Source organism: Rattus rattus, chromosome 1, assembly GCF_011064425.1.
Source record: "Rattus rattus isolate New Zealand chromosome 1, Rrattus_CSIRO_v1, whole genome shotgun sequence".
In the NCBI taxonomy this organism is placed as follows: domain Eukaryota; kingdom Metazoa; phylum Chordata; class Mammalia; order Rodentia; family Muridae; genus Rattus; species Rattus rattus.
In genome coordinates this window covers 231,695,602-231,767,690 of record NC_046154.1, presented here as the reverse complement: position 1 = coordinate 231,767,690, position 72,089 = coordinate 231,695,602, and the positions used below count along the sequence as shown (strand labels likewise).

Here is a 72,089-nt window from a genome sequence, read left to right as displayed (position 1 = left end):
TTATTTACATTTCAAATGTTATCCTCTTTCCTGGTTTCCCCTCACAAACCCTCTATCCAATCCCTCCTGCCTCTGCTTCTATGAGGGTGTTCCTCCACCCACCCACTCCCACCACGTCACCATGGCATTCCCCTGCACTGGGTCATTGAGATTTTATAAGACCAAGGGCCTCTTCTTCCATTGATGCCAGGTAAGGTCACCCTCTGCTTCATACGCTGCTGGAGCCATGGGTCCTTCCATGTGTACTCTATGATTGGTGGTTTAGTACCTGGACGCTCTGGAGGGTCTGGTTGGTTGATATTGTTCTTCTTCTTATGGGGTTGCAAACCCCGTCAACTCCTCCACTGGAGTCTCCATGCTCATTCCAATGGTTAGCTGCGAGCATCCCCAACTGTATTTGTCAGGCTCTAGCAGAGCTATATTAGGTTCCTGTCAGCAAGCACTGGCATCCCCAACAGTGACTGGGTTTGGTGGCTGCATATGGGATGGATCCCTAGGTGGGGCAATCTCTGGATAGCCTTTTCTTCAGTCTCTGCTCCACACTTTGCACCTGTATTTCCTCTCAACCAGGGGCCTTGCCTAACCTCTGGATATGATCTCTACAAGTTCTCCCTCCCCTTTGTTGGGCATTTCAGCTAATCTCATTATCCCCTATGGGTCCTGGGAGCCTCTGGCTTTTCTGGTATATGGGACTTTCTCATGGCTACCCACAGTTCCCCATCCCCACTGCTACACACCTCTGTTCATTTTCCTGACTCTTTGTCTGTCATGCCTGTCTCCTCCCATACCTGGTCCTTCCCCTATTTTCCCCTCCCCATCCTGTTTCCCTCCCAAGTCTCTCCCACTCTCTAACTCCTGTGAATATTTTCTTTCTCCTTCAAAGAAGGACTGAAGTATCCACACTTTGGTGTTCCGTCTTTTTGAATTTCACATGGACTGTGAGTTACATCATGGGTATTCCAAATTTTTTACCTAATATCCACTTATCAGTGAGTACATACCATGTGTGTTCTTTTATGACTGTATTACCTCACTCAGGATGATATTTTCTAGTTCCATCCAGTTGCCTAAGAATTTCATGAAGTCATTGTTTTGACACCTAAGTAGTAGTCTATTGTGCAAATACCACGTTTTCTGTATCCATTCCTCTGTTGAGGGACATCTGAGTTGTTTCCATATTCTGGCTATTACAAATAAGGCTGCAATGAACATAGTGGACCATGTGACATTGATATATGTTGGAGCATCTTTTGGCTGTAGGCCCAGGAGTGATATAGCTGGGTTCTCAGATAGTACTGTATCCAATTTTCTGAAGAAACTCCAGACTGATTTTCAGAGTGCTTTTACCAGTTTGCAATCTCACCAACAATGGAGGAATATTACTCTTTCTCCACATCTTCGCCAACATCTATTGTTCCTTGAGATTTTGATCTTAGCCATTCTGACTGATGTGAGATGGAATTTCATGGTCATTTGATTTGCATTTCCCTGATGATTAAGGATGTTGAACATGTCTTTAGGTGCTTCTTGGCCATTCGATATTCTTCAGTTGAGAATTCTTTAGCTCTGTACCCAATATTCAATAGTGTTATTGGTTTTCTGGAGTCTAACTTCTTGTGTTCTTTGTATATATTGGATGTTAGCCCTCTTGGATGTAGGATTGGTAAAAATCTTTTCCCAGTCTGTTGGTTGCCATTTTGTCCTATTGACAGTGCTCCTACACCTGATAAGTAACGTCAACAAAGTAGTTAGATATAAAATTTATTCAAACAAATCAGTAGCCTTCCTCTACTCAAAGGATAAAAAGGCTGAGAAGGGAATTAGGGAAACAACACCCTTCGCAAAAGTAAAAAATAATATAAAATATCTTGTTGTGACTCTAACCAAACAAGTGAAAGATCTGTATAATGAGAATTTCAAGTCTCTAAAGAAAAAATTGAAGATCTCAGATGCGAAGACCTTCCATGTTCATGGGTTGGCAGGATTAATAAAGTAAAAATGGCCATCTTACCAAAAACACCTACAGATTCAATGCAATCCTCATCAAAATTCCAACTCAATTCTTCACAGAGGCAGAAAGAGTAATTTGCAAGTTCATTTGGAACAACAAAAACTATTCTCAACAATAAAAGAATTTCTGGGGGAATCAGCATTCCTGACCTCAAGCAGTATTACAGAGCAATAGTGATTAAAACTGTATGGTATTGGTACAGAGACAGGCAGGTAGATCAATGGAATATAATTAAAGACCCAGAAATGAACCCACACACCTATGAACACTTGATCTTTGACAAAGGAACTAATACCATCCAGTAGAAAAAAGACAGCATTTTCAACAAATGGTGCTGGTTCTACTGGTGGTCAGCTTGTAGAAGAATGCATATTAATCCATTCTTATCTCTTTGCACAAAGCTCAAGTCCAGGTGGATTAAGAACCTCTACATAAAACTAGATACAGTGAATCTAATAGAAGAGAAAGTGGGGAAGAGCCTCAAACACATAGGCACAAGGGAAATTTTCCTGAACAGAACACCAGTGACTTATGCTCTAAGATCAACAATCAACAAATGGGACCTCATAAAATTGCAAAGCTTCTGTAAGGCAAAGGCCACTGTCTGTTGCCAAATTCTTGCTGACATATCCTCCTGTCTTAACTTTTGTGCTTTCTAAAAGTCATCTAAAAATAGAGGTTTCCCAACTTTAGACAGGAACCAAGAAAAGGATTACAAGGGTAAGTCAGAGTAGGAACTATGGAAATAAGAGATGCAGCTAGAACTCCAAAGTAGACTCTCCTGGTGAGTATGTGATCTCTACTCAGAGTAGAATAACCATAATGCCACTGTATAAAAAGGTGCAAGAGGAACGACAGGATTCACTCAAAAGGGAAAGGTTACTGCAGGTTCCGGTTATGATTCCAATCACACAGAATCATGGGAGAATGGAATACTCTAGGACAGCACAAGCTCCAAGTAGAATTCACAAGCCAGACACTTACAAATACTCAAGAGCATTGGGGTAATACCTGATGCAGAAACACAGTTGTGTGAATCCGTGTAGAAAATTCCTAGATGAACTCAGAATCAGGGAATAAAAATACTACATAATCACACTTTTGTAGGTTAAACTTTTAATGTCATTTTTGTTCAACAAGACTAAATTGTAAGTAAGTATAGTTGGAAAGAGTGTTTAACAGAGTTGAGGAAGGCAGTAGCTGATACCTGATTTCAATTACTTTATTTCTGATTCTTCTGTGTTTGCTTATCTAGAACATAGTAAAATAACAGCATATGTAATATGGAATACATAATTAGATGTGTTGTATAATAACACCACAGCATATGAAAGCATAAATATAATACATGTTAATTATGCATATTTAATGGCACTTTATATTTAATATGTGCTTAAAATTAGTGTTGAAGATAGGCCTACTATGGTATACATATCAATTATTTCTATTTTCCAGCTTCACCTAGGAATGGAAATGGTCACAGAGATCTCTATTTTTGTGATGCCTTAGTAACACATGACAGCCATTTACTAGAATGCTGTCACATAGAGTAGAGAAGTATACACACCAGAGGTGGTACCCAGGGTTAGAGCCACTGGTGAGTCCTGATGTTGGAGAAACCCATTAAACTGACTGTCAAGAGCTAAGGCCATAGCTTAGATGCTTGACTGCTTGCCTTGCATGCTTAAAGCCCTGGATTCAGATCCCCAGAACCATACAAAGGTGGAGCAGGAGAGTGAGAAATAAAAGTTACCGTCTTGCTACACAGGGAGTTTGAAGTCAGTATGGGTTATATAAAGCACAGTCTTGAAAGAAAACAACAAAAACAACTCAGATATGAAAGAGAAAGCTTTTATCCTGAATAACAGGATGACATAAAATAATTTTTTAACATTTCATGTCAAGTCATTAAATTTTTAACATTTCATGTCACAGAAAGTTCAAAGCTCTGACATGTCAACAAGGTCCTTAAAATTCTATTCTAAAAATCTTAAAAACTATCCAAGTTCTTCTTCAGAGACCTTCATATTGTTCCCAAACCCATCACTGATCACACACACACACACACACACACACACACACACACACACGAGATACACATATGCATGATAGTGCTTATACATGTACACATAAACACACATTCACACACACACAACTCCCACACAGATGCACATTTAAGCATGTGTACACAGAAGTTTATGAGCATATGCACATGCATATAAGCATATATGAAAGGCCACACACATAATGTGGAACTTATAGCCTTTCTATTATTCATAGTCTAGAGTTTAGAGGAAATTAGGTATCATTTTATTTCTTAACTTGAAAGCTATTTCAGGGTCAGAGAGATGGCTCCATGTTAAAATCACTGTTGTTCTTCTAGAAAACGCAACTTGAGTTTCCAGAACCATGTTGGGTGATATACAACCATGGGTAACTCCAGGCTCAAGAGGTCTGATACCCTGTTGGCTTCTGCAGACTTCTAGGTAGTCAGGGCATTCACATTGACACACACACATGCATATGCACATAAATAAAAAGAATAAAAGTAAATCTATAAAGTATTTTTAAAATAAAACGGTGTGTCCAATTTTCTTATCATTTTTCATGGTTAAAATTTATGAGATTTAATGGATCCCTAGAGTTTATCTCTGAGAGTAAAACTCCAAACAAGCAAGCAAAAATCCCACTTCAAATAGATCCAAAACCCTATATAATTACTACGGCCTTAGTAACAAAGGACTGTGCCCTGTGCTTACACTATTTGGGGCAGACCACCAAGAAAGGTTGAAAAAAAAAAGCAAAAGAGAGCTTGCTTTACTTTAATTATTTGTTTTAGAGGAAAGAATCAATTCACATGACAGACTCTCCGCCAAACAGAGCAGCCGGCACGAAGAGTCCTTTGTGCAGACCCACTTTAGTCTCCCCTTAGATAAAGAAAGGAAGGAAACCAGAGAGTTTATTTTAAGGACCCTATCCTGTCTTCCATCACAATGTAAACAAGCATCCCCTCTTCTGGCCAGACTGGGGCATTTTCCCTGGCCTCTCACAGACTAGAAAGCAAGCCACACTGAATAACGGCTGCTGGCAGAAGATAAGGAGGAAAATGAGTGCCCACATAAGTTTATTTATTTTATCTGTGACTGCAACTGTTGGGGGGATGGAGGAGACTGTAAATGCCATATACTTTATTCTAGACAGGCTTTCAGCTTCAAAGAGAGGTGTGTGAAGTCCCCGGGACCCTCTCTCTTCCATCATGACAAGCCTGACCAAGTTAAGCAGAAGTTCTCTGGTGTCTGTGAAATAAAACACACTCATAGGTTGCAATTTTGCTGGCAAGGCAGGTGTTGCTGGGAAGGCCATTGCTTTTTAAGAGGGTCAAGAAAAAGCAAGGGTCAAGAAGTGCCAAAGAAGGAACTAAGAGAACAGTAGACAAGAACTGGAGTTTGTGTTAACCCCTGGCCCATGGTAATCCTGGCCCTGAGCATTACTCACTGGGAGGTATTTTAAGAAACAGGACTATGTTTTCCAACTGTAAATATGAGTGCAGCAGGTTGAACAGGGATACACCAAATATTTTTCTAACTGAGGGAGAGAGCAGTGTAGAATTTAGATGCCAACAGGATGACTAAACAGCCATTTGTCTCATATTTACTCATTTAGGAATGAAGGCAGTGGAAAGAAACAGCTGGTCGGGGCTATTTGTATTGGGAGGCAACAAGATATATCATGCCATAGGAGAGTATTTTAAACCTAACTAAGATTACAACCATGGATCATATATAGATCCTACAATGTCTCCATCTCAAGCTTTTTGTCAGTCTATGAGCACGTACAGAAAAGAATTTTAACTAGATCTCATTGGTGAGGTTTTTTATCATTGACTTGTCCAGAGCATTCAATTTTTGAATGGTACTGTGTATTGTATGTGAGGTCAGAAGAGAAAAATCTTATCACAGATTAGAATTTCAGTTACATGAAAGAAGAGTAATGAAAAAGAATACACGTTATGGCATACTCTCCCCTTATGCTGAAGAATGCTTATTCTATCAGTAATAGAACACTGTGTCTTTATTTTCTCTTGGGACACAGAACCACTGGGCATCCCTGATATTTTCCCTAAGGTGGTGGTAACCAACTCACAAAAGCCTCCCAAGGACTAAGTTCTTGGAAGCATTCATTTTTTCCATTACTAATACTTCCAAGACATCCTCCAAAGCCAACTGTCCAGTGTCCATCCTCCAGGAAAATAACCCAACACAGAGTAGTTTGAAGAGCAGGGTTTGGAAGTCTGGAGTGACATTTAAATGGCCTTTAATGTTTTAGGGAGCTCCATTCAGAAGTGCCATTCTGAGGAAAGTTCTGTGATACCACAAAATCTTAGAGCTGAAGACAGCTCTGTAGTTCTCTAAGATGGGTGTCCCTTATGAAAGGTTCTTCGTCAAATAATGAGTGCTGAGCACTAGATAGGTGTACGGTTATTGATTTGTTCCCCTCTTGGCTCTCCCCACCTTTATTCCAATATTGGTTCTCATTTTTCTCACTGATGAGAGGTAAGGGCTTTGGGGAGTCTACCGAGAAGAGTAGAGAGTAAGTGAACAAGAGGATATGGTTTTGCTGCTGTTGTCTGACTGTTTCTCTCAAAATCCCTATTAGTTGTCACTGTTACAGATGATATCATGGCCATCCTATTCTGTTGGTTTCACTCCATTTCATTCCAGCTTGTATTCTCTGTTTTTGTTTTTGTTTGTTTGGTATTGCTTCATTATTATGGACCAAAGCTTGCTAGATAGCTGTTGTTTCATTGAGTAATGAATAATGGGGTAAGAATTGGGGTGTGGGAGCTCCTTGTGTAGCCCAAGCTGGCCTCAATATCAGGATCCTCCTAACCCAATCTCCTTGCCTTTTTATCACTTTGAAGCTAGTCTCCCCCCTAAACCAAACATGTACATATACACACGCGAACACACTCAGGCACACATCTATGCAGGCTTCAATATTCATCAGCAATTAACTCATTTTATCTTTCACTAAATATTTGTGTCTTAAAGCAATTATAAAAAGCTGATGATGCTTAGAGTGCCTCCTACTCCACTCTACCCCGCCATCACTCCTAGCATTTCTTTAATGATGACACTTGAGCTCTGGGTTGAAAACGCTGTTTTTTGTTTTTTGTTTTTTGTTTTGTTTTGTTTTGTTTTGTTTTTTGTGGTTGTTGTTGTTTTTTGTTTTTTGTTTTTTTGCAGATGTGCCTTCTAACACACTTTCACCTTAACACCTCACAGAGAATGTAGGAAGATTAGCTAATGGCTCCTCTGAGCTCCTTTGAGGATACAACTTCACATCTGCAAGGTTGGCACATGTTTACTAAACTCAGCCAGGACTTTTATCCAGAAGAACTAATATCCTTAGATATAAATGAATAAATAAATAAATAAATAAATAAATAATGCATTATGTATCACCAAAAATACTCACCATGCTTCTCAATGAAGTTAAGTTCGATTTGTGCCAAATCAAACAGTATAATCAGTACCAGAGGGGACCAAGGAGCAATGGTATAAATGGAGCAACTTACATCAACCATGAAACAAAAGATTAAGAAGAGGGCCAAGGAAATACTAGAGTGTTGAAGAAGTTGGAATTTTGCTTGGTAAGACCTTACTAAAAAACTTGTACATTTATGATTTCTAAAAACCATGTACTCCAGCATCAGATGACTTTCTGATTGCTTCTAGCATGGCTGTGCTCAAGATTATACCTTGAGTGTGGTATTTATAACACTAGAGGAGACTATGAATGATGTGCCTCTTTCTCGTTCTTTCCTATTCCAATATTAAGATTTCTCAATAAATGCCACTGGCTGGGCTCAGTGAAAAGTACCAAACCCAAGCCTGGAAGGTGTGTGACTTTCATGGCTCTGCATGTAGTCTCTCTACATCTTGTCAAAGGAGAAAACAAGAAAGTGGTTAGAAGGAGCCTCCTTAAGGAGCTTTCAGCCCAGGGTTAAAGGTCATCCTTGAAGAGGAATCAGAGTGGTTGTGAGGAACTCTAAACTTTGTCTGCTTTTTAGAATAATTTGAAAGTGGCAAAGTTTGTAGTGACCAGTGAAAGCAGATGACTGCATTTCAGAAGACGGTTAGGCATTGTGTTTCCCATGTGTTGCCAATTGGAAAGCCAAACAAAGATATTATAAGGAAAACACGCAACACAGGTTTAACTAGAAAAAAAGTTAAAATTTAAAATTCTTATGTCCAAGGTTCCATAAATATAGCCTAAAATGATTCTCAACCTGTGGGTCATAACCTCCTCCACAAACCTCTATTGTGAAAACATTTACATTTGGTTGGGGCTCACCACAGCATGAGGAACTGTGTGAAGGGTACCAGCATTAGGAAGGTTGAGAACTTCTAGGCTAACCTGTGAAGATTGACTGAGGTGAAGATTTCTACAAAGGACTGATCCTCATGTCCCCAACCCTAGATGAAACACACTTTCTAACTTTTACTGGGGCAGTTTCAGCTCAGACAAAACATAACTTCCCTATGAAAGACAGGCTTAAAGTTGAATTGAGGTTTCCACGATGTCACTGATCGCCTGGGCTCTCCTCACATCCCTGGGCAACCAAGGCCTTCATATTTAAAATCTGAGAAATTTGGAGAAATTCCATAGTAGCAGTACACATAAAGAATTAGGGCAAAGACTATATGAATCAGTGCTTGCAGGGCCGCTCGGTGTGCTGCTTTGCTTAAAACTCAGCCTGCAAAACATTAGAACCCTAGGGATTAGCCTAATTTTCCTGTTCTTAAGCCATTTTCTCAGTATTTTCTTGCTACTGTTCAGTTAGTGTAAACTGAGCTACTTAGATAGCTTTGTGAGCTCCAAGGCCTTGGTCTTAGTATTATCTCCAGACTTCTGTAGAATCAGTAAAAATTCCTCGCCACAGAAGTCCATACACAGCTGGAGCCTGCTTTATCCTGCTCACCTTATCTCTCCATTCCTACAGGCCCAGGAGAATCTACAAGCACACCCCGACACCCCTGCCTCTTCAGAGGCTTATCCTCTCCAGAGAAGCAAATGTTATCCAAATCCCAAACCCTTAACTATAGTGATCCCTAATCCCTCCAAGCCCTCTTTGGCTGCATCATAGATGTCTGGATGCTATTTTTCATTGTATGCAGTTGTATTTTTCTCTTTTCCTCTACTGGACTGTAAGAGATCTAAGGAAAATACCCAGTTCTTCTGAAGCACCTAATAATGCACGTCTGATTTAGGCACACATTTTGGTTGTATTTTTTAATGCCAAGTTAATTATCAATAGATGAGAATGTATACTCGAGGAAGATTGATTTATGATGAAGATATATAGAGCAAAATATATAGAGCAAATATATAAAAAGGAAACAAAATACATACAACCTAAGTAACAAATGGTCTAAATTGGGGAGTGAAGGAATCATCAATTTTACCCCTGAACGACCTACTATGATAAATCTACTTAAAGCAGCTGCTGAGCTCTTTCAGGCTCAAAGGTCACTGTATTCATATTTTGCTCTAAAGACCAGCCCCTTAGGAACAGGATGATTGTAGGAGGTGGAGGGAAAGGGGAACAGACCAGGGAGGGAGAAAGAAGGGGAAGGAAATAAGGGTGGCAGAATCAGGATCTGGAGGAGATGTGAAAGAGGTATATGGAAGGTCAGGAAATCAAAAAATACTTAGCATGGAGAATGAGGTACTGGGGATAGCCCCTGGAGGAAACATGAGGCTCCCAGGACCCAATGGGGATGCCTTTAGCCGAAATGTGCAGAGAATGGGGAGGTAGATCCTGTAGAGACCTTCTCTAGCATATAGGCACTGTACCCCACCTCCGGGGGGGAAGGGGCAAGGGATAGGGACACCCACCCACCTCAAAGTGATCACCTGGTGATCCATCATGTCTGCAGACACCAAACCCAACACTGTTGCCATGACCAAGAGGTGCTTGCTCTCAGGAACCTAATGTGGCAGGTCCTGAGGAAGTCCGGCCAGCAACTGACCAAGGCAGATGTGGAACCTTGGAGCCAACCATCAGATGGAGCTGGGAACCTAGCTAGGGAGCTCATGGAAGGTCCGGAGTAGCAAAGGGGGACTGCAACCCCATTGGAAGAACAACATAGGCTGGCCTGACTACCCAGTTCTCCCAGAGTCTAGACCACCAACCACAGAGTGTACCTGGAGGTATCCATGTCTCCAGACACATATGTAGCAGAAGTTGGGCTTGCCTGACATCATCAGGAGAGGAGGCCTTTGGTCCTGTGGAGGTTTGATGTCTCAGCGTAGGAGGATCCTGGAGCGGTGGGGTGGGAGAGTGTGGGAGCACTCTCAGACAGGCAAAGGGGAGGCCGGAGAACAGATGTGGGATGGGGGGCTGGTGAAGGGGTAATCGGGAAGTAAGATATCATTTGAGATGCAAACAAATGGAATGATTAATAAAATTTAAAAAAATGTGACAATGGCATAAAAATAAAACGACCAGCCCATTCACTGAAATAGCCTTCAAAATATCTACTCTGTCTAATGAGCAAACTTTAATTAAACTTGGACTCTAGGCTCTTCAAAACTATTTATAAAACTACATAAAAAGTAGATTTCTACCACATTTGTCTTTATTCTCTGAATTGGTGTTTCTGATGCTCACTATAGGTTTAGATCTTCATAAATGTTGTGCTTTGATTAGTTACAACATATATTGCATCCATATCAACTGTCATTACTGCCCCAGATCTCTGTCAATGAATATTTAAGTTATTTCTGTCTTTCCTATTGCAAAGAATCCTATGAAAAATGAGACTTTCCATGAGCGTGTTTATTAACATTCTTAACATTTCCTTGGCACGGGTTCCAATCTTAAACTTCCTGAGCTCAGGATATGATTACTTGTGTCAGAATTCTCAGTCAGCTCTCTTTCTTCTTTTGTAGAAGTCTGTGGGGTCTCTGAGCACCCACTTTTAGATAGACTTTTAATCTTTTCAAAATAAGTGGTGGAAAAAGAGATTGTTGTTATTTTAGTCATTTCATCAATGAAGTAATGAGTAACTTCAAAAGTATAGTTGTGCACATTTTCTCTGTAGAATATTTATTCCATATTTCACTCATATTTGATGATAATCAAAATATTTTGAATATCACAGAACTACTCACTTTTTGACATATTATTTTGCATACATATTTTCTTACTATGACTGCTGTCTTTTAATTGTATTCAGCATACAACAGAAATTTGGTTACTGTAGAAATGATAAAAATGTAAATACTTGTGAAAATGTGCATATGTATTACACACACACACACACACACACACACACACACACACACTGAAGAGCCAATGTAGCAATAGTGATCTTTAAAAAAGGGACTATGAATATTAGTGGGGTAACATGAGACATTGTGTAGGGTCAGGACATGGGGAATGGAGGGATAAAAGGAAGGAGGAACATTGTAATTATATGTGGATTAAAATAAAAAACTATTATTGAAATGTCATGTCTGTCCTCTGATTTGGAAAATGAAAACTTTTAAAACAGAAAAAGTTTTAAAGGTAGATATTATTTCTTTCTCAAAGATATGTAAGCATTTTGTGCAAAAATACCTTGAAAATTTAATTTATAAAGAGGAAATTTTATTTTCACTAATGACTCCAAAGGTTTCAATCCATATACTGTCTGGGGGCCTGCAAGAGGGAGACCATTGTAACACACACACACACACACACACACACACACACACACACACACACACACACACACACACACACACACACACACACACACACACACACACGAGATAAAGATTTTTAGAATCCCAGTGTCTCCTTCCAGGGAGCTCTTCCAGTGATGTAACCTCCTTCTCCTTGACTCTGCTGTCTAGAGGTTCTATTATCTTCTAATAGTTTCACAATCCAGGGACCACACTTTTAGCATGTGGGTATTTTAATACATTCATAGTTTCAGTTGTAGTAAGAAGACTGATCAGATCCACCCAACATCATAGGCCTGGATTTTCTTGATAGAAAATTTTCATCTTTGTCCTCAATTTAAATGTAAATATGTATCCAATGTCTAAACACAGCTATGGCAGAAAAAGTGGTGTGTGTGTGTGTGTGTGTGTGTGTGTGAGAGAGAGAGAGAGAGAGAGAGAGACAGAGACAGAGACAGAGACAGAGAAAGAGAGACAGAGACAGAGACAGACAGAGACAGAGAAAGAGACAAAGAGAGACAGAGAGAGGGAGGGAGGGAGGGAGGGAGGGAGGGAGACGGAAGAAAGAGAATTTAACTGTCTTGTTTCTCATCTGTCATATATCACAACTCTTAGCAGTCTATAATCCAATATCTATAATTATTTTAGGCATTTTGTTCAGTTTTAGTTTCTTACCTGATTGGCTTAGGAAGCCAGTTAATCCATCATAATCAGGAAAGGAATTCAAATGTTTTGAATCTTTGAATGTGAGGTGTGCTTTTGGGTTTCAGACTCTCTGGTAATTATTTAATCAGTCCTGTATTTTTGGTTCTATACCTGTAGTGAGATTTTGCCTGCCTGCACACACTATATTTGATATGAGGTGAAGTGAGAGGCAAAGAAATACATAACTATATAAATACTTATAAAAAGGATATATGGAAATATTTCAGAATATTTTAGATAAGCATGTGGTTATATAGAACCCAGAAGTAGACTTCACTTATAACAACCCTTAGGAAGATTCCAGTAAACTTTATACATGTTCTGCCAAGCCTCTTCTATACCTCAAAATAAGAATTTCACTTTTAGTCTTTGTTCTCTGAAGAATTCATCCTAAATTCCAACCCCCTCATTTTTGGTAGACTTTCTCTAAAAGCATATTATTTTCTGTCAGCCTCTTGAATATGTATCATCAATGCACAGGGCATGAACCATTTTCTCTTTGGGTGTTTTTTCTAATTAGTGCTTACTTGAGCGACTCCACTGCACAGATAAGCAAACTTACATCATTAAGTTAGAGGCACATCTCCCCGCCTGCAATTTTTATTCACAAGAGTCCATATGCAGGCATGCAACATGAGTCAGAATTCTGGCCAAATTGTACTTAAAGCACAGACTCCAAAACTGTTTCTTGGAAATATGAAAAGATAGAATTTATATTAATTCCTGAAACACTTAATAATTTTTTGAAAAGATGATCCCCATAAAAACAAGTACTGCTTATACCCAGAGATGTGTGACGGACTCAGCATTGCTACAATATAATGACCATTTGTTTTTCTGAGACATTTTTCTTCAGCCTAATGTTCCATATATAGAGATTTCATCTTAAAATAAGTTTTATTATAGAAACTTGCAAATAAAAAAATACACCATGCACTAAAACTAACCAGACATGAAGTCTACCTCTTAATGACCTTCTATAGTTAGAATAGCCATTCTAGAGCCATGAAGCCTCACAATATTTTTTCTAGTAGGAAAACAAATACCTAGTTCTAAATATATTTAGAAAGATGGTATTTTCCCAAATAGTGGGAAAGAAGGTTGAAACAGAGAAACAGGGGATGAATATCATCAAAGAACATTGTGTACATATAAGTATCTTAAGGAAAGTGAGTGTTTGGGGGTTAATATATATTATATAAATAAAAATGAAATAAAAGTTAATGAGTGTTATCATTTTATTGCACTGCCTAAAATAATACATTTTTAAAATACATTCTGAAAACCATGATTTTCCTCACAACCTGAGTTCAAGCCTGGAACACACATGGTAGAAGAGAATCCCCTCCAACAAGTTGTCTCTGACCTCCACAGACTCATTCTGTCTCCCTCTCCCTCTCCCTCTCTCTCTCCCACTCCCTCTTCCTTTCCCTCTCCCTACCCCTCCCCACCCACACACAGGAAAGGATAGATAGATAGATAGATAGATAGATAGATAGATAGATAGATAGATAGATAGACAGACAGACAGACAGACAGATAGATAGATGTCAAGTCTACTTTTTTTACATGTTCTTCCTATGCATCTTCACATATCTTTTTCCTTTCTACATATTTGTGGGTTCCATGCTCTCTGCCTTTTGAGCAATTGTTCTACTTTACTTTGTTTTTGCTAATTTTGAGAGAAAGTAAGATCTAGCCAAACACGCTATTTGCCAACAAATCTTTGAACATTGCCCTTGGCTTCTCTTGCTGCCCATTTGGCTGATGTCTCAGTCCTTTGTTCAGATTAATGGCTGTGACTAGAAGGGGAAGAAGGAAGATAATTTCTTATGTTGTATAGCCACCTCTTTATCCAGGCCAGCATTCATGCGCTTCTGCTGATACAAAATGAGATTTTCTTTAATCCCCAAGGCTGATCCCGTATCAATGTACAAATTCCGCTGTTTTTTTTTTTTCCTAGCAGAGTTGGGGCCCATCCTCTCCATGCAATATTCTGTACTCTGATGACTTCGCTTCAGAAAACATAGCCCATAGGATGTTGTGCTCACTGTGCTGTTAGGAGAATGTGAGAGGGTGATGGTCTGCATCTATATGTTTGTGGGCTTATATTTGGTACGTTAAAGTTGTACAGAGGCAAGAAGGGAACATTCTGACCCCCCAAATATAGGTCTAGGCATCAAGTTGTGATAATCTAATTATCCTGTACATAAGAATTTAAGCAGGACTGGACTTTAGGTCCATTGACTGAGATTTCCACAATTTAGATAACAGACCTGGCTTTAGACTCTAATCTATTGGCTTGAAAATCTAGAACCAGAAAACGTCTGTTTATATCACTAGATACACAAAAGATCTATTTAGTCTTTTCAAAGATGTCAATACCCACATCTTCAGCAGCTAAAATTATAGATTCTATGATAGAAGTACTATGAAGAGCACAGTTTCTAACTCACAATTGAATCCTATGGCTGAATCTACTTCAATATGTATACAGCATCGTAATAAGATGGAAGGTTGGGGAAATAAACGAAACAGAAGATGTGGTCCAGCTCACATGCAGACAGGGGAGTATCCCTCACTTTAGTCTGGACACTGCAGTCCTGTTCATTCAGCCCCAGATCAAATTATCCCCTTGGCAGCCTCACACTGGTGAGTCATGCTGGGCTGGCTGTCAACTTCAATTGGTAATCCCACTCACATGAGCAGCTGTTTAGCTCCATCTCCCCCATTCTGGCTAGGTGTAGTGCAGCTCACAGACTGAACTGAGTTTACAGAGCCCTAAAATTGTTTCATTTGCCAGCATGGAAACAACACACAGCATAATGACCATGGCACAGAGCTGAAGCCATCTTAAACTGCTATTAATTTGTCCTTTAAAGCTGAAAGTCTGTATAAATCAGACAGGAATTAGACACATTGCCCATTTCCTCAACCTGTCATGTCCAGAATCAACAGTTTTCTTCTGTCTTCCTGAAGGGGAGAGAGAGAGAGAGAGAGAGAGAGAGAGAGAGAGAGAGAGAGAGAGAGAGAGAGAGAGAGAGAGACCACCCAGATTCTTTGAATCCATAGCCTTTCTACAGAGGCCTAAGAGAGAAAATGGGGGATTTAAGCAGAGCACAGGAGTAATGCAGGCTTCTGGGCTTGTCACACAGACTTCTTTAAACTTAGCTCTGAGACTTGTATTTTACAGTTCAGAAGGAAGCCTCCCCACATTGACCTGGCCACACTGAGCAGAAGCTGACATTTACTGAGCTCATTCTCTACTTAGATGTAAGCACTTTGTGAGTGCTATTTTATTTCATCATTATGGCAACTTTACAAGACATACACACACACACACACACACTTTCTGTTTTATAGATAGAACTGACGTAATAAGATGGATGGAGGATAAGAATATTGTGTCAGAATGCACAGAAAACAAATAAATGACACAGGAATTGATTTGATTTTTCACTTTGTCTGGATTTAAGAACTAATGAAGTAGTTCAAACTGATTATGTGGACTGCACTTGGCAGTGTTTAAAAAAGCAGTCAACTGGGAGAGATAAGGTCTGGAGTGGATGGGATCTGACTCCTACAGGGAAGGGAGATGATGAGATAGAGCACTAATACCAAATGAATATTCAAGTTCATGGTAAGGTCTCTAAAAATATTGGAAATTTTATCATTAAATCTATCAAATTTATAGCTTATTATCCTGCCAAAGTCTATTATGTTCCTGAGGAAGAGGGAACAGAAAGAATATGAAACAGAGTATGGAGATAAGTTTTAAGAAATGTTCTCTTCTGATATAATATAGAAAATGCTCCATTTTTTTTTGGTATAATATGACTATTATACCAACTCAATGCAACTAAGGTCACCTGAAGACTACCTTCATGAGACCAAGCCAACAAGATAAGTTATAATTCTAACAGACAACACAATTTGAACTCAGTGAGCTATTAATAAAATATTAATAAAAGATTTTTATAAAATAATAAACAAAACGAATGACAAGGTAAGAAAGCGGAGACATATTGAAGATGTTTGTGTGTAGAGTACAAGTTTTGCTACCTCGCTTTAAGTTCCTCGTGGGCTGTACTACCAGCCCCACCCAGGTTTCTTTAAGCCCAGTGTGTGAAAGATACACACACACACACACACACACACACACACACACACACACACACACACACACGCTTATTTTGATATTGCTTTAATTCAATTGTGGGGCACTTCTCATCTCACACAGTAAGTGTGCCCTTCTCAATACTTGTAGCTCAGCACCCTATAATCTGTCCTCTACCTTAGTTGCTCAGTGACCTTGTTCTTGTTCAGCAGCCCAAAAGTGCCTTCAACTTTAGTTGCATTTCTAATCTCCACCCTAGGGAGGCTGTCTATCTCACATAGTTGATATCTCACATAGATAGTCGCCTTTTCTTCCTCCACAGAATGTGATTTTTTTTTTCTCCCTTGCATTGGCTAGCCTGCCTGCAGAAAAACTGGAAGTCCTGCTTATTCCACTCAGTTCATTGGCTGCTAGCATTTATATTGATGGATCAAGAACCAATTGAGGAACAGGACCACCCTCTATACTTGTGGGAATGAGATAGATGTTAAGGATAGATATAATCTAGATACATTGTTTAAAAAAACTATTTGACAAATAAAATTAAAATAAACGCACAGAAAAGAAACTTACTCTGCCTTTTAAAAATTGTGTTCTTTGACAATTTCATATGTGTATATAATGCATCTGCTTCTTGTTACCTCTCTCTCACCTTTGGCAGGGAAATAAGATGACTAAAAATCTCTTTTTCATGTTTATGACTATATGTTTTGTGATGCACTTAGTTTAATAATCAAAGGGAGGATTTCTTTCTCCAAGAATCTGTTAGTAGTCAATAGTTCAATGGTGAAGAGTAGGATCTCAGGATCTCCTTTCCGTCCAAAGCTGACCGATGGTAGAGATGGTCTCATGCTTCCCTGGCACCAGTAACTGCAGCTGCTGTGAGTTTATAATTGCAGAGACTGTGCTACTCTTTAAAGATGATATTCATAGCACTTCTGAATATCTTCTCACCCTTACATTCTTTCAGTACCTTCTTCTACAAAAAGGCTTTATTAGTCCTATGGGGTTATAAAAAAGGCTTCTCTAGGGCCGAGTCCTTAATTGTCACCTATCCTCAGCATCAGTAATATTTATGAGTCTGTCCATCCACCACCATTCACTACAGAGACTCTGATTAAAGTTGAGAGTAAATTTTTTTGTCTATGAGCATAAGCATAAATATTCAGAAGATAATTTATTGTTAAGCTCCTTTAGTTAAGCAAGAGTAGTAAATTCTATACTAAGACTTTTGTCTTCCACATGGATAATTTTGGTTTTGAGTTTTTACGTTGTTGTTGTTGTTGTAATTATTATACTGAATTTACCATACTAGACAGTAGGATCAGGCCAGAATCCAATCAGAGAATGAAAGATTTTTACACACACACACACACACACACACACACACACACACACACACACACACACACCTGCCCATAACAGTCATGCCACTGATGCCTGTGAGCACATCTTGCCTGGTAAATAGGTATTACAGTTCATAGAGTTCACAGCTAATTCAGATTGTTGATCCCTTTTGTGCCCTAGTAACCTAGTACCTTCTGGAACTATGAAAGTTATCTCGTTGTAGAGCTTAGTGTTCGGAATAGCATGTGTTTTTATCCATTTCAATCTCAATTTTAGACTACATTCTATGGTATGGCATTGTGATTTGGAGAGAACCAAATACATATAAAATATTCCTTTATTTAGATCAAATAGCATAATATGCAACACTGGTTGCTAAATCGGCATGAATTTTTAGATACTATACTCTAGAAAATCTTTAGAAAGGATTATAGAGAACAAAGTGTTCATATGATCTGATTCCTGAAGTATGGGTCCTTGAAGGTATTCGACTCCCATGACATTACAGGGAGGGAAAGGAGCAAGTTGTTGTGGGAAAAGAGAGAACCAGGGATGAATGAATTGTAGAAAATGCCTGCTAAGACTGAACCCCAGTGAACTAGACTGTCCGGGGGAGGGCGGCAATGGGGGGAGGGGGGGAGGGGAACACCCAGAAGGAAGGGGAGGGGGGAGGGGGATGTTTGCCCGGAAACCTGGAAAGGGAATAACACTCGAAATGTATATAAGAAATACTCAAGTTAATAATAATAAAAAAAAAGACTAGCACATAGATGGCTACTGCAAATGTAGAATACATAAATGAACTAACCAGGAATTAGATCCATAAATCTCACCTGGCATGTCTATTCAATCCCATCATTAGATACAATGAAGGATAAGAGAAGATAGGAAATATTATCTGTGAAGCCAGGAAGGAAGGGACATCTGTGTGGTAACTAATTAGACATCTCTGAAGCAGAAATGAACTAATTTGACAAAAATTATAATAACAATCATAAATCAAAGTACCCATGAACTTAAGCTAAAGACACCTGGCTTCTTTGCCCTTTATTCTTACTAATTGTACAACAAAGTCACTAACCTTTAATAAATGCTCATGGAGGGTTTTTTTTGTTTTGTTTTGTTTTGTTTTTTATTGATTTGTTTGGGTTTTTTTGTATAGAGGCAAAATGAAATATGGTTGAAATTGCTTTGAAAACTCATAGGATTTATTCTCACTTTCATGATGGATTTGAATTCTCAGATGCTGAGATGTTTCTCTCCTATAATATGCAAAAATGGAGGATTGAAAAATACAGAAAATATTTAGAATTAATTTTAAAGAGGCCTTGACTGGGGTAAATATGAAATTATTCTTGCAAGAGTATGTTCCCATAATCAAAAACTTGATCAGCTATATGCTAGTTACTACCTGTCTACAAACTGAACAAGTTGTGTCTTGGTCTCTTAGTACCAAGGATATATGTGTCAAAGTAATGCATAAAAAGGGAATTTTTCTGACTAGCATCCACATACAAGTGAATACATACCAGGAATGTTGTTTTGGGACTGGGTTACTTCACTCAGGATGATATTTTCAAGTGCCATCCATTTGCCTACAAAATTTATATTGTCTTTGTTTCTAATTGCTGAATTCCCTTGTGTAGATGTAACACATTTTCTTTACCCATTCTTCAGTTGAGAGACATCTAGTTTCTATTATACATAAAGCTATTATACATAAAGCTGCTATGAACATAGTTGAACAAGTATCTTTGAGGTTGGTATGTTGGAGGACTTTTTGGGTATATGCCTAGTATACTGCACAGACCCAAAGAAACTAAACAAGAAGGAAGGTCCAAGAGAGAAAGCTTAAATTTCATTTTGAAGGGGGAATAAAATAGTCAAAAGAGCCAGATGGATGAAGGGAACTAAGTGGGAGTGTATGAGGTGAATTTAACAATAGGTAGGTTAAATTTTACCATTTTCTTTATTCTTTTGGGAATTAAAAAATATTGTTATATATATATATATATATATATATATATATAAACAGTTTATCCCCAAGATTATCATACTTAATAAATTAATGAATCACACTCACACCCAATAAATTGAAAGAAATTCAGTCTTGATGTTCTGATTGTTTACTAGTTAATTTTCAGTTTGTCTCCTTGTCTCAAAGTAGATTCAGTCATGTCCCACTCATTGGTCTTCAGAGCCCTTTAAAGCAGACTCAAACTCCCATTCATTACATGAGAGGTGAAGAGAGATAGACCATCACCCTGGACATCTTGGCTTTCATACCGTGATATAAACAGTGTTCAGAAAAATTAGGAGGGACCACTTGTGGCGCCACTGAGTGAGGAACAAAACTGAAGGCTGAAGAAAATATTTAAAAGGTTCTATCGAGTTTCTAAGGAGGTCAACACGTAATTCATACAAGGAGAAGCTAGAAGAGAATAAAGCACTCTCTTTGCTCAAGGAAACAAAATAATGTCTGAAAAAGCTACAAAATATGGCCAGAAGGTTCCTAAGAGATCTCCTGGGGAAGGGAATCAAGGATTGAAACATGGTTTGATATAGATGGTGGTAAACAGGTATGAGGGTACCCAGGTAAAGATACTACCATAAGGTAGTATGCTCACTTGCTAATTAATTTCTTCATTGAAGTCTTTTTAGCACCATGGTTACTAGATGAATAAATAAAATTAACAAGATAAGTAAATAGTATATAACCTTTAAGTTAGAGAAGATTTTTTTAATCTATCTCAAATTGACTCACAGTGACTTCTGGAGATGTTATTACAAATGAGGCAAATACAGACAAATGAAAACAACTGAAATGTCTTTGTCTTATGGTTCTAGAAGCCTGAAGTCTAAAACTAAGGTATTGGTAGAACCATGTGCTCTCTGGTAGATCTGTGGAAAATAAGTCCTTAATTTCGAAATCCAATCTTATACAATCAACTTTTCTCTGTGTTCCTTGTTCATTTGTTTCTTTTTCCCCTCAAGAACATCAGGTGAGATGAGTCAAGGCCCAATCTACTTTAAAATGGCTTCCTCTTAAATTCGTTTTTTTCCCATTTTCAATTAAGGTAAATATTGTGACGTATAGGGTTAGAACTTGATGTATAGGATTAGAACACTTGCATTTACGCTTCAGAGGGATAAGCCAACTTACACCAAGAAACTGCAAAATTCTTCAGGTATATCTTACCCACAGCCTTCTTAGAAACATAGACAGTTTCCTGTAGAACAGTGCTCTGAACCTACATTGACGTATATCATCCCCAGGAAGACAGGGTGTGCCAAGACTCTGATATGAGATATGATTAGAACAATATATGATCCAAGAAGTTTTGTAGTAAGTGTGCTCTTTACTTTTATTACTGAAATATAAAGGTACATTTCATTATATTACTGTGTAGCACCATATATTCTGTTAGCTGCTGCTTCGGAGGGCCAGATTTTGAATAGCACCTACAGTTGGATTTAATAACAAATTTATGTGTCTAGTTAGGGAGGGCATGTTTCCCCACTCAAAAGTATCTTGGCAACTGATCTATTTTTACCAAGAGAGGAAAAGAGAAGCTAAGGGGTATTTAAAAGGACAGAGTCCCAACTGTTAAGAATTATGAGTCTGTGTCCTTGTTTAATGGCTTCCTGGACAGCTGCCTCTCCCACTAGAGCAGCTCTGAAGTGCCACAGCACACACATAGCTCTCCAGATGCCTGTTCTGCATTGCCTCGGCTAGTGTGTATGTTGCATGTGTGGTGAGGGTTACCAAGCAGCCAAGCCTATCTTCTATGACCTTGTCAATAATGTTTGTCAAAGGAGAGATGCTGTGAAGGAACAAGTTTGATGTCTACATCATGGACTCTATACAATTTATTTCAATTATTTTGCATAAACAGTTTCTGAAAACTACTGCAGTAGCACAGTGATGTCTACTGAAGGCTAATCTTAGCTCAGAAAACAAAATCTTCATTTGAGGTTCACTAACTGTTCCCTTAGCCTCTGTACAACTCGGATTCTTTATTTTTTTTTAATTTATTCTTCTCTTATATATTACATCCTTCCTTCCTTATTCCCCAGTGCCCCCAACACACACAACACAGACAGACAGACAGACAGACAGACAGACAGACAGATAGACAGGCACGCCACAGACGCACACTTGCACATGCACACACACACACACACACACACACACACACACACACACACACACACTCCCACCCACCATTCACTCCTCCTCCTGACCGAACATGACTTACCAAGTTGCAACAAGACTAGTACATAAACCCTCATATCAAGGCTCAACTAGGTATCCCAGAAGGAGAAAAGGGTCCCCAAAGCAGGCAAAAGACCCAGAACAGCCCCACCGTGCTTTACTGGGTTTTGCTATCTACCACTCTTCCAACCCTTATTCCATCCAACCCCTTCCAATGCCCCAATACTACACAGGAGAGACAGAAGGTGAGAGGAGAAAAGGGAGTATAGACCTCTTTAGACTACATCCTGCTGACTACAGCCATCAGGTTCTTTGTGGGCAAATTCAATCTCTGTGGTCAGAATATCTCCGACAGCAATCCAGCAAAAGCAGCAGCCAGGAAAGCAGCAGCAGCCCAAGGCCCTCTCAGGACTCTCGAATTTATACCCTCTTAGGAGTCTCCCAAATGGCAAACATAAATTATATGCAGCTGGCAAAAATCATGGCCCTGCTAGAGCATGAGACAATCAAAGTTAGTGGCTGTGGACAATCTGAAGCAGGCCCATATCCCACACTGGGGATTAAAACGAAAACACATTCATCATATTCATATAACATAACTTAAAGTATCCAAAAGTCTCACTACAATTTCATTTGTGTGTGTGTGTGAGAGAGAGAGAGAGAGAGAGACAGAGAGACAGAGACAGAGACAGAGACAGAGACAGAGACAGAGAGAGACAGAGAGAGACAGAGACAGAGAGAGACAGAGACAGAGAGAGACAGAGAGAGAGAGAGAGAGAGAATGAGACAGACAGAGAGAGACAGACAGAGAGAGAGACAGACAAATAGAGAGAGACAGAGACAGAGACAGAAGCAGAGAGAGAGAGAGAGAGAGAGAGAGAGAGAGAGAGATGGTAGTTTCAGTTTTTGAAATTATATCATTCCTCCTTTTCCTCTTTCTCCTCTAATCCTCTCCCATGCACCATCCCTTTGTTGCTTCTTCACTCTATCATGAACTTCCCACCTTGCCTGCAACTGAGCGTTTATGTTCACTGTGATGAAGTGTTTAGAGATTCCTCCCTGGAGATGATGAAGTAGCCGTGAAAACAATGGACATTTTCTCCGATGCCTTTGTTCTTACCATCATCAGATTCTCATACCTGTCATACTGTTGTCACTCTCAGTCACAATGACAGGCGAGAGTCTATCAGGTACTACGATCTAGTCACTGCTCTCAGAAGCTTCGTCTAGTACTCACATAAGCATTGCCATAACACTCTGAGGTGGTAGGGTTATATTCCTTTTCCAGCCAATGCAAGCCCCAGTAACTAGAAGGCCAGCATCACAGGATAGGCACACTCAGACCTTCGACACAGAGCTGAACTTTGTAGGTAGAAATCCATGCCCAATATACTCCTTATTTTGTCCAAGGATTGTCATATAATAGCCCTGTGTCCTATTATAATTAAACTAGGAGTGATGGTTATGATAAGATTACCTGTCTCGTAGGAATATTGTGAAGATTAGATTTGAAAGCCTACAGGGCTTTGAGTACATTTCAGAGAATAAAAATTCAACAAGTGTTTGTTCCTTTATCTCCACTGATTAGACGAGGAGATAGATTCTGGAGAGTCAAATGACTACACCGAGGTTGCACAATTTTTTAAATAGACAAGCTGAAATTTAACCCAAGCAATCTGATTCTCACAGATTGTGCTCAAAACCTCTATACTGACCATCTAAATAGGGCTTGATCATGAAACCCATAAGCCATGGAGGACCTGGCATCACGCCATCTAAATCCACAGGCCGGGGAGTGACAGAGATGACAGGGCTTACAGACCGTCCCCATGTGCTGGTGTGAAAGTGAGACGCAACTCTGTTGGGAGATTGCCCTGACAAACAGGGTGGAGGCATTCTGATTTAAACCCCTTCCCGTCATGAATATTGAGTTGCAGCTCAGGTCAAGAGCTGAGATATGGGAATCCCTCACTCGCTATTTGAAGCCTGGGCTAACTGGAGTTTTTAAAGGAAACAATAATTGCATTTTGCCTTCTTTTTTTCCTCTTGGGTTTGGTAGACTGAACTGGAGGACTGGCTGTGCCGAGTCTGGTTAGAGAACAGAAGTTAGGCGCACAGGGTGGTACAAGTGGCTGAACTGAGAACGGAACACAGTCTCTGTGTCCTGAGACTGAGAGCAGTCAAGCTGCCCTGCTTAGGTGTTGAAATAAAAAAAAAACAAGGCAAGCACAAGTCCTAGGTGCACCCTAGGTACTCGCCTAATGGTTATCTCATGGATTCATTTAGCCACAGCTGTGCCTGAGTTTTGACAATGGAGTGTTGATGATAAATAAAAGCTGTGACTCTATTTTATAAGAACACACACTGCCCCCCAACCCCCACCCCTGCTTCCTTGTTATTTTTTATTATGTGCATAGACCTGAGCCAAGCTTCTCTGGGCTCCAGGAGTTTCTTGTTTTGCTCTTTTTTTTTTTAAACTCCCTTAAAACTGGCACAGTGAATATTGCATGACAGCAGTGATTCAGAAGCAATCTGTAAAGCTGCAGCATGGGGGGCCTAGCTAGGCTTAAATAAAAACCAGAATCCCAAACCCTGGGGGAGCCGAAAGTTTGAGAACAAGCTTTGCAGCAACAGGGAAGATTGCCAGGAGCCCCCCTCATTGTTAGAAAAAGTTCTGGATGCATAATTAGGCGCTCCAGGTTGCTGTGGTCTCTGCTAGGCTTCTAAGAAACAGTGCGCATGGTAAGTGGCACGTTAATTTGATGTTTTCTATTGTGATTTTATTTTTAGTTCAAAAGTGGACTCTGATAGGTGCCTTTGTGAAAGCCTCTTTACCCAAAATGCTGTTCATTGTTCTTTTCTTCAATCACATGTGTACTGTAACATCACCGTCACCCTTTTAATAACTCCCAGGTTTAAGCAAGATCTTTTGGATTCTCAGGGTTGAAAAAAAATTTTTTTTTTACATTTTCTGGAATTCTGGCCCCAACCTAGAACTCATGTTTGACATACATACTTCCTACCTCAGGCCCACAAAACAGCCTTGGACCTTTTCAAATGGGAGCAAAGGTTTTTATAGATTTCTGAATTCACTTGACTAAAAGGATCTTCTAATTCCTCCTGATTCCCAAATAATGATCAATATCTTGGAGATGCTTAACTTCTAAAGTATCTGTACAATAACTTAGAGAACAGCAAAGTTTAGTCTCTCTTCTCTCTCTCTCTCTCTCTCTCTCTCTCTCTCTCTCTCTCTCTCTCATATTCCTGGTTCTCTCTCTACTTTGCTACCTTACTTTTCCTTTTCCCTTACTTCCTTTGCTGTCAATGACAAATATAAATCTAACTCTTGTCGCTGACATGCATAGCACTGCCCGAACACGATTCAGGACCAGGTACGGATTTATTGCCTATCAACTCCCAAATCATCCATTTCCCCACCCCTCCCGTAGGCAATTTTACTTTGCTTGCTGGATGACTAAGATGTGCTGGTAGAGGGTTCCTACAGCTTAGCAGGAAGAATTGCTTCCTGGCTGTGCTAATTTTTTTTTAATCCAGCAAGAATCCTAGACCATATTTTCCAAAGCTAAATATCTTCAGTGAGCATTTTACACAGTGCCCAACCCTAATAACCTTAATCAACACTGCTCTGCTGCAAATCATGTGGTTCCCCAGGATCACATCCCAGCATCCTAGACTGGACCTCCAACCACACTCATCATTGAATTGAGCAGCTCCCCCTGCAATGCACTTCAGATGGATTTGTATGCAAGAGAGCTCCTTTGGGAGAATGCTTCTCTATGGTTGGCTTTTGGAAGCACTTTGGACAAAGAGAACTAGTCCAGGAGGATTTAGCATGGTGGTTGTTTTCCATCTCTGTGGCAAACTGCGTAGGATAATAAAGTTTGGTTTACATTTTCTAAGACTTCTGTCCATTGCTGCCTCATCATTGCTTTGCATCTATACCATGACAATGCTCAATATTGTAGTATGTAATAAAGTAAACTGCTTTCCTCTTGGAGACCAGAAAGGCAAAACCAAAGAAGAAGAAGGGCCAGAGATCCAATGACCTAAATTCCCATGCTTGCCACAAGCCCTAAAGTTTCCACCACTTTCCAATAGCACCAGGGTCTACAACACTTCTAACCTCTTTTTCTCACCAGCTTCATCCAATATTCCACAGCATATTGTCTATTCTGCCTTTGTAGTTTGGATACAAAGAGTCTCTTTGGCCCTTATCACTTGAGAACTACATTGCTGCAACAGGTTCTTGGTTTGTCATCCATGTGCTCTTCCACTGCTTTTTCTCTATAAAGAAGTAGCCAGTTGTTGCAGAGTTGGTAAACAGAAGTGTGATCTCTGGAGTTAAATGTGTAGTTATAAACAGACAACAAAAAGCACTAATACAATGGGATTCTAAATGGACTGAGGTGATAAACACACAGATCATACATGGAATAAAATAGAGAACTAATCTCATGTGCATGCACACATGCGAACACATACACACACACACACACACACACACACACACACACACACACACACACACACCAAGTGTAGCATTAGATACCTAAGCAGGATTAAAGGATTGTGTCAAACATGCTTTGCTGTTCATGGTATCACTATGAAAGGTAACTAGTAATAGAGTGGAGGTAAAGAAGTCAACAGCCTGAGCTCTATTTGAATGATTACCCCACTGTGTAGATTATCTTATATGAAAAAAGTAAATGTAAAAAAGTTGTGATTCCCAAACCAGATACACTCAAACTAATAGAAGAAAAAGTGGGGAAGCATCTCGAACACATGGGCACTAGAGAAAATTTCCTGAACAAAACACCAATGGCAGCGCTTGCCTAGAAAGCGCAAGGCCCTGGGTTCGGTCCACAGCACAGAAAAAAAAAAAAAAAAAAAAAACACCAATGGCTTATGCTCTAAGATCAAGAATCGACAAATGGGATCTCATAAAACTGCAAAGCTTCTGTAAGGCAAAGGACACTGTTGTTAGGACAAAACAACAACTAACAGATTGGGAAAAGATCTTTACCAATCCTACAACTGATAGAGGGCTTGTATCCAAAATATGCAAAGAACTCAAGAAGTTAGTCTGCAGGGAGCCAAATAACTCTATTAAAAAATGGGGTTCACCCAGTGAACGTGATTGTTGGGGGAGGGCAGCAATGGGGGGAGGATGGGGAGGGGAACACCCATATAGAAGGGGAGAGGGAGGGGTTAGGGGGATGTTGGCCCAGAAACCAGGAAAGGGAATAACAATCGAAATGTAAATAAGAAATACTCAAGTTAATAAAGAAAAGAAAAATGGGGTTCAGAGCTAAACAAAGAATTCACAGCTGAAGAATGCCGAACGACTGAGAAACACCTAAAGAAATGTTCGACATCTTTAGTCATAAGGGAAATGCAAATCAAAACAATCCTGAGATTTCACCTCACACCAGTGAGAATGGCTAAGATCAAAAACTCAGGTGACAACAAATGCTGGCAAGGATGTGGAGAAAGAGGAACACTCCTCCATTGTTGGTGGGATTGCAGACTGGTACAACCATTCTGGAAATCAGTCTGGAGGTTCGTCAGAAAATTGGACATTGAACTACCTGAGGACCCAACTATACCTCTCTTGGGCATGTACCCAAAAGATGCCCCAACATATAAGAAAGACACATGCTCCACTATGTTCATAGCAGCCTTATTTATAATAGCCAGAAGCTGGAAAGAACCCAGATGCCCGTCAATAGAGGAATGGATACAGAAAATGTGGTACATCTACACGATGGAATATTACTCAGCTATCAAAAACAATGACTTTATGAAATTCATAGGCAAATGGATGGAACTGGAAAATATCATCCTGAGTGAGGTAACCCAATCACAGAAAAACACACATGGTATGCATTCATTGATAAGTGGATATTAGCCCAAATGCTTGAATTACCCTAGATGCACAGAATACATGAAAATCAAGAAGGATGACTAAAATGTGAATGCTTCACTCCTTCTTTAAAAGGGGAACAAGAATACCCTTGGGAGGTAATAGGGAGGCAAAGTTTAGAACAGAGGCAAAAGAAACACCCATTCAGAGCCTGCCCCACATGTGGCCCATACATATACCGCCACCCAATTAGACAAGATGGATGAAGCAAAGAAGTGGAGGCCAACAGGAACCGGATGTAGATCTCTCCTGAGAGACACAGCCAGAATACAGCAAATACATAGGCGAATGCCAGCAGCAAACCACTGAACTGAGAACAGGACCCCCGTTGAAGGAATCTTAGAAAGGACTGAAAGAGCTTGAAGGGGCTCGAGACCCCATATGAACAACAATGCCAACCAACCAGAGCTTCCAGGGACTAAGCCACTACCCAAAGACTATACATGGACTGACCCTGGACTCGAACTGCATAGATAGCAATGAATAGCCTAGTAAGAGCACCAGTGGAAGGGGAAGCCCTTGGTCCTGCCAAGACTGAACTCCCAGTGAACGTGATTGTTGGGGGGAGGGCAGTAATGGGGGAGAGGATGGGGAGGGGAACACACATAGAGAAGGGGAGGGGGAGAGGTTAGGGGCATGTTGGCCCAGAAACCGGGAAGGAGAATAACAATCGAAATGAAAATAAGAAATACTCAAATTAATAAAGATGAAAAAAAAAGTTGTGATTCCAGAAAAAAAAATGTTTTGTGGGTATCAGGTAGGTAGGGCTGATTATAATCATGCTTCAATTAACTCTAGATATATTATTATTCTATGATATGAATATGTTATGATTTGACTTGTCCTTAGTAGAACGGTTTATCTTGCTTGTGAACAATTATCTCTTTTGCATTTTGCTGTAGAGCTTGTTTTACAAAGATTTTTTTTTTTTGGCTTAGCATGAAGATTTGTTCAAGTTTACTGTATTGCAACTCTGAGCCATCCTCACTTGTACCTACCTACTGTAGTAAGATTAATAATTTTCCTTGAGAGAAATAAATTCAAGTCTAAGTCATGGTCCTATTTGCCATTATTATTATTATTATTATTATTATTATTATTATTATTATTAATTATCAGTAGTAGTGGTAGTACTATTATTGTTATTGCTTTTGTTGTTCAATGTAGTGTTATAATGATCCTCAGCACAGTCTCCAGAATTTCTACAGGATTCAGGGACAAAGAGCGACAATAAACAGCAGGCCCTTCTGGTTTCTAAACTACTGATTTGAACGTTTATTCAAAGCACAAATGTTCTATCTAGAAGACACAAAGTCCTCGACTCTGGTTTTGAAGAAAGACAGAGAGCATCACACAAATCCCTACCTAACTTTGTTGGACGTACCTTCTGCCCCAGATTTCCCATGAAAGCACAACTAAGCATTGTGCCGAAGCACTGCTGAGGACTCTAAGTGTATCAAAGGCTTGGATAGAAGAGGTCAGATGTTATGGAAAGTTAGGAAATACCAGGCATGTTGCCTTTGGGAGGCACTAAAGCTTGGTATCATAATAGAATCTCTTGAGAAAAGAGAAAATAAGGGCTGTGAAGCAATTCAGGAAGCAATGAAATGGGTCTTGGAGTTATGAATTTTCCAGTGTTTGGGGAAATCCACTCTTGCCAGGGACAGCATGAGAAATCTTGTAAAAGGACAATTTGCTAATGAAGGGGAGTGAGTTCTGCCTGAGAATGGAAGAAACAATCTGAAGAAAAAGAGTATTTCCCATGAGAGGTTAGATTCGAGATCTCATGCAGCAATTCTTACCAAAATGGCCACTAGGTTGTAGGAAAGACTGGTTCCTGAGACCTGAGCAAGGGTATTTTTACTATCTTTCCCAGGTAGGAAATCTGAAATTTAAATGAGCACAGTACAGAGATGCCCTGCCTGCTTCTCTGCCTAGGATACAGTTACTCATCCCTCCTGCTGCCAAGTGTTGACTATTGTTTTGAATGATAGTTGACTTACTCCCCAGGAATTTCCCTCATCTGTAGGGAAATACCTGCTGCTGAGTTTTTCCTCTGCCTTTATAATAGCCCTATCATAGCTTTCAAGTAATTGCTAGTTAATACAGTCTGTGGGATTACAGAGACACGGTCTCTTAGTCCTTTGTCTGAACTGAGGTCACTCAGGAGGGCTTTTCATCTCCAGAAACCCTGCACAATAGACTAAGGCCTCCATTCCAGATTAGTCTTCCTGTAGTTTTTTCTTCTACCTATTTTTGCTCCCTTTCAGTAATTTATAGGAGTTTTCATGGATGCTTTAAACTATCTGGAAAAACAAAGGTAAATTATACCTCAAGGAATTTTGGGGGGAATAAATGTAAGACATATGATATATGACAAATATTCAGAATTGACTTGAGAGGTTTGCTTGTCAGCTTTAGGAATAACCAACAATGATAAAGTCCTAAGCCCGGGATTGTGTAGTGCAAGCCTCCTGAGTTCTCGCTCGTATTAGTATTGTTAGGATATTAAAGGAGAGGAAATAAAGCCCAAGTGGAAGCGACAATACAAAGAGACAAACTTATTGTAGATGTGATGGTAGAGTGACAGCTACAAAACAAAAACAAACAAGCAAAGCAAACAGCCTAAGGAAAGTGAAAGCATAGTATCAAGGAACTCTAGGGTGTGCCCTGCAAAAACAGGCATTCTAAGGGTGCATCCTGCAAATAAAGGTGAGCTGCAGCCGTGTTGGGCAAAAGGAACAGCATCCAGCACCCCTTCACCCATCCATGTAGGGAAGTGTGGAGGCAGAAACTTCCAGAAGTTGGAGTGCTCTAAAGTATTTTATGGAAGATGTGGTTGGTTTCAGTAGCCACAATGACCCTGCTTCGCTGCATTTGTTCGTGTTGATTTGTATTCTATGAGGGAACAACTCATGGATTAGAGTCTGTGACTGACACTCTGTCCATTTCCTCCTATATTCTCTATTCTGGGCTCCATGGGCACTATGTGAAGGAAGGGGGCCCTACTTCATAGCTATGCTTTTTATAAGGATATGTAGCTCACGCAGGCTAATCAAACTGTCTCCTTCAGGGTGCAGTCCATGTTATAGTCTTCATATCGGTTTAATTCTTCTTTGTTTCCTCCAGCATGAACTCCAATGAAATTCAATAATGTATTGAGATCTAGAAACAGAAGGGGAGTGACATTTATGAACCACAGTACTGTGCCAGGCATTCAAAAGAAGCAAAACTTAATTACAAACTAAAATAATAACAAGACATCTGCCACACAAAATAATCTTTTTTCCAGAAAATAGTCATATTTGGAAATCATGGCAAATAGCTAATCAAAATTACCCCCTTGTTCCAGATCAACCCAGTGTCAAAACTAACTTTGCAGCCTTCTTGCTCTCATTCATTTGGGACTATTTTCAAACCTTAATGGGGTTTCTAACTGAAGCTTCCCATTAGCCAAGTGAACAGTTTTAAACACCTCCAAATAGCTTTGTTGTTCTTTACAAATCAAAATATTGTGGCACTAATTGTCCTCCAAGCGTTTGAAGAGACTTAAAGGCACTAAAGCGCGTAGATAATCAGATAAGGTGCTTGAAGCCATACAAACATGATTAACAAAAAACTTTCATGACTGAATTAGTGTGTACTAATATACACGGTAAAGCTAAGTCTCCCTTCAGTCTGCCAACTTATTTTAAATAGAAAGACGTGAACTAATTTACTTTATCAGTGGGTTTAGAGTGAAAGAGTTGGTCTGTTATTTGTTCCCATTCACAAGGGTAGAAGGAAAGAAAGAAACATATTGCTAAGAGGGCCCGTGTTTATATGACTCCGGAAGCTGAGCGGTTACATCAACTCTAGAGAAATAATTCAACTTTTATGCATGAGTTCTTGCCCAGTGTAATTCTGCGGGCTACTCCTTATCTTGTCTGTGAAGGAAATGACTCAAGCTTGAGGAGGGAAGATGGGGAATAGCTACAGCATCACTGGATTTGCCCCTTGCCAGATAAAGTCATCCCCATGGAGACACTTTCTTAAACAAACCTCATCCAGACTGGGCTTCTGTCCATACTGTGAGATATCATCTCTATATGCCCAGAAGTAATTCTGAACAATTTGGAAAGTGGCCACCTGCTGGGATCAGAGCAACTTCAGCAGCCCCAGTCAGTCATCATTCAGGAAGGTCACTGGAAGTTCCCTGCTTCCTTTCTACTCCTTGATTTCTGTGTGTCCTCTGCCAAAACTCTACTTAGGGAAAGTTACTGTTGGTTACAGATCACAACCCAATACCAAGATCCTTGGTTACAGAGCAAGACACTTCTTTCAGTTGGAGGCAGATGTTTGGAAAGTAGTAACTTCAGGATGTACATTAGTGTTTCCCTCCCTGAGATGACAAGACCCATATTTAGATAGGATGTTGTCTATATAACAAAGACAGATTGAGAGCTTAAACTCACCTTGCCCTGGAATTGATAAAACCATTCTACAGGGACAAAGCTCTAGTTTCAGAGTCTGTTCAAAATCAAAGCATATATTTTTAAAAAAATTGTTTGGCTCTGCTGTGCAATGGTTCTTAATTCATGACAATAAATAGCATGGGAAAGAAGCAAGCTTCTCTTCAGTCATTAAAAGAATAAGTGAGGTTAAATGTAGTTTTCTATGTGGTTTGTTTTTGGCCACAGTCAGTGTTTGTCACTCAGATCTAAAGTTAGCTATCCTCAAAATTACTTCTGATCATATATAGACAGTATCACATTGTGTAGACAGAAGGGTGCCTGGACAACATCTGATCAAGAAAGGGCCTCCACCTTTACAAGAAGTCAAAAACTGGTCAGAGCGAAGAGAGCAACTCACTGGGGGTGGGGGGATCCCTTTGGATAGGAGATATGGCAGAAGTGAGCATGGAAAGATTTATCAAAGTCAGAGTCTTGTGAAATCTGCTACGGGACTGTGTCTTCCAAAAGGGACAGGGAAGTTTCTTCCATGATGTCTCCATAATATGAATGTCTAAACAAGACCTAATAAAGAACAACACCAAAAGACATGCTAATGTGGAAAGGGGGGAAACTCATGGGGACGAAGTCCTAGATGAAGAATTACAGGTAACTGAGGAAGACTGAGAATGGGAGAAGTAGTCCCATAAATTTCTCTATCATGGGAAAAATCTGAGGGTCTTCCATAGAGAGTCCCTCCAATTAGATATGTAATAACAAATGATCAGGTGAAATCAAGCACATGCAATTCTGGGAAGACTCTGTAAGTTATATCCATCTGTGTGGTGTGTGTGTGTGTGTGTGTGTGGTGTGTGGTGTGTGGTGTGTGGTGTGTAATAACAACAAAAAAGAAAAGATCAGGAACTTGAAAGAAAATGAGAGAACAGGAAGAGTTGGGGTAGAAAATGGAGAGGTGAGGGTGAGAGGGGGTCAGAGGAAGAAAAGAGAAAGAGGAAAAGAATGTAACCATATTTTTCAAAAAAAAAACAAAATTTTGAAAGTTTTCAAAGAGTTTTTGGGAATGACATTATCTGGCAAACAGGAAATCCAATGATGCTATATATTTTCCTACTAGATTATGGAAAGTTGATGATAGTTAACATTACACCATATCATGTGAATTTAGCCACATTCTTAAGAACTTTCTGTGTGCCTAGATCAGTTCTTGGCTCTGAGATATAGAGTATGGATCTCTTCTCTGACTTTTATGCCCTGTATACTAAGGGAGTCACCAATCAAGTAAATAAATACATATTTTACTCTCTGATCATGATGGATGTGTTTTAAAAAATGTAACAGAATGTGATAATAGACAGTGGAGGGGTTTAAAGGATCCCATTCCATAGCAGACCAGGAAAGGATTCTTGAGAAAGTTATGTGTATGACAAGAAGAAATCAACCAAGGTAACTTGTTGAAGAAGAGTGCTTTGGGCAAAGTAAATATCAACTGTTTGTAGTCCTGAGAAAGAACAAGCTTGTCTTGGCTAGGGAACAGAAAAAAATATAGTGCAAGTATAATAAACACAGCAAAGATATGTTTAACAAGCAGTCATGAAAAGAGAGAGTGGCAAATGTATTGGGCCTCATGGAATATGGTGCCCTGAGCAGATGGCACAAAAGTGCACCTAAGCAGGTGGGCAACAAGCCCTCCAATTGACTGTTTCATAAAGAATTAAAGAACAGCGGAGTGGAAAGGGGACAGTAGACTCTGATAATGAGCACAATGTGCTAAGAGCTTTGGTAAGGATGGCCATGATAAGGGGAAAGAGAGGTATACAGGAAGATGGAAGGCCATCCATTTCTCTATCATGGGGAAAATCTGAGGGTCACCCAGTGTTCATAAATAACAACAGCAAACCAAATCTGGAGAGCTTCTCTGAATTTGAAATGCTTTTCCTTTGAACTTTCATTTTTAAATATCTGTAACACCTCTAAAGAAGTGGCTGCCAGACCATCGTTATACTCTTCTATTCTACCTGAAACAACTGAAGTGTTCAACAAGAGGACCCAGTGGAGTGGAATGAGAACTCCAATCCACTGGGCATCAACATCACATCCTTCCTCCTAGAGTCTCAGTGTTCCGAATCTCTTAATATCATCATTTGGTCAGATGCAAAGTTGTCAGTACTGAGTTTTATTCTGGATATCAGCACACATTGTATTCTTACACACTTACATTGTATTCTTACACACTTAATAAGAGAATATTAGACTTTCATTGAAGATCTAGAAAAGAGTTCAAAAGCTCTAAGGAAGAAATTACCAGGACATGGTATGATACGGATTTTGATGTGACCCTGATGACACCTGGACTTTCCATGGTCATATATTTCTGAATGTCTTTACAAGGGTATTTCTGGAAAAGTTTAACTGAAAGTGAAGACTGACCTGGAATGTGGATGACAACATCTTTAAGGTCATGTTCTGAATGGAGTAGAAAGGGTAAATCAAGCTGATCACAAAATTCCTATCTTTCTCAGCTGCCAATACAATATGACCAGTTGCTTCCTACACCTGCAATATAGTAGAATGTACCTTCAAACTGTGAGGCAAACCATTCCTCTCTAATTTCTCAAGTTTATTCATATACATTCTTATGTATATATACTACACACACATACACATACATATGTATATGTATACATATATATCACATAAGGTCATTTACATGTCACCTGTTTCTTTTGTGCTGAGATGGCAGCAGAGAGAATTTTCATGACATTCCATCAGTCCATGAACACCAGAAGTATGGACTGTCTTTCTACATCACAAGATTGCCAAACCTAACTATAGCATTAGGAGACTTTAGCACTGACCTCCTGTGACAAGAATCAATAATGTCTCTGCTCCCTGCTGAGGCCGTTATACCCAGTGAATCTGGCTTTATGGTAGTTGCCAAACAAAGGAAGGATTCTAACTCTAAAAAAAAATCAAAATTAAAAAAATTATAAAAGTGGATGAATTTCAATGAAACCTGGAAAAGTAGAACAATTGACCATCAAGAGCCCTTAAACCAGGAAATGCTATTAGGTGCCTCAACCTACTTTTTAAAAAATGATATTTATTATCTTTTTTCTTTGTGCAAAGACAGTACATGTTTATCAACCTAGAAGAATACAAAGAGTATATACAGAATATAAATTAACCATATTTTCATAACTAGATATAACCACATTTAAACACTAGTCATTGCAAAATCAGGTGTCGCTGTACAAAATAGCCATGTGTATTTAAAGTGTGCCTTTCTCCAACATTCTCATATGGTCTCTGGTCACACTGTGTTTAGTAGCTGACAGTGTTCCATTTAACTGTTATGCACTGTTAACAAACCACTTAGCTGTTGCCCATGTTAGTCAATTTTAATTACTTTAGGATGTTATTTTATGGACAGTGCAATGGTAAACACTCCGAATATTTTGTGCTATGACAATTGATATAATAAAAAAATTCTCTAACTTGGGCAACTTTGGAGGATGCTGGAAGAACTCAAAGACAAAGATTAATTTAAGTTGATATGGTTTCCATATCTCTGTCTATGATGGTTCTCAGATTTCCAAATAATACTAATTTGGGAGACTTCTCTGCAGCATAAGAATCGTTAGGTGGCATATTATCTCACACCAGTCATGATATTTTTTTTACACACTCGTTTTAAACTACGTACCATTACAGTGAGGAAAACAAAACCCTTCCCTTAGAAAAGAGAGACAATAATCTTATCAAAAATATTTTATTTACAAAAAAAATCAATTATACTATACATCCTATAATGGAAATACATTGAATAATTGCTAAAATAAATACAAGGCAATTAATTCAACTTCTTATAAGAATGAGAAAATTTGACATTTGAACGTTATCAAAGCTTAACTTAGAACATAAATAGTTAAAAAGGCAAACTCAAGTTTTAGTTTCATTTATTTTCAGGGTGTGTTTGTTGCTCACTAGATCTCCACACAGGGAGAGTTGCAGTTTTTCAAAACTTGGAGGAACCACTTTGTACTCACAAGGTAGAATGTGCAGCTTTTCCACATTTAGTGTCTTGCTGCATTCGTGTGTGTTACGGAAGTCTGCAGGGAGGCAGCAGAAGATTGACACCGTGTCTGCTTTACCACAAGGCTTCTGTGCAGCTATTCTTGGGATCTGAGCGCATGTCTAACGGGACTGCACAGCACCAGCCACAAGGCAAGACAAATCATGTGAGAAGTCAAATTCAACAACTGAGGCCCCATCCTAACTGAATTAGCCAAGTTTAGCGGAACTGGTGCAGTCACTTCTTGTATTTACCAGTTCCTAGTAATACTAATTACATGGTGACGTCATTTCTACTTGAGGAGAGTTTTAGGAAGGCCAAGTACGGAAGAGATGAAGAGATTGCCTGTGTAATTGAGAAAAAATACCCTTCCTGAGAATTAAAGATGACACTGGGACCATAAATGTGCCAGTTCTGAATTGTGTTGTGTATCAATCAGTTAGAGTTCACCCCTGGAAACATCACTACCAGGCAGGGTGAATTTGCAAACTCAGACACTAAACGGGGGAAACACACTTAAGGTGTACATGCTAAGGTCTGCCACATTCAGACCACAGAATAAAACTTTTGATGGATTGTATTGTATCTGTCCCAATCACACAGATAAAGTCTCACCAGGTTTTCATTTTTCTAGGCCTATGCAAATACTGCCACCGTCTCTACCGATGATCACATTGATCCAGTACAAGGAGCCCAGTGTTTTTTGTTTTTTTGTTTTACCGAAGACTAGCATTCCCTTTTGAAAAAAAAAATGTTTTCAAAAATTGCACTTTTCCACCCTTTCGGCCTCAACTTTAATGATTGGCTCTTGTACACACGTGAGTATGTATTTTTACCTAAAAGTTGACCGGTATCTTAGCCCTTTCTAAAAGAAATAAAATGTTAGATTATTGAAAGTTTACATTTTTTTCACAGAAATAACTATTCAATTATAAAATGTAGAGAAAAAAGAGAAACATTTTATTCTTTCACGAACATCAGTCAACCACGTTTCACATTTTGGGCAGGTTAATTTCTTATAGTACGGATTTTTTTTAGAACCTATTTTATTATATATATATGTATATAAAAGAACAAGTGTATTTTGCCAGAAGTAAAATATATACTATGGTGTGAAATTTTGTTTTTAAAAATTAGGTACAAAATTTAAAAACACAGTACAATTATATCAAAACACAGCATAGCCAGTGGCTTTTCGATTTTCCTTTGGCATTTCATTTGGTAAAGACAAACAATTAATTTTCCTTAAGAACAAAAATAGAAAGAAAAGAATCAGCTATCAAAACGGTCCATAAGTTAGGTTGTGTAGGTTGAAAGAGTGTTCCCTTGAGTTTTCAGAATCCTTTTCTTCCATAATCACCCACATAAAGCATGGCAAGTGAGGTATATAGAACAAACACTGTCAGGCGGATGCACAGTAAGGGAAAAGTGCATAAACAAAGACGTCATCCCGCTGTCCTAAAACTGTCGGGTTCACTCTCACTTTCTTCTCACTGATGTATCAATTTGCTTTGGCAGAATCAAAACTCAACCCATCATATGTCTTTGTTCAAGTCCCAGCAGCAGTGATATGTCTCCTGTGGTGGCAGGGTGCAATGCCACAATACTGTACAGCCCCTTGAGGAGCTAAGGTGTATGTGTGTGTATGTGTGTTGTATGTGTGTCTCCAGGTGTGACGGAAAACATCATCGTGAGATCATACATCAAGCACCATGTCGTACTGTTGTCCCTTCTTCCGCCTGCCACACTTATTGATGAGAACCACATACAGAGTCAAAAGCACGACCCAGTAGCACGCATAGATCAAGGTTCCCACAATGAGAACAGTCTGTTTGGATTCGGAAAATGGCTTTTTAGATTCCTTATAAATGGTGAAAATCACACCACCTAGAAGGATTGTAAACCACACGGACACTGGAATAAGTCCTATGAAATTAACGACAATGGTTTTCCTTCCAGATGTGCCCCACCCAGCTTTGTTTATGGTTGCAATTGCAAACATCTTGGCAGGAAGTAGACTTGACATGTACAACACTGAATAGAGAGACATGAAGACCATGACGATATTTCCTCTAAGGCAGCTGGCGAAAGACGACTTGATGAGACCCACTAGCTGGACAGTTAACAGGAAGAGGAGGATGTTCCAGATTTTACCCCTGTAGAAGAGCTGGATGACTGTGGCAATGAGAAAGAAAGGGAAGAATCCAGTGATAACAGCTTCGTAGGTCATCCACAAGTGATGCTTGTGAAACCACATGGCATTGTACAGCCACTCTCGGAAGTAGGACTTGCTCCAACGGGTCTGCTGGTTCAGCCATCTCAGATATTCTATGGGTGTTTCAGTAAGGCACTTGGACCGAGCCGTGTATTTAGTTGCATAGCCCAGACTCAGCACCCTGTTGGTAAGGTGCCTATCATCACCGAAACTGCATTGGTTACCCATGAATTCCTGATTGTACCAGTCTTCCACAAACTCATGCAACAAGGAGTTTCTGTACATTCCCAGAGGACCGCTTATGCACTGGACACAGCCAAAATAAGACTGGCAGGCCCTTTCTATATTAAAAGCCATCCAGTATCTCACACTGCTGAGGAAGGAGATCCAGGAATCATACTTGTTTAAAATCTGCAAGTAGAAAAAGTAGATAAATAAAAGTTAAATTTAATAATGCCAAGAGGTCCCAAAATATCCTGAGATCACAGCCTGGCATGAAATCTGTTCTTATCTGACTCCATTTTGTCTTCCTTCCTTTCTGTCATTCTTTTATCTTGTTTGTTTTCTAGGGTTTTGTGGTTTGTTGGGTCTGTATGTTAATGGACTTTTTCTTCTTTATTTTCATCTTCTTCTTGTGATATTATCTAGGCTCATCCACACTGCTAGGCTGTAATGTCTAGTTATAGTTTTAAGCATTAATCATCAATCCCTAAAATTTTCCCAGAAGTGCTGTTGTAAATTAGAACCTAGAGAATTCTCTAAATTCTCTCTTAGTTTTCCTCATTCTTTATCTAAATTTTGTATGCCACTATTTAGTCACCAATCTATTTCTTTGTTTATCTCATTATTGTCTTTATCAATTGCATGCACACATGGGTCATACAACAAGACCAAGGATCATTTCTTTGTGTGTCTCATCTGGTATTAAGATCAAATGATGTCAGATCCCATACACTGGAGGCACTCTGCTTTAACCATTGCATATTTTCACACACTCACCTTCTGTCTGAAAAGCTTCAGCATCTTGTCCTTAGTAAGTGTTTCTCTGCTACTAAAAGATCATGGGCCACTTAATAATTGTGCCTTTGTCTTTTCTTAATGTTGTAAAATTTGAATTGCTATTCCTTTTTCTCTTTTTTCTTGGTTCACTTTATTTAAATGTTGTGTGTATGAGTGATTTTCCTGCCTGTATAGATGTACATTATATGCATGCAGTGCCCACAGAGAGCAGGAAATGGCAACAGAGTTCTTGGAACTCGAGTTATGTATGGACGTGAGCCACTGTATGAATGCTGGACCCCAATGTCTCTGCAAAAGTAGCAAATGCTCTTACAATTCAACCATCATCTCCAGATCTTCATACTGCATTTTTAAACAACCACCTGGTGGCCAAGCTGTGACCTGAGGGTGCCTGGTGGACATCATTACTCATCTATACATTTCTGTGATACGTAACTTTTCAGTCACTATAAATACATGTTATATGCCAGGGCTAAGCATATCTGTTCCAAGTTTTTTCAAGTTAGATAAGAAAAAAACAGGATTACAATGTATCTGATTCACATTCACAAATGGGGTCAGCAACAAGACCATGGAACATTGGAGCAATAAGCACTTAATGAATCAATACAAGAGTGTTCTGAAAACTATCTATACAAAAATAATGAAGCCAAATGTACCTGAACATCTCCCCCAACACCTCCAACCATCGGGTCTTCTTCTAAGACCTTCACCATCTCCACAGACGAGGCAGGGTCAAGCATGGTGTCTGAGTCACACACCTACAAGAGAGAAATCAGGAGATGACTTAAAGAGAATCATATTGTTCCTCAGCCACAATTGAGATTATGCTCTATACCCTTGGCCTTATCCTCACAAGACTGTCAGAAAATGTCACAAATGTCACAGAAGATTCTGTATGCCATTGCCAACACAGTTTTTCCATTAAGCTCAGTACACTACTAGGTAGGCTAGCTCAAATGATGGTTGAGTGTGGATCCTCAGCCAGTCCCAATTTGCCAGGAATATTTCCTATTTTGGCAACATAGCTGCCTGTCTTGGGTAAGATCTCAGTTGTCCTTTCACACACTAGGATTGGCTTTCTGCTTCGTCATCACGTTGTATGTGAAAGACTCCATCAGAGAGCCTTGAGCTTCTCAGTCTCCAGAATTGAGTCAAATGAGCTTCATTATAAATCATCCAGTCTTGGGTATTTTGTAATAGAAACAGACCCTGCCCCTGATAAGCGCACCACAATACGTACTATTAGGACATAATACTCGTTTTCTATGAAATTCACTGAAGCCCAGCAAATATAATTTGACCAGAGTTGTTATGTGATGGGCTATTGAACAGCCTGACACTGTTTGAGTGTGAAACGTCCTCCATGATTTGATCTCTAGCTAGTGGACTAGTTTGGAATTTTGTGGAATCTTTAAAAGCGTAAAATCCTGAAAGACAGATTTTGTAAATTTACCCTTGGTCTCTGTCCTCTCTGCTTACTATCCTTAAAGAGGTGAGCCAGTAGCTGGAGAAAGCTTCCTTGATCGAGCTGCCTTCAGCCATGACTTCCCAGTCATGATGGGCTTCTATTCTTTCAAATTCTCAGGGGAAAAAAATTCTCCCTCCTTTAAGGTGCTTCTAATCAGGTATTTGATGGCAGCAATGAGAAAATGAGCTAATACACACCCACACTGGACACTAAATAAGAAGATTGGTGCATACTAAGTGTTGCCCACTGCCCCATCATATTGTTTCCTACCATCGAGATTCTGGCTATCCTCATATCCTCATGCTCCTAGTCAACATTTATCCTGTCTACAGTCATATTCAACATGATGATATTTTGGTCCAAGATAGGCAACATGTTTGCTAGGGGCTGCAGAAGATTATCATGTAGTGGCTTTGTCGTTTTTTTTTTTAAATGTATGTATGCATTGTTTATGATGTTCATCCAAGAACAAAATCACCTAAAGTGCATTTTCAGAAAATATTACTATTATCAACCAACACAACAACATAATAAGCAAAAGGAGCAATTTTGACAAGTCTCCAACTTCTTTTAAAAATAATAACTTGAAAAAAGTAAGTATATTATAGAACCATGGGCTCTCAGGAGTTAAAGACATTTATTGTGTGTAGGATTAATCACACACTTTGTTAGCTAAGGAATCAGAACATCTTAAAAACACATCTCTTTCAACGTTATTAACGACTATTTGTCTGAAAAGATTTCTTGCTAATGAAGATTGCTGGACACAGTTATTTAAATGCAGTATTGGCATTTGTAAGTTTAAATAATGTATAGACATGCAAATTTAAAAAGTAATTTTATCACTTAGGTTTAAATAATTATGGTGAATTTGTGCTTAAATTGTGGATTTTACTTTTTCTGTTTTGCTAACTAGAAATACTCCTTTTTAAATAAAAAATTATATTGTTCTTATTGTGGCTGGGTTTTTTTGTGGATTTTTTAAAATTTACATGTAGGATCAATAGAGCCATTTATTTATTTTGAGTAGGATGTAATAGGCAGAAGGTATTCACTAATACTCCATTTGAGGTTCAAGCATTCCAAGCCCAAGTATGCTACATAAAGTCACGAAAACCTGGCCTAGCCTCTCCTATGACTTGTTTATCAAAGTTTGCACAAACCTGATTGCTGGGTAAGAGGCCTGGGCTAAGGGGAGAGGGAGGGGAAGGCACATAGTTCAGACACCTTTAACCAGCATCCAACATTAAGGCCACATGTACCTCTATTGACTTAAGTCAGGAACGGTAAAACCAGAAAGCTAAAATAAGCTTAAACCAACAGGAAAGGGGCAATCCAGAATTAATGTTCAAATAGCCCCACCTGCTTCAGAGTGTAAGCAAGCCACTTTGAAATGACTAAACTTGAACCAAACCTCTAAGGTTCGACATATTTAAATAGGCCACCTCCCACTTTGCAAAAGAAACCCAGAAGTTCTCTGAGAGAGGCTTTTCCATGAGCTTAGCTATATCAGGAACATAAGTTCTCAGAAACCTCCAGGGAAGGGGTTTGTTATCATAGGATTTAAGAGCTTTAAAAGAATTTCAGTTTCTGGATTCTGTTTAGAGACTCAATGCCAACTAGAAACTGTCTTTGCCATTTGGAAAAAGCATTTGTGCTCAGGGCACAAGAACATTTACTTAATAAGATGTGAAATAGACAACTCTCCTCTTTAAAATTATCTAAGAGGATATTGTTTCTAGTTTTCTCCTCACCAGTTAATAAGGAGAAATGAATGTTGGCTCCTAGCTTAGCGTTAGATCCCAGGGCAGACATACACCAGTTGGTGAGTAGCTGAACCTCACATCAAATAAAGCTATAGGACATGATTTGCCCACAGGAAATGGGGTACAGATCAAAAGTCTTTGTCCACACAGGGTATGACTGTGAATTGCTAAAGCACATAATGATTAATTATAAGATTTCGCAGTAGCAGATAATGGACATGAATAATAATAATAATAATAATAATAATAATAATAATAATAATAATCTCTAAACAAGATAAATATAAATAAATAAAGTTAAGTCCAATCTACTATTGGGAAGAATCAGCTACCTTGGTTTAACTTCAGGAAAACCAGCAGAATCCGTTCATTACTCCCAGGGTTTTTTGCCAACATTGTAACAGTACCTTCTCTATAGGACTAGGTATTAACAGGGATTGGTAAAATAAGGGGTTTAGATAAAGATCATCGTGCCACTTATTTGGTTCTAATTGCCTAGGGGTCAAGAATGGATTTATGTGTTCGAATCTGAAAAGAAATAAAAGAGATTTTTTTATGATACGTGTACATTATATGAAGTCCAAATTTCATTGCCCATGGTGTCGGTCATGCTTGTTCACATACTTGTAATCTTCAGCCATGTTCACACCACAACAAAGCCAAATGGTGGCAAAACATAATATTGACTCCCTAATGTTTTACAAGCAAAGTTTGTCAACTTTGGGATCAACGGGATTGGTTTCAGAAAAAGACCTTGCTTTCACCAAAAAGTAGCAGTGGTGCTGAGATTAAATGTTTTACATCCCAGTTTTAATCATGCAGGCTTTTCAGAGGTTCCCCTCCTCTCTATAAGGTACAAAGAGTGGGAGTGCACACAGCAGAGAATGTTAGCTAGTGTATAGATTTCTATGGTGAAGACTGCTTGCTTTAAGAGTGCTTTTCCACCAAATGCCTTTCATAGTCTAAGATTCAAGTTCAAAAGCAGTCTGTATGTTTCACTTGCACTTTTGAAAATGGTATTTCCTTTCAGTTTCACTAGTGGATCCCTCCATATTTCACGTCTGCCTCAAAGAGCAGTGTAAAGTCAACATGGAAAGAGGAAATCTGAAACTGCTGTGGTTGACTACCATGAAGAAACAAATTAAAAAGAAATCAAGACCCCCTTATGGTAGTACTGAATTGATCCTTTTCTTGTTCAACTCTGTCTTGATCTTGACCCTCCATCTTAACCTTGAAAGAGTGAGACTGTTTTTAGAGTGCGTGGGATTTGGTTTTGGTTCCCGATACAACTTAATGATGAAGTAAATGGGAAATACTGCTCCCCTAGCCCAATCAATGTCTCTAAATGAAAAGGGGAAAGGGTAAGAAGTAAAAGAATGAATAAATAAACAGAAACAACAAAAGCCCTCACCAGTAGTTACCAATGAGGAACGAGAAGATGGGAACACTCTCCCTAAACTATGCTAATGATACTCCAGAGTGAACTTACCATAGAAAGGAAAGAAATAAAGGGGGTGAACTTAGTGACAGAGCACTTGCCTAGAAAACACAAAGCCCTGGGTTTAGTCTCTAGACAAAAAGCAGAGAGAGAGAGAGGGAGAGACAGAGACAGAGAAACAGAGAGAACGAGACAGGGACAGACAGACAGACAGATAGACACAGAGACACAGACAGAGACAGATGGAGACAGAGACAGAGAAGAAGAGACAGAGATGGAGAAAAAGAGAGACAGAAAAGAGACAATTAAAGCAACACACACCATGCAAGAGTTAAGGATAAAAATAAATAAAAGTTTCCAATCCACAACCTGACAAGCTGCCAGTTCCTTATACTTGGACTAGATTCTTAACTTCAGCCCCTAAGCTCAAGTCTCTAGGCTCTCGTCCCTCAAGACAAACATATAGATTGTTATTATCCTTATCAGAAGTTTTCCATAATGGTTTCTTGATAAGATAATATTTATAAAGTCTTTAGTAATGGGTAGTTCCTATTAAATATTTAAGAAATAGGAATGGCAGACATGAAGAAGCATAACAAAAACAACAACAAAAAAAAAAAAGTTAGCATAGCTCAACTATGACCCACCCTGAAATGGAGGGACTTCAGAGCCTTGCTAACATATCACACAAGTGATCTAAAATCAGTGAAAAAAAATTTGCATGGATTTGTTATTTAGTGGAAAGAAGTACAAAATGTAAGCACGGCTTGCTTTTTTGCTTTTTGTTTGATTTTTGACCACAATTAATTCACTACTTGTTTGGAGTACAAATTATTTTGATCATCTCTTTTCTTCAAGTTGAGTCTATGAACACAATTCTAATATAAGGGACCTATACTGAGCTTTCCCCCCAGGCCTTTCATGGTTTTGTTGTTGTTGTTGTTGTTGTTGTTGTTGTTGTTTATTTTTATTTTGGTTTGTTTGTTTCAAAACAAGAGCTCATTCTACAAGCCAGGCTGGCCTCAAAGTTAGGATCCTTCTGTTCAGTCTTCCCAGTGCTGGAATTACAGATGTGTGCCACCAAGCCCAGCTCTTAATCCCTTCTTTTTGAGTTTTATTGGTGTGTTGAGGTGTGTGTGTGTGTGTGTGTGTGTGTGTGTGTGTGTGTGTGTGTGTGTTTGTGTGTGTGTGTGTTATATATTTGTTAATGCAGTTGTGTACATGTGTGTGGGGGATGCACGTTTGTGTCCTTGGGTGTGGGGGCCTAAGTAAGGTCAATAACTGTCTTTCTTCATAGCCCTCTACCTCGATTTTTTGAGACAGGGTCTTTCACAGACCCTTAACTCATGGATTAGGCCAGAGTGGCTGTCCAATGAGGTTCAGGGATTCACTTATCTCAGTCCCAACTTCCGTGCATCCTGAAATGCACTAGCTCTGTGCAAGCGTTTTATTTGGCAATGGGTAAGGAGGGCAGGGCAAGAATAAATTGACAAAATTCTGAAGAACAAAAAAAAAATGTGCATTTCTATGGGTACCATGTGATACTTTAATATGTGCATAGCTTATACTTAAACCTAATTAATTATCTTTTGCCTCAAGGAAGAGAGTGAAGATGAGACCTAAGATACATAAGGAGAACACTTTCATATGACTATTTCATTCACTGTCTACTTCATTCAAGTAGAATGTCAGTGTATTGTTAAAAAGTATCAAAAGATGGGAGGAGCTAGAATCATACTAAGTTTAGGCTTGAGCTGAAAACAACAACAAAAATCATTAACTAATTAATTAATTAACCAATAAAAGTGGATTCAGCAGGTGCCAAGTTCACGGAAACTAACAATAGCGCTGTATCTTTTTCCATGCAAAGATGTTCTCAACCTTATGTCTCCAAATATTATATTCTCATCACTAGCATAGGGGATATTTCTGTTTCTTAGGTTAGGTTTGCTACACAGAATTGAAAGTAGGCAAATGTCACACATAGCAGTTATTATTGTTTATGATATTAGTATTCTCTAATTTTACATGAAGACAGGAATAATAGGTATCAAAATATTTCTAGCATGAATCCATGGTTAAGCTTGTCTGAGCCTTTGATTACATTTCCAAGCATTATTTCTTTACATTTTTATTAGTGTTTTTTGAGAACTTTATAGATGAATATGCCTTATCAATATATAATCTATTTGTATTTGTGCTTCAGTTCAAATGTCTCTTAATTTAATGAATATTTTGAATATTAACACTGAATCATGGCCAGTAACACATGCCTGGAGAAAACTAAACTCCATGAAGCATATAATAGCTGTCTCATATTTTAAATTTCAAAAAACACTATACATGAGGTCAGTTTGAAAATTAAACTATCAACAAAGAGCACACAAAAATGTAGGTACTGTAGTCTAAATGACTATAAGAGCAATTATTAAATCAGCAAAGTAAACAATAACCTTGTTTGACCCCAGTTAGAACATGTACATTGGCTCACTCATAGTTTTTATCATGGTTGATATGAAATTACTCCCCAAAAATACTATGAATATTAATTTGGAGGTGAGAAGTAAGTTTTAATGAATAGAAGAATTTGAAAATATAGAATATAAAACCAAATGAAGCTTTCAAAATATCTCAGTGGGTAAAGAATTCTCCAACAAGTGGAAGATTTCAGAGTCTTTAGAGCCCAAATAAGACTGGGTATGGTTACATAGGCATCTCTAACCCCAGTGTCTCTATGACAAGATGTGAGGTGGAGACTAGAGTATCCCCAGAAGGTTATGGGCCAGCTAGCAGGATATCTACAGCATCAAACCACAAGCAGTGACACTAGAGTGCCACCATTTGTACTCCATGGTATGTATGCATTCACACTCACACAAATACATGTATAAGTGTGTGTGTGTGTGTGTGTGTGTGTGTGTGTGTGTGTGTGTGTGTGTGTATGTTCTATGAGTATGATGCCTTAGGGTGCATTTAGGAATTATGTGGCTTTATTTTTTTCCACTCAAAGAAATGTGGATGCCTATGATACTGCTATGATAAAATAATGGTAAAATTGCCATTCGTAATTCTCATTTCAGAAAATGTTCATATTTGTAAGATTGTTTCTACTTGGGAAATCCCTAACACACACATCAGGGGATGGTGGCTTTTTCTTTTTGTATCGCAGACTGCCGACTACTCTGCTATATTATGCATGTTAAAAGATAAGAGACATAAATCAACAGTTGTATAATGTGGATATCAAAATATGTCTTACCTTCTAATAATGTCAGGTTAAAATTAATCTTAAACTTCTGAAAACTCAGGAAAAAAATCATGAGTATATAATAAAAATCATCGATCCATTCTTGATCACATATTTTGTACAGATAATTTAATTTAGTTCATTCTGATTTTTAAGTACATAAAATAGACTATCATAATGTGTGTTACTTTGATAAATAAAATAAACAAAATGAGTATGCTTTTGAAGATATAAAAAAGACTCTTCCACTTTAGAGAGGCATAGGCAGTTAGGTTAGAATATCTCCCTTCTTGAAAAATGGTGTCATTACAAAATGCATCCATTCAAATGTCTAAAATCTTCCCTTTCCTCTTTCACCCTTCTCTACCAGTAAAGTTTATGTTCCTCTCACTGCATTTTCTCATTTTTTTTTCTGTTTTTCTGTTCTCTCTATCAATGAGAACACTACCATTACCACAGGGAAGGCTGCTACTATATGGCCTTTCCCTTGTCTGAGAATTTCCTCAGTAATCTGGAACAATCCTGGAAGTTTGAAAGGCTACAAGTTGAGGACAGTAGTCAACTGAGAAGACAGACAAAGGTACAGTTCACAATTACTAAAGCTTTATTCCTGAGCAGAACCAGGGAAAGTTGAGGGGTCTCTGGAGATTAGCTAGAAAGGACAGCATTGATGCAGAAAGTCAGTTAGGTGGAGTGCTATTGAAACAGGATACACAACAGAGGGTAAGGATGCCTTTAAGAACATTCAGGAACAATATTGTTGGGTTTCTCCTTTGTAGGAGGTGAGATCATCTGTTAGGAGTTAGGCAGGGAGGAGTTTGGACAGGGAACTGGGAGCATGGTGAAGATATGAAATAATAGGTCATGAGAACAATAAGCCAGAAATCCAAACTCAAGTGCACAGAGTACTGAAGAACACTGAAGACCAGCTGTGACTAGAAACCAAACGTCTTGACCACACCTCTCCATGGTGAGTCAGTATTCTCACAAGTACGCAGATGGCCACAGTCTTCCTTAGCTCTCTGCCCCCAGCATCTTTTCCCATGGGGCATTGCTTCTTTCTCTCCTTAAAACATTTACCCCCAGGTTCATTCACCAGCAGTACTTTGTCACCACCATCTTCACACCTCTCTGCTTTTTCAGCCAAGTTGCCCTCTACTTTACAATTTCCAAAACTTTGGATCAGCCAGAAGAGAAAATTAGAGTATTCTGTGTTTAGTTTGAACCTTACTGCCATTTTATAGTCAAGCATGGTTACCTTACAGGAGATTTGATGAGGGACAACATAGGAAGAAATGCCCAGCTTCAGGATACTAAATGATTTTTAATATTGTGTGAGTGCTTGCCACTGGATGAGAGTCTCCGAAGGCCTCAGAGCCTAGATACCAGCAGCTACCGGGGCTGGTCTTCTAGAAGGTTCAACCTGGAGGAAGACTGTAGCAGAGAGCCAACTATATCCTTTCATATTTTGTATTACTTTTTCCTGAACAGGCACAGTACAAAGTCGTCAAGGAAACAAAATTCAAAACAAGAATGATGGGGGAAAGGGGAGTGGGTGGGAAGAGTAGGTTAAGAAAAAGGAAAAAAAGATCTAGCACACACAATGATGTCTTCACTGAAATTGAGGAATGTAAGTAGTATTAAAGGCAAAATATCAAAACAGATGTTTTCTCACTTAAGGCACGAAAGTTGATTGTTTGTATTCTAAGTTATCTGTCATATCTCCCTTGGGAAAAGTTCTATCATCCTCTGATCTAGCTTCCAAAGCTAGAGCATGTAAACAAACATCAAATATCCAGAAATAACTGAAACTTACTTAATACCAAAAGGTCTACCACTGAGAAATTAGGAGACAAACAAGAGAACACTAATGTAGGCTCCATGGACGTGATATTAATATGCAAACAGAAACCAGTAAACTATCTCCCACTCTGAAAACACTAACTGAAATTAACCCCATGGTAACAGATGGTACACACTATATATTTTAGCATAAATTAGAATGTACTATAATAAACAACATATTTATCTTTAGTTATGCATAAAATAACATTGTAACTTTTCCTAAACCCTAGGGGTGTGTTGTTTGCTATAATTATTGTTAAGCACTTTTAAGATTGGTGTATTCTATTTTGTAAACTGAGGCTCAAGGCAAATGACTTTCCCAGTCAATAGCTAGTTATCACCATTATTAGATAGGTCCTCAGGCAATGACTCTAAAATCATTACTCAATGCCAGCTCATTCTTATTACTGATCCTGGGAGCAGGATAGGTGTCAGTGAAGACCCCTGAACAATAGAATCCCACTTCTGAAAACAGGGTTTCACTTCTGTGAGGATGAACAAAGGGCCACGGCAACTTGCTTGTGCCAGATGGACTTCTCTCTTCCTGATCTCATCATGATCAAAATCTAACTGAAGAAGCTGCAAACAATCAAAATTGCCCCATACTTAGAGGGAACCAAGGGAAGAGGAGCCTTACAGAAAGCTAAAAGGGAGTTAAGAGACAGAGCCTTCCTAATTTTCCAGCAAGCACACATCATCCCAAACTCTTTCAAAGGTCAAGTTGCAGTGAGGTAATGCTGTTTGGGGAGTGAAATAAACATTACTTTGGTTTTGCTCCCTCTATGATGGCCTCACTCCTCCTTTTCATTTTCTTTTCTCCCTCTCGGTTTTAAAAGTCTCACTCTTTTTACAATCAAAGCCATTTCTCACCACTCTGCTTTTACCTCATCTATCCACCGATCACTGTCTGGCCTTCCCTTCAGTCTGCAGCTTTTCTGAAGAACTTTCCACTCAGGCAAGACACTGTTTTCTTACAGAGCTGCCACCACTGCTGCTGTTCCTGTCATGTGTGTGTGTGTTGTTGTGTGTGTGTGTGTGTGTGTGTGTGTGTGTGTGTGTGTGTGTGTGTGTGTGTGTGTGTAAACAGTGTGGAATAGGATGTTGGATTTTCCTTGGCAGTACCTAGAGGGGCAGAGAAGAACTAAGGAAAAGGGAGAGAATGAAAGGAGGGGTATGCTGTCCAAATAATCCAGATTTCTAACCAATTGCATACACAAGGAAGCACTTTCATAGATGCTCTTAACAGTTTTACAAGGTTGGGGTTTTTTTTCCCCCTGTCTTTCAAAATGTGCTTTTAACAGTCCTGCTGTTTTCCAATGGTCTGAAAGGAGCACTGTGTTCAGAAGGGACAAGGATGGGCTATAGCATAGGACTGGAGAGATACAAAAGCTGCTTTATTCCAATGTATGTTTGCCCTGGCAGGCATTTTCAGACCTACCTGTACATAATCCACGCTTCTGCCCAGTGCTCTGAAGGCTGTGTACATGACTTCTCTCTTTCCACCCCATTTTTGCATGATGCAAATACTCTTATTAGACAAGACCAATTGGGTTACATGTTGCGAACTTTCTTTATGGGACTCTTCTGTCTCACCAGGTCCCCTTTCGTGGAAGTTGTTCTTCCAGATGTAAGTGACTGACTTGTCCCTGCCCATGACTTCACTGAAGATGTCCATCATGTAAAGGTCGTCATCTGAATTTCCATCTATGACCATCACGACTTTGATCCCAGGGTAGGTCAGCCTTTTCACAGATTGCAAACATTTCCGTAAGTAGTCGGGGTCTTCTTGATACGCAGCAATGCAGAGAGCTACAGTTTTGTTCAATTTAATGGGGGTTTCAAGGGACTTTTTCATTTTCCGGTGTTCCAAAAAGGCAAAGAGGCTTTGGATGATGAGGTGTGAGGCTAGAAAGGCACCATACAGCCCAAAGGAGAAGTAGTAATTATCTGTTTGGATAAACTGGTAGCCAACAATATAAGCAGCCGTGATTCCGAGGAGGAGAGACACTCCAAACAGTGTGGTTCCGATTATTCTCAGGATGCATAGAAACCTCTCACAATGCATCTGAAATGTAACCAGAGACACGCGTGGTTAACCACTCTGATTCTTTGCATGTCACATACAGATATTATGGGTGGCAGGAAGAACTCTGGAAGGGGTATTCTGGGGTCACCCATTTAGTTTTATTCATTTTAATATTCGCTGTTTGATAATTTCATACAAGCATTCAATATGCTTGATGAATTCTAACAGCCTACTTCCTCCTTTCCAACTGGTCCTATGTCTTTTTTTTTTTAATCCACTTTGTCCACTTACTGTTGCCAATGGTACCTACCGTCATGTATTCATACCATCAGGGAATGAATCACTGATGAAGACAATTCCCCAGCAGCCCCCAAGGTCAATAGCTCCCCCTCTAGGAGTATGACTTGGTGTGCCCCTCCCCCAGGCAGCATACAGGAATTGTAAGACTTAGTTTCTCACCTTAACTCATTATGCTGACACCATGGCACATCTATAAATCAGGATGCGCTGATAATACAAGACACAGGTCTATTTCAAGCCTCAAATGAGTGGGTAGTGCCAGGATTTGTCGCAATGCACTGAACATATACCTTCTTACATTGTTTTCAGAGTCTCGGGTCATTTGTCTATGTCAGCTCTCTCTGTCTATAACCACAGTTAGACATCATACTAAAATTGTCTAAATGCAAAGCAATCCTTTTGCCTGCTCAATGCTTTCTTCAGCCCCTAATTACAGATGAGTAACAAATCCACAGGAGACTCTGCTGAATTTCCCAATGATGACTTCATTTTATTTCGAACGCATGTCCCTTAGGCTGACATCTTCTCTACGCATCTGGATGAGGTTAGAGATTAGAAAAACTGAGTTCTGGGACTAGCTTATCAGCTAGTGCTATGACCTTGCATGGATCATCTCACGTCTATGGATCTCAAGGTTTTTGTTTGTGTGTCTGTTTTTTCTTTTTTTAAAGACATGCTCAATGACAATGTTTACATTTTACAAATTCCCCTTTGACCTTAAGATTCATTATCCCTAGATTTCCTGTGTAAAGATCTTTCAAAGTTCCGGTGTTCAGATGTCTGTTACTTCCACTCACCCCTGTTAGTTGATACAGTCGTGAAGATCAGGAAAGAAACAGCATCATAGAACAAAAGGCATATCATTAGTGTAATGGAATCATTGGGTAAGAAATAACAGCCCCTGGATTCCAATGGCTGAAGTTCAAACTAAATAAAAACATCTAGCAGGTAAGCCTTAAGCCTGTTTTAGCTCCCAATTCACCCCTAAATTCAGCATTTATCCTAAATAAAGTTGGTGTGGTGTGGTGTGTGTGTGTGTGTGTGTATGTGTGTGTGTGTGTGCGCGTGCGTGCGCGTGTGTCTGTGACTATGTGTGCAAGTACACATGCACCTGATTGTGCATGCATGTAAAAACCAGATGACAACCTCCAGGGTCATGTGACTCCAGTGCTGCCCACTTTTGACCAGTCCATTTATTTATTTGGAGTCAAGGTTTATTACTGGTTTGGAATTTACCAATTCATCTGGACAGTTCAACCCAAGAATCTGTGTATATCTGTTTTAAGTAATGTAAGGACTAGAGAGGCTTTTTATTTTTTTTATTACCCCAAACATATCTGATTCTGAGTATTGGAATTTTGTTTCACAAATCTTTTTCATTTTAATACCCCCACTTGTAAAAATGAACTACCTATTTTAAGATGCATAATTGCTATAAATGCATGTTTATAACATGTTATAAATGGTATAAATGTTCCTTTCCTCAGGTTTTCACAACCACTTTGGGAGTTGGTCATATTTGCATATCATTAATACATAATAATTTACGAAACTGAATGGTTTTGTTTTAAATAAGAAATTTGACACAAAACATTATCTCTATAAAAATCTCTTCTTTTATATGCTACTTATAGTTTCCTAGTCCTTATCAAACTCTAAAAATGAATATTCTATAGGAATATGGTATCATCTTGACCATTAACTACTGTGTGGCCATTTTCTGATTGTATTGCATCTAATTATACTTAAGTGGGTATGTGTTCCACTGCTCTGAGATTTCTGTGGGTCTTTCCACCAGTAATGTTACCGCTCTTTGTCTCCAGACAATATGGTGGAGTACAACATTAGGGGCTGTGGAAAGTTAAGGCATGCCTCTTCTAGTAAAAGAGAGAAAAATTTAAAAGAGAAGACAGTCTCCCTCCAATCTTCAGCTTCCTCTGGTTTGAATGTATTTCAGGAAAGTTCTAGGCAAATGTATTACCCCAAGATGGAAAGAGAGATTGGTAAATGCATTAAATATGGAATGTAGTCACTCACCAATCAAGGCAGCGGCATGAACTAGTGTCCGCAATAACTGGCTTAATTTTTGATTGATAGATAGATAGATAGATAGATAGATAGATAGATAGATAGATAGATAGATAGATAGATAGATAGACAGATAGATAGATAGATAGATAGATAGATAGATAGATGGATGATGGATGGATGGATCTCATTAACCTTAGTACAAACAAGGTAACAGAGAGTAGGTCAGAGCCCTCTGCTGGCTAGCTCTCTACCTTGTAGACATCGTTTTCTTCTGGTACATGCCTATGATCATGCTCTTCAGACTCTTCAAAACAATGCTGTGCTGAGGAGCAAAGTGAAACAGTGTGGCCAGTGTTTCTAAAACCCAGAGTCACAACCCACTTTAAAGGAATCGTTGGCCAGGGAGCAAAAAAAAAAAAAAAAAAAAAAAAAAAAAAGCATCCTGAACAAACTACTGATGTGAGTTACACTCTGAGTAGATGTACAGGACACCACAGTGTGAGGTATGGAGGGCTGATAACAGCAACCTTAGCACAAAAGCAAAGTTCAGTCTGCTGGGAAAGGGGGAGCTCAGGAGTATTCCGTGAGAGGTGAGCAAGGACGCCATCCCTTGTTAGTTAACACAGCTGACAGGATGCTGAACACTCCCAGAGGGCACATTAACCAATGCCTAAAGGTGCTGTAAGCACCAGACTTGGAGGTCATCATTTCCAACACATGAGTCATTCTCACAAGAGTGAAAAATTTCAAGGGGACCAAAGCATTTGCCAGGGAGAAGCTTAAGTGTGTGCTTAGCTTGTGCTCAAAATCACCATCACTAGGGAAAGAACGGCCTGCCAGTCTTCCATTATTCACATTTTCCCTGCCTTTTATCAGCACACATGGATGTAGAGAGTGTTCACATAGCATCTGCTGGTCTCAGCTGAGGTGGGAACGCCCTCTTACATCATAGGCGTCTACAGAATGTCCTTTTGAAGCCTGGGAAAGTTGCTAACAAACTGCAGAAATGTGGTTAGAATTGAACCTTTATATTCCTGCTGCAGCTCAGCACTGCCTGGTGAGGCACGCGGAGCATCTCAGTACAGGCCAAAGGGCAAAAAAGAACTTTGTGAAGTTCTGTTTCGCCAAGCAGATGTGTCGATCTCAGGGAGTGACACACAGGACTTTGTGTGTGTGTGTGTGTGTGTGTGTGTGTGTGTGTGTGTGTGTGTGTGTGTGTGTGTGTGTGTGTGTTTTAATTGCTCTGGCCAATTTTATGGATGTGGGCACCATATGTGTAAAAACTTCCTGAGACAATCCTTAATTCAAACACTCTGTTACACAAACCTACTTTCCCACTAAAAGAACAATGTGTCTATGCGGCTTCTCTGTTCAGTTAGAGAAACAGGATCGTTTCAGTCCTAGATCCTAAGATGACTTAGAAATTTACATTCTATAAATATTAAAAATGTAAAACTTGAATTTGGGGAGTGGCAAGATCACATTTCTAGCTCATTGACTTTTACCTAGCAACTGGACTTGGATTTGATAGCAATTACTTAGTAAGTTCCGTTCTCCCCAGAAATCTAGGTTAAATCAAAATGTAAGAGAAGGGGTTACTCAAACACAGTTTAATCTCAGTCTATCAACCCCTGTCCATCTGTCCATCCATGTTCTTATCTACTTGTTGTTTTTACTAGTGTATGCCATGACATAAAATATTGCCTGACTTACAGTTAATGTGCCATAAATATCCACGGAGTGAATGATATTTCATTAAAATCCTCATCATCATCGTCACCCCATTTGTAGTGGTTGCTAACATTTGTTTATCATTTATTCGCCTCAAGGGGTAGAGAAAGGCTTTTGTTCCATTTTAAGGTATAATATTTTTCATCTTAATGTCTATAGGCGGCAAGCATATTATTAATTGTATACTGCAATACATGTATATGACAAAGAAAGAGACACGTTGAGCATGGAAGTGACCTGCCCAACGTCATGAACCAGGAGCAGGACCCACGCAATGTCCAAATATTCAGAGAGCATTTTCTGGGAAATTTTGAATCATTATGAGAAATTAGACACAAGTCTCGTTTCTAGCTAAAACAAATAAACCAAAACTGAATATCATGAAGAAAGAAGGGAAGAACTTTAAGGTGTGTTCTTGCAGTTATGGTGTGTAGACAGTGAATATGGAGCTGGATATACTGCCAGCCAATACTCAAAACCACCCGGGCTTCTGTACTTTCCCATATGCACGTAGCCTGAAGACATGGGAAATAGTGTTGCTTCTGAATAAGCTTCTGGCCCATCTATGCAAGCACAACTTTAATGGCAGCAGCAGAAATCCCACCTTCCTGTGAGAAAGACACTACTGTTCCAAGTGCTGCCACCTGTGGAGAGGACTATACTGGTCACTCATCTCCCACACGTGAGGCCCTGGGTCAATAAGCATCAAACAGAGCCTTTTCCTCACCCTTGACCTTTTGTGTCATAAAGACAGGAAGCTATTGAATAAGAAGAGGCTATCAGCTGTGCTCTTTGTCTTAGGACCCTGTTGAGAACAGAGTTCTCATAGGTTTCACGTAGCACCCCTCTACATTTGATCTGGGGAGCTGACGTTCACTCAGATTTGTTACACGTGCATCTGGAAAAGCAACTGAGATTAGGTCAGATGGTACCTTCCCAGTATTTACAGTTTAATGACTATGAGGAGTCCCAGACTATCTCTAGAAGACTTTGGGGCAATAAAGATAATAAAGACAAAAGATATGCATGATTCCTGAGAACAATTATAAGTTGTAGTCTGAGCAATTTTATGAGTACGGGGTCATGTTTGGGGTACAAGGGATAAGAGGATCATCTTTTATGCCCTGAAAGGCTATCCCTGAGGCCCCACTCTGTTCACCAGTCTTCACACAGCTTTGCAATTTGGCTCTAATGACTTGGGGCTGTATGTGTGCGTGTATGCTGACTCTTCAACTGGAGAGATTATGAGGCCTTGGCCAATTTAGTAAAAGTTTTGAAATCAGATGTACTTATGTTCAAAAACAGCTTTATCTTTCATTCCAGAGAATGTGGCCTTAGGAAGACAGTGAGTTGAGAGTGAATCCAAATTCCTCCTTTTAATCACTGTGTAACCTTGAACAAGGTGCATAAGATAGGCTACCTTCAGTTTCTGAAACTATAGAATAGAGCTATCATATGGAGTCTCAGAAAAGAAAAAGATAACGAGATTGACAAAAAGGAGAATCCCACTCACATACTGAAAAAGAAATAACTATTAATGAGATCTTTATAACTTTCTTTTCTTGAAATGCATATTTACTTGAAATATGGTATATACTTAAAAATCTTTCTTGTGGTCATTGTTGATATAAAGCAATATTTTAATACAAATAAGGAATAATAATTTGTAAGTTAAATTTGTACTTCCTTTCCTCCTCATTACAACTTCAAATCCATTAAAGACTCTAAGTTGTGACCAATATGTAATCACATCAGGGCACAGAGATGACAGGAGTCACTTAAAGGATATTCCTTTAACGAGAGCATTGTTCCAAACTCTATCAATATGTAAAGCCAGTACTGAAACATGAACTTTCTTTACCATAAATTAATTTAAATATTTTATAAGTGCTTCGCTTTTAATCCTATAGGCCTCATATGCTATGCACGATCTTTAGAACTGGGAATGTTGATGCAGGCACATGACAGCAGCAACGATGATGGTCACTTTTACAATAAAAGATCTCCACACGGGGTAACTTTCTGCCAGCTGGTCGTGAACAAAGTACGGATAGTGAGTGAAAAGTGAAAACGTAGTGGTTGCCAATTACTGCTGTAGATAAAATTGACCTAAGGACACATAAAAAGCAACTGTCACGTTGCTGATTACAACAGCACTCCCTGATACAAGCTGCAACCAGAGTAATGCAAGATTTTAATGTGCAACAAAACCTGGGCTAGCACTCACTGAGTTACAGAGTTGAAGTCCTCCTTCCCCGTGATGGGCATGATGTGGTTTCCTTCTGTGAGGTTTTAGAACTAGAAATCTGGTCTAGAAGGTGAAGATCATAGGAGAGCAAGTCTTCATAGTGGAGCATACCAATGCTCTTCTCAAATGTGACCCATGTTTGCTCTTCTTTGAAGTTGCCTTGCCGTTTGTAGCCTCACCTAGGTTTCCCTACCAAGGACCGTCGAGCCAACTAGGTGAGATCAGAACACAAAGCCTTTTAATAACCCTGTCACTCTAATGGAACTTCAGGTTTCAAATGTCTCTCAGTTGCGACATCCTTTTTAATCAGGGGCTTCTACGACATCAGCCTTAACTGCTTGTGGCTCCTGACCTTCACCATCCTGCACAGTGTTAATAGTGGAAGAGGAAATCCGAGTTGACATGGAATCTTCTTTTGACTTGGGCTTAGAAACCTACTCTTTAGGTTAGAATGTTACACAATAAAGTGCAACACAAACGGCCACACTCTGTGCAATAATGTAAAGCTATTTGTAGCAAGTCCATAGTCATTCTATACAGGTTTCTGTGATGGAGAAAATGATTAAAATAAGTTGTGGTAACTCAAGGCAATGTGTCTTCTATATAGGAAGCTCTAACCCCTATTCAGCTAATGCACCAGCTCCAGGAAATCTGTCCCTGTCCCCCAAGCTTCTAGAAGAACACAGACTAAGTGGGAATGGCAGAAAAGACCTCAAACAAGACACAGAGCTTATGTGTTAGTCCCTCATTGCATTAATCTGTGGACTGCCTATCATGGAACATTCAGGAAGTTAATAATCTGCAACTCCTTCTAATCCGTTCTCAGATTTAAAATTATATTTGTAATAAAAATTCCTGTAGGAGATCTCCACTTTGGAATTCAAGATACAGACTTCACCCACAGTGCCAAAAAAAAATCTTTGTTGGTACAGATAACACCAATGGAAAAGTAATTCTGAAACTCAGTGCTGGGATGAGACATCCTGTAGAGTCAACAAGAAGGAGAAAAGCAACCTAAGTTACTCTCTAGTAACTGTCTCTTAGGCAAGTCCTGTTTTCCTGGACAGCAGCTGACTGTATATCATATTGACTTTCTGGAGTGATATTCAAATGTGATGCTTATCACTAATCGGTTACATATTTGGACTTTATATGCTGATGACTTTACTTGGTAAAGTTTGGGTTAAGCTTTAGACAGTTCTATCTGTTAAGAAACAAACTAGGTAGACTGTATCTAATCGGTACATTTACAATGCATGCCTCAAGTCATCTACCTCTGGTAATGTTTATGGGAACAAGAATAGGGAAGATGCTATTCCAGACACAAGCTTTAGTTCAGAACCTCCACACAGGACTGGGGTTTGTCTGGAATTGCGAACCCGTGACTCATAACATGTCTCTTAATTTTCAGTGAAAAATGTAAAAGAACCTTTCGATCTACTAGGAACACCTGTGGGAGAAGATTGTTAGTATTCAAAACACACGATCTCATTGGAATTACTAATCTTATCTAGGAAAATGTAAACATTGAGTTTATGAATGAGGCATCTTGCATAGGCTGGAGGACAAAGAGCAAAGATTTAAAGTTTTCAACCCAATTATCTTTGCAAAATATAAACAGTCATCCTCTATAAATAGGTTTCTGAGCATGAATATTTGTTTTAGCTCATTCCATGGAAATGCATGGAAAAAGCCTTCTATTCTCAGGTCAAATATGTATTGGCCATTCAAAAATTTATTCTTAAAAGAACCTATTTAAAACCCATCACACCTAGATTTAACACCTCCAAAAGTATACTGCCTTATGCCTCTCTTCACTGGGAAATCCCAGGCTAAGCCTTGAACTCTACAGTGGGCTGGAAAGCTGGTCTCCCCACTTCAAGGAAGCCCATCTACTGTTTGCTTTAGACTAAGCAGACCTTGAGTGAGTATGTAAACTCTGGACTCTGGCTGGAGGGAGGAGGGCGAGCTTCCTGGCCAATCAGAGCCTCCAAATCTATTTCATCACACACCCCTCCCAGGGTGTGACATCAAATGCAATCCCAGCCCAGCCACGTGGGTTGAAGGAGTGTAGTGTTTCTATGCAGCTGCTACAGAGTCTCATTTGGCAGTAAAGGGTCCCAGGAGGTAATGAAGTGAGCTGGGTGGGGCGGGGCCTCCTGGGCTTCTACAAGTCCCAAGCCAGGGACCGGGTTGCTGCAGCTGGCTTCCTAGTAGCACGGGTACCCTAGTCAGGATAGTGTGTCCCAGAGTTTAGGGGGATATCCAGAGCGACGCTGGTGGAAACAGGCACCTACGACTGTATAATGAGACCTGGGTCTTAGAAGTCTTCGTCCTCAGACACCGCCTATGCTTCCAGTCCTTCCAAGTCTTAATGGTCCTTTCAGAGCTGTTTCCCCTGGGCTGCCTTTCTTAGGCTAGAGGAAGCCGTCTCTGTCGCCACGAAGTTCTCACCCTTACACAGACCTTCCTTTCAGACCCGCCCTCTGGTTCACCGGGGCCGGTTTCTAAGCCCTGGCTCACTCTGGGCGGGAACCTCCGTGACGAATTCAGCCCAAGGTGTTGATTATCCGGTCTTTGGCTCTCCTCCCACCTCTTCCCAGGCTCCCAGGGCCCCTCGACCCCACATTGGGCAAGGGGCTAGAGACAGAGTCCTCAAATCGTCGCCCCCCCGCACCCCCCAACAGCATCTCCAGCTGCATCGGAGGAAAGAAGCGCCAGCGTGCTCCGTGCCACGTCGGATTTGGCTCAGGACTGGTTGCAGCTGCGGGAGCGCAGCGCTGTCCCCGCGCACGCCCTGGCTACGGGCTGCTTAGCTGGGCGTCCGGCACAAGGAGGGATGCGCGCTCTCCTCTCTCCCCGAGTGGCGAATGCCACAGCCTGCGTGAGGGACCCCTTGCCCCAGAAAGGCTTTCGCAGGATGGCTGTGCCCGGATGCTCGCTGCCTGACACTTAAATGGAGTTTGGAAACTGCAAACGAGTTGGAGGCCTTGGAAAAGGGGGGAGTGGCTGAACCAGGATGGTAGCGCGAAGAGGTGGCTCAGGACTTTTCCTTCCTTAGGGTCTCTTCCAGCTTAATGTAGCTGGAAGCCAGGATCGTTTAACCCTTTCAGTGCAAGCCCAAATTGAGCTTTTTTTTTTAATTTGTGACCCCACCCCACCCCTTGCACAGAACTGTGTCAGGGTGTTCCTGCCCACATACGGGGGGGGGGGGTTGGGAAGTTAGGGGGAGTTAGGAAGGTAAGGACAGTTGTGGGATGAACTTTCCTTACACAGTGGACATCATTGTTTTCTAACTCCGGAGCCCCTTTGACGCTCGGGAAGATGCCCAGTGGAAAAGTACACCTCGGGACAATCAGCTTTCCTTGGCCACGCCAGTTACCTGTGCGCCCAGAGAGGCAGCGGATTCCACCGAAGATAAAAACCCAGGGTATGCTACAAGACTTGATAGTGATTGGCAGTATTCCCTAAAGTGCAGTCTGTTGGGGGGGCGGGGGGCTTGACTTCAGACCTCAAATGTTTCTATAGAAATTAGGTATTATTTTTTAAGTTCTGTTGATAATTTCTTCTCTACCCCCGATCTATCTAAGGCATTCAAAGTTCACCCAAAAGCTCCTGTATAACGTACCTTGTTCAGCTCCTGCTCATAGACTCGTCCTCCGCCTGTCTGTGTGGTCCCGGAGGGTCGTGGAAGGAAGTTTCCAAAATTGAGGTAATAAGAAATCAGATGAATTTGAGACGACCGGCCAAAAAAAATAAGAAATTTAAAAACAACATTTAAAAAAAAATGGGGGGAGCCTTAAATGTCTGGTTCTCCCCTCTTTGAGAAGAAAATGCATTAATATGCTCTTTTATTATTTCCGTTGCATTTAAGTCTTCTAAATTTTTTTGTTAAATGTGCTTTAAAAATAAATTAATTTTTTCCCCTGTTTTGCTATTTGCTCCAATCCCCTTCCCTTCGACAAGGCAAAGTCTCCTTTTTCCACATCAACCTAAAAGTCCGGTGAAGACTCAGCAGAGCCTAGCAAGAGCGGAATGGAGGTCTTTGGCTGGTTCAAGTCCCCGGTTCAATGGGCTGCTCGAAGCCAGGACTGGGTAATTCTTTCCAGACGCCTTGACTTCTCCTTCTTCGCTGTTGTTGCCTTTCTGCCTCCTCCAACTTAAGGGGGTCTTAACTAGTGAGCCGGTGGGTGTTTTAATAGGACGGAGGAGGGAGTGGGAGTGAGGGGAGGGGAGGAGGGAGGTGTAGACTGGGGAACCCGGAGGGGAGGGACTGGGCGGGATGGGAGGCGGGGAGGAGTGGGGGGAGAGAGAGAAATTGGCCATTCAAAGCCCTCTCAGAGCTAGAGGCCGCTTCTAAACTCCAATGAATTCAATTAACTTGATTGTTAACGTGTGCAGAGAAACGCAGCGCACAGATGCTGACCATCGCCTGATACCTCTCCACAGGCAGTGGCCGCGGAGTGGGGAGCCCTGCTCTGCAAATATTGCTGAGGTCTGTCTGTTACAAGGATTCCCTCTGCTTGATAAACTCCCCGTTACAAATAAGTGATTTGTTTTAAGGCCAAACGGTTTTCTTAGGCTAAATCACTGCCCCGAGCGGGATACCCGCTCTGTGTGTGTGTGTGTGTGTGTGTGTGTGTGTGTGTGTGTGTGTGTGTGTGTGTGTGTGTGTGTGTGTGTGTTTCCGCCCGCGCTACCTGGAGCAACCCCAAACCGCCTAGGACGCTTAAAGAGAGCGACTAGTCTGCCATTTGTTAACCCTTTCTTCCTGCCAACTCCAAACTTTCTAAGCAAATGGCAAATGTCAACGTCTCTCCCTTGCAGTTTTCGCTGTGGGTGGGCTGAGCCCTGAAATGAGGAAGAATCTTAAAATGTCTTTTTTCCTTATGATTCCCAGACCTGAAAACATGCAAAAGATTTTCGAAAGTTGGTTTAAACTAATGATGATAACGATAAACCTGAGAAAATGTGTACGGAAGCAGTCGCCTCTTAAGACATCTGAAATTACTTTTGCTTCTTGAAAGCCTTTTAGTTAATGTTTTCAAAATACTTTTTAAAATTTTCAATGACGCCATGACTGGACAGTTTGTTTTCTCGGTTATTTTTCTCAACCTAAGGGCATCGGCGCCCTTTTTCTTTGATCCTTGCAGTCCCCGCCCCTGCCCCCACCCAAAGCAAAAGGTAAAAGGAAAAAAGTCAATGAAGCACTATGGACGCTAGGTGGCGCTGTTTAGGAAAAAATGAAAGCGGATTTACGCAGTAAGGCTAAAATTGAAATCTGGTAAAAATCTTAACTTGCCTTTTACTTCCTTTTCTGTCCTTCCCCACCCCCCTCCTCTCCTTTCTTTTATTTCTCTACGTGCTCCTGATGTGGACTTCGTTCGAGTTCTGCCGCATCTTGATGTCTGGGTTATGTGTTCAGGATAAGGTCCGAGTATAAATTTGGAATATAGTTAAAAGTCAGACAAAAACAGAAAAGTAGAATAAACCGCGAGTGAAGCTTGCAACACATCGGGCAGGTGTGGAGTTGAGGGACGGGAATAGGGTTGCAGAGTTTGACTGCAACTACTAGTGTCAGCCGACCCATCCCCCCACCCCCACCCCCACCCAAAGCCGGATCCGCAAAGCCAGTACCCCCACCCACCCCTCCCCCAACACACCCAAACACTCAGCCACTTCACCTCTGAGAGGCATCACTTGGGTGGCTGACTTCACGCCACTCTGGAGACACTGGCTTCCTCATTTCCCCCACAACTCTCTTGACTTCAGTCTTTGAACTCCACCTGAGGGATTCAATCAACTGTTGCAAAGATTGCCTTGGATTTCAGATCACAACTTCAGCTCACTTCATCAGACCTGAGCTTCCTGACTTTTCAGGTTCTGGGAAGCAGTAAATTACTATTTTAAAGTATTACTCAACTTCTAGCCTTGACTTATAATGTAAATTAAACTGAGCTGTGGGAGAGAACCATGGGATGCCAAGTGTCTACCTGTAAACTCCCCAGTGGCCTCATAGCTCCCATTTCTAAATCTCTACATGCCCACAAGTAAAGTTACTCTAACAGTTGCGTAGCAGTGTGAAACCATCCCTGTGCTAACAGTTCAAGCAGCAGAACACCTAGTAAAATTGGATTTCTTTATTAAAGAAAAACACACTTGTTGTTTCTCCCTTGCAATTCATAACCCATAAAACAAAGTTGCATGTCCCCCAGCTGTGGGCAAGGACAAACTTTGGTTCTACATCTGTGCACATCTGCTCCCCCCTTCCTCATAGAGGCAAGAAAGGAAATACTAGCACAGTTTAAAACTAGAAGTTAAAGTTCCCTATAGGCAAAAGGGGATCCATAATTCAGGAGTCCTTACACTCGAATCACACCTTTGATATTTATTGTCTGCGGGATTAGAAAGGTACGTCAGTTTTCTGAAAATTCAATGTTGAAGTTGCTAGTGGAGAAAAAAATCCAGAGAAAAGGAACATTTATCATTTATCTCTCTCTCTCTCTCTCTCTCTCTCTCTCTCTCTCTCTCTCTCTCTCTGACTTTTTTCTCTGTCTCTGTCTGTCTCTGTCTCTCCTCTCTCTGTCTCTCTTTGTCTGTCTGTCTGTCTCTGTCTCTCTCTCTCTCTCTCTGACTTTCTCTGTCTCTCTGTCTGTCTCTCTGTCTCTCTCTCTCTCTCTCTCTCTCTCTCTCTCCTCTTTCTCTGTCTCTCTTTCTCCCTCTCCCCCTGAACCCCCAACCAGGAGTCTAAAGCTTGAAGAAAGATCATGAATTCAAGCCAGCCTAGGCAATATCTATCTCATAAATAAAAACAAACAAACAAACCATCTTTTAAAATATTTACAATGTCACATGTAGATACTGAAATGTATTGGTTTGCTGGGTTATTCTGATGTCCAAATTACTAATACTACATTATTAAAAAGCACAGTTAATCATTAGCACTATTTCCAAGCTCATCCACTACACATTTCAATACTGGAGCCTTTCATATCCATCTTGAAGAATGCAAATTTCCCACATGGGAATTTTCTCCTGGATGCTTAGTGTCTCCGGCAGCAGCAATGGATGCTGTCAGTTGCTGATGCTGTCTGTGTAGTCAGGATTGCTTCACAGGGGGGAAAATCATGAAGCTGAGCATTATTAGTACACAACCATAATCCCAGCGCTTAGAAGAATGAGGCAGCAGGATGTTGAGTTGAAGACCAACCTGGCCTACACAGCAATACACTACCTCAATACTTAAAAGAATCAATGAAAACAATGAACTGCTAGGAGTCTCCTCATTTGGGTAAAACTGACATCCAGGAGCACATCCAACACAAAGCAAAAACACATGGAAGCTTTTCTACCTAGAAGCCATGGAATTAAATGCACATCAGAAGGCTTTTCCTTGTGCGTCCCACATCTTCACGAAGATTCTTAAATCCGGGTAAAGTCAAGGGTTAAAATATGCTCAGCATTTCCCACTGCTTCATCCAGGTCTTTCTCAAATGACTCTGCTCTTTGCTCATGAGTGTGTTTGGGGGTCACTTCAGTGTAATGAAGATTTTTCTTCCTCAAAGCCTGACAGTTTACCCAGTACTTTCTATGTCAGGGCAACAAGGAGGAAAATAAAAATAATGTGTTAGAATCATTCTAATTAGATTTGATCGCCTTGAAGAGTCTTGGGTTCCTGCAGGGATTGAAAAAAAATACTATTTTATGTTATATATACTAAGTGTTGTGGTATGTGACTATGCTTTTCCTGTTAATTGTATTTGCTGATAGAGATGAGAACTAGGGACATAGGTGACAGTAGATGAAGTATAGGGAATACTTAACACTCCTTATGACAAAAAGACCCAGAGACTATGACAAATATTAGGTAACTTTTGGCTTATCGCATGAGGTTGTTTTCTACAACATTAATGAAGCAGAGGATAGAGTTCAGAGTGAGGCCCAGAAGGCTTTGCCCAGCCTTGAAAAATAGCATATGTAAAACATATGTAAAAAGCAAATGACAAAAAAGAAATCTGGTGTCCATCCATCCCACCTGCACATCCTTACACCCATCCCCTTCACTCCCTCCACCCTCCCCTCCTCCCTCCATGTCAGACACAGTAAAACCAGCTTGCATTTCTGCCTCATACTCTCTGAGTGGGCATTGAAGATGCTAACAGGGCAAAGGACACAGCAGAGTTGAATGTAGAACTAATCGAACAGACGGAGCATGTGCACAAAAAGCCAAAATGCTGGAGCTGTGTATCATAAAAACTCTGGCCCTTCATGCAACCCCTTTGAGCTGCTACCTTCTCACCCTGCACCAGAAAGCTTCTTCCCACAGAACCGAATTCTTGCTTAATAAATCCTCTTGCTTTGCTTGGTAATGTCTATGTGTCTGCCCCCTTCCCTGTTTAGAGACAGAAGAATTAGAACCACGCTAGAGGAACCTCTCCTCTCTGAACCCTGATATAAATCAATATCACTAACTTTGTACACAGAATAAGAACTAAAACACAGCACCTCTCTAGTCTACAAATGGTTATATTTTTAACCAGTTTAAGCTCAGTAATAATGAGAAAGAATCAACTTAGAACTTATTGATACTGTTGTTATTTAATTTCCAATTTGGTTGATACCAAGGAGTTTCCAAAATCACATAGAAACCAGACTATCAAATTGCAATTCTTAATAACTCTTTAATTAATTCAGAAAAATAACAGTAGAGGTTATTACTATGTTAATGATGGTCACTGGATTTGACAGTGGGGATTCTGAGAGATCTAAGCATCCACCACACTGAAGAAAGTGGCGAGAACTTACCAGATGATGTGCATGCTGCTTTACTAATACAGGTTGAGGAGGATTTTCTTTTCCTCATAGTTTTTGAAGAGGTTACCTTATATACCAGAGTTACAATTTGCCAGTCTTTGAGCATTTTAAATGAGATTCTGAAAATTATTTGAACTATTGTTTAAAAGATGTTCAAACAGAAAGATAAGAAAACCCGAAACCCACTACACACCGTTTATGAACATCCGTCATCAGCCTTATCCATAAATGAGGATGAAACCTGTCCCAAACTACTGTCAGACTCAGGCTCAATCCCCCGAACTAAGTAAATGTGTATTGATACACACTCGCAGCTGAAGCTGGGAAAATCGTGAGTTCAAGGCCAACCTGGGCTTGGGCTTCTGGTGAGATCATTTAAATAGAGCAAACCAAATATACCACTCCCCCACCACATCACACCACACCACACCACACACCACACACACACACACACACACACACAGAGAGAGAGAGAGAGAGAGAGAGAGAGAGGTATTCAGAAATAAGTAATGCAACAATTATAATTTGACTAACGATTACTCTCCAAGTTAAAGGGATCACTACATTACCACATGGATCAGTTGTTTTAATTCACTTTATTTTTATTATTTACATTTATTTATGTGTTTTAGTGTTTTGTCTGAGTGTGTGTGTGTGTGTGTGTGTGTGTGTGTTACCCATGGAAGCCAGAAGAGGGTGTTACTGACAGTTATAATCTACACTTGGGCATTAGACATTGAACCCATGTCCCCTGTAAGAGCAAAAAGTGACCTTAACAACTAAGCCATCTCTCCAGCCTTGGGTCAATTATTTTAAATGGAAAACAAATCCTTGTGTCTGGCATAGGATCTTGGCATGCTACTTTAATTACAGAGTAATTATAGGAGGACTTAATTTTTATATTATTACTTAATTTTCAAGGATGATCTCCCATTTCATTTATGTTTCTGATTAAAAGTTCCCTTATGTAGCACACATGACATCTTGTTCACTTGGGTATTTCAGATGCTGGCTACACAAAAGAATAAGGATATCCTTAAGTGCTACTGTATTAATCAAGAAGAGTATGTTCTGAAATAAATGAGCAAAGCAGAAAGGGCTATTCAGGGATCCTGCAAGATAAGTCATTGTCTTTTAATATTTTAATTGTTTTAATCATAGTGGCAGAGGGGAAAATTTTGGAATGTATATGTTTGTTCATAAACATTTAATGTCTTAGCTCTAGAGATGGGTAAATATCTACATCACAAGAATAATCTTCAATATCACAATTGGTACAATTGGGTATACAGTTCATGTCACTTGGAGGGTAGATTTCCAACTTCGTCATCACAGATGTCAAATGTGTAAGGTGAGGGAGGGTCAGCTGGCTTGATTTGACCTGTATACCTTGCTATTAAATATTAAACAACAGTGTTTCCAATACTTGATTTGACCTGTATACTCTTTTTTAAAATATTAAGCAACTGCTTTTATGATACACGTATTTACAGTCATTTTTCAATATGTAATAAGAACTATATGTAAAAAAAAAGTCAATGACTTTCCTTAGAAATTCTGTAGTTATATGATCAATTCATGAAAATCTTAGAAATTTTACATCTTTGAGATGAACAAATTGTTATATATGAATTCATTTCTTACTTGAGATTATATTTGTTAAACTTGCTTGTTTAAAATGACCTTCCTCGCTATTTGGCTTTTTTAAATAAACTGCTTCTGCTCTGGAAATATTGCCCATGCAGCCAGAAGTTAGCATGCGATTTCAGAACCCCCTGCAGCCTTCCTAACCTGTTCACTGAAATCTTTAAAATCCCTTTCCAAGAGAAATATTAGGATCTCTTTGAAAGATTAAATATTAAACCTTACTCATTATTTAGAAACTATGGTATGTACTTAATAACTATTTTTAAGGGGGGAAATACTAACATTCATCTATTTTCTCTAATGATGCCCACCTCTTTACTGTTTAGAAACCAATTTGAAAGAACAGAAATGGGGACTCTAGGTACGTTGGGAGAATTCTAGGGGTATTAGGCCCTCTGAGGATTTATTACAGTCTACTTCCCCACGTATTAACCTGAGTTCACATCTTCAGAATAATGCAAAAGCCCAAGTTCCATCATGAGTTTTCAGGTTTAAAAAAAAAAAATGAAACTCAAAATTCAAGCAGCAAAAGTTTTCAGAGACATGTTTAGACCTACCCTGTAAAGTGAGATTTCCTCCCTTAAAGGAAGAAGGGTGCAGCTCCACGCCCAGTTATGGGAATTACCATTCCAACTGCACCTAAGGGCAGCTATAACTGCTGTCAATCTAACTACCCTTAAAAGTGCCACTTCAAGCCTTAGTCACTTCCTAACTAACCATCAGGGTAACTTGAGAGGGAAAGCACGAAAAGGTGGTGCTTTTCCAAACACTCTTCTTTTCCTGAACTGTAGAAATGGTCTCTCCTGTCAAATGTTCTTCCTAGCACCGTGAGAGTTCCTTCCATGTATCAGATCAACATAGGTATGAGAGTCAAGGATGGATATGCATTTGGGTGTTGCGTTCTGTTCTTGGCCCTGTCTCTAACAAAAACGAAACTTGTTTGTTCACACAAAACCTGCCAGACTTTCTAATTAAGTACTTTAGGAAGTGCTTTCCATGTTAACGAAGAGTGGTTTTAAGAGTCAAAGATGAAAAGAAATTCAAATCTGTATTTTTCAAAATGGTCAGAGGACGGCCTCCAACACATACTCTAGTCCCCTTTACAAAACTCACATTGTGTTCTCAGGTCTGCAGAATTCATCAGGACCTTCAGTGGCTCCAGGAAACATGGCTAGGAAATTTGAGAAGCCTCCTGGTAGTCCTTATGCTCTCTGAAGCTTGGGGGTCTTAAGCTTCAGGTACATCTGAGAGACAATGAGATACCCTTTGGTTACACGTGGCTAACAGCTTTTGTCATTGACACTACTTTACCATCCAAAGAGTAACAATATATTCTTTTTTTTTTTTTCAAAATGCAACTTTGAGTTTTGAAGCATTTTCTGTTGATGACTTTACACTGCATTTTGCACCCCAAGGTCTATGTAATCAGTAGGTTACTTGATAATATATTAATCCAGTGAGACTTTCCAGAGAGTTGGGAGTCAGTGAAAAGGAGGGGCTCTAAACTCAACTGCTCCTTTTTGGCATCTCTTCACTTGCTTTCTGCACAGTCTTGGGAAACTGCTTAATCTGCCTAAGTTTCAGTTTCTTTATGTAAAATGGATGTGGAAGTGAAACTTTACCTTCAAATCTCATCGTGGGATGTAGCAATAATCTTCCTTTAATGTTCTCACAGGTATGAAATAAGTGTTGGCCACATTTGCTAGAGTTATCAAAAACACTGTCAAAAGTGACATCCCTAAGAATTTGCTCTTTGATTACAGGGAGACTGTTCAGAATTCTAAGGCTTAAAAAGCCAGTCAATGCTTCTTGAAGGCTTAAAAGCTGCGGATCTGACTTTCAATGCCTACACGCAATCCCTTTAAAGGTACTGAGCATCAGTAACAAGTATGAAGCCCCTAAAGAGCTTGCTATAGTAAATCCCACCAAGACTCATTGGAACTACGGGAAGCTCCATGAAAGTTTAAAATACTCATTTGAGAGAGCTCGCTGTGGCTTGAAAGTCTCCTTCAAATACACAAGGAAATTAATGAGCAGTGAAAAGTGGTGAATGGGGTGATAGGGTCAGGAAGTGCTGCTCGCAGGGCAGGATTAGTATCTTGCTGTACTAATCAGAATCAGAGAGTTTCTGATACAGTCTGAGTTTTCTCTCTGTGGGTGCTTGGTTGTTCTTCCACCATGAGATAAAGTAACATGGAAACATTTGCCTGGACACATGGAGGAGTTCAAAGTTCCTAGCTTCCAGAGTAATTTTTTCTCCAAGTGCCAAAGTATTCAGGGGAAGACAGAGTCAGGGCTCTCAGCTTTATCTTGTCCCAGCATGGCTAGGAAGACAAAACACACACACACACACACACACACACACACACACACACACACACACACACACACACACAGCACATTGTTTGCAGCAAATGCTTCTTATTCGGTTGTTGCAAGGTTTGTTCTTTCCTCCTTTAACATTCAGTTTACTGCAATTGTTCCCCTGTGCCTCCTGGAATACCAGCATGGCTTTAGATTGATTATACAAAATATTAAGTGACCACTTACTTGCTCGTTAGTTTCTTTAGCAAATATTTATTAAATACATATGCTTTTAAAGCTTTGACTCAGGTATCCTGAGCGATACAGAAGTGAATGGCACAATTCCCCTCAGGGTTAAAGAAATCCTGCTGTTAAGAATTTATTTTGCTAACAGGCAGAAGAGGATATGTGAGGAAACAACACTTATCAGCAATAGCTATATAGAAGAGAAGTAGTTAGCTCTATTAACTTATGCCAAGTTTATCTAAATTATTGGAAACATTTTAGCTAAACTGTTTCTTCTATCACTGTATTATATTATAGAATATTGCTGCAAGAGGCCAGGAAGATGGCTCAGTCGGCGACAGGACTTGCAGGTAAGTCTGACTGCCTGAGTTCAATCCACAGACTCCGCACAGAAGGAAAGAAACAACTCCAGCAAGTTGTCCTGAGCTTCACAGAGGTGTTATGCTTGTGGACGCATGCATGTATGGCCACACACACACACACACACACACACACACACACACACACACACACACACACACAAAGACAGAGATACAGATAAAGAGACAGAAACACAGAAAGAGAATAAACTAAAATTTTAAAAATTCTGCTGGACAACCAGAGCTTCCAGGGACTAAGCCACTACCTAAAGACTATACATGGACTGACCTTGGACTCTGACCTCATAGGTAGCAATGAATATCCTAGTAAGAGCACCAGTGGAAGGGGAAGCCCTGGGTCCTGCTAAGACTGAACCCCCAGTGAACTAGATTGTTGGGGGGAGGGCGGCAAGGGGGGGAGGATGGGGAGGGGAACACCCATAAAGAAGGGGAGGGGGGAGGGGGATGTTTGCCCGGAAACTGGGAAAGGGAATAACACTCGAAATGTATATAAGAAATACTCAAGTTAATAAAAAAAAAAAAGTTAAAAAAAAGCATGTATTGAAATTAGGATATAGTTCCTAAAGTATTCATTACTTTAAAAAAAATTCTGCTGGAAAAAAATGGCATTTTAGAGTAGCTGTATAAGTAGGAGGCCCCTACGTTTACCAGAAGAATTTGGAGAATAGTCCTCTATGGTTTCCTGTGTATTTCCATCACTTGGTGTTAGACTCAGACCCTGCTGCATTCTAGGAAAGTGTTCTACCGCTGAGAGCTATTGCC

At 39.8% G+C, this 72,089-nt stretch overlaps 1 protein-coding gene across 1 annotated transcript; it reads right to left on the bottom strand.

Annotated features, from left to right (window-relative positions):
- Positions 1–36,280: 36,280 nt before the first annotated feature.
- On the bottom strand, positions 36,281–62,089 carry Has2 (hyaluronan synthase 2). The gene is made up of 4 exons (XM_032890846.1): positions 61,565–62,089; positions 51,039–51,665; positions 40,493–40,594; positions 36,281–39,224 (listed from the first exon to the last, which is right to left on the bottom strand). Exons 2-4 carry the CDS (start codon positions 51,663–51,665, stop codon positions 38,295–38,297), a joined length of 1,659 nt encoding a protein of 552 aa, XP_032746737.1. The 5' UTR covers positions 61,565–62,089; the 3' UTR covers positions 36,281–38,294.
- Positions 62,090–72,089: the final 10,000 nt, after the last annotated feature.

What these genes read in the sequence shown, in the direction of transcription:
- Has2 (XM_032890846.1), bottom strand. Translation starts at nt 51,665, where the DNA reads ATGCATTGTGAGAGGTTTCTATGCATCCTGAGAATAATCGGAACCACA. An exon ending in GAAGCGTGGATTATGTACAG is followed by an intron (nt 40,595 to 51,038) that starts GTAGGTCTGAAA and finishes TCTCTCTTGTAG; the next exon opens with GTGTGTGACTCAGACACCAT. An exon ending in GTGTTGGGGGAGATGTTCAG is followed by an intron (nt 39,225 to 40,492) that starts GTACATTTGGCT and finishes TTCTACTTGCAG; the next exon opens with ATTTTAAACAAGTATGATTC.